The sequence below is a fragment of the Strix aluco genome, chromosome Z (genome assembly GCF_031877795.1).
Source record: "Strix aluco isolate bStrAlu1 chromosome Z, bStrAlu1.hap1, whole genome shotgun sequence".
NCBI lineage: Eukaryota > Metazoa > Chordata > Aves > Strigiformes > Strigidae > Strix > Strix aluco.
In genome coordinates, this window is record NC_133971.1 from 9,086,930 (window position 1) to 9,157,227 (window position 70,298).

General features: G+C 44.1%; 3 protein-coding genes across 3 annotated transcripts; all 3 read left to right on the forward strand.

Moving 5' to 3' along the window:
* The first annotated feature begins 7,924 nt into the window (after window positions 1-7,924).
* Window positions 7,925-22,312, forward strand: LOC141918737 (RNA polymerase II elongation factor ELL2-like). Its single transcript, XM_074813603.1, has 10 exons — window positions 7,925-7,977; window positions 8,161-8,324; window positions 10,984-11,243; window positions 13,962-14,086; window positions 14,229-14,316; window positions 15,334-15,862; window positions 17,470-17,536; window positions 20,938-21,109; window positions 22,019-22,063; window positions 22,202-22,312. The coding sequence occupies exons 1-10, from the start codon at window positions 7,925-7,927 to the stop codon at window positions 22,310-22,312; spliced, it is 1,614 nt and encodes a 537-aa protein (XP_074669704.1).
* Window positions 22,313-31,050: 8,738 nt separating this feature from the next.
* LOC141918738 (RNA polymerase II elongation factor ELL2-like) lies at window positions 31,051-45,438 on the forward strand. The gene is made up of 10 exons (XM_074813604.1): window positions 31,051-31,103; window positions 31,287-31,450; window positions 34,110-34,369; window positions 37,088-37,212; window positions 37,355-37,442; window positions 38,460-38,988; window positions 40,596-40,662; window positions 44,064-44,235; window positions 45,145-45,189; window positions 45,328-45,438. Exons 1-10 carry the CDS (start codon window positions 31,051-31,053, stop codon window positions 45,436-45,438), a joined length of 1,614 nt encoding a protein of 537 aa, XP_074669705.1.
* Window positions 45,439-54,176: 8,738 nt separating this feature from the next.
* On the forward strand, window positions 54,177-68,564 carry LOC141918739 (RNA polymerase II elongation factor ELL2-like). Its single transcript, XM_074813605.1, has 10 exons — window positions 54,177-54,229; window positions 54,413-54,576; window positions 57,236-57,495; window positions 60,214-60,338; window positions 60,481-60,568; window positions 61,586-62,114; window positions 63,722-63,788; window positions 67,190-67,361; window positions 68,271-68,315; window positions 68,454-68,564. The coding sequence occupies exons 1-10, from the start codon at window positions 54,177-54,179 to the stop codon at window positions 68,562-68,564; spliced, it is 1,614 nt and encodes a 537-aa protein (XP_074669706.1).
* The last annotated feature ends 1,734 nt before the right edge of the window (window positions 68,565-70,298 follow it).

The following is a 70,298-nucleotide window of genomic DNA, read 5'->3' on the forward strand; positions in this document are numbered from 1 at the left end:
CATCCATCCCTGTGTCTGGCTGACACTTTGGGAAGTCTGGCTGCTAATGAATACCTAAAGGGCCTGGTGGTATCTCCTGCCAGACAGGTAGCAAAAGACACCACACCCCAGGCGGGTCATGGCTCAGAGGTGTAAGTCACATGCAGAACGGGGAGAAATGCTAAACTAAAACTATCTAGGGCTTGGAGTTACGTGAAGCCATGACTCAAAGGCAGCATGACCCTAGAAGAACAGCTCTACCCAACAAACCCATGCGAAAATACCCCTGGTGAAGCAGCAGCACGATCAAACACTGGCTGCTGTTTCCCAGCACAGCCCCGTGTGTTGCTGATGGCCAGGTACTCACCCCCAGCACTGCGGGTGGCTGCTGGCTTTGCCAGGAATGGTACGGCTCAGCAGGAGGGTCCCCAGGGCTTTCACTCATTTCTATAAACACAACCACTCACCTGCCTGACTCCAGGCTGGCTTTTCTTCCTTGAAGCATTTTCTTTGTCTTTTCCAAGCTTTCTCTTGGCCCACTTAGACAACTTCTTCAGCAATTCTTCCTCCCTCAAGCGTTCGAGCTCCCACCGGTGCTTTTCCTCAAGCTCTCGAGCCAGCCGCTCCATCTCCCTTCAGCAAGACAAACAGGAAACATCCCCGAGAGTCACCGCCAGAAATCTGGGCTCGCTGCAATCCTAGCTGGTCCCACACTTCATTCACTGACCCTAAGGCCAGGCACAACTGTTAGACCAGCTCTGTGGACTTCCCTCAACCTGGGGAGGCTGGAACATCCAAAGTGAGGGAAGTGGGAGGGGACCTCCAGGGCCAGCCAAATCTAGGCTTTGCTGTCACAAGGTCTAAATTGCACTGCTTCTCCCATAAGGTCCACCTGGACACCTCCAGCATGCTGCCAAAGACTGATCCACCATTGCTCCACACTGGAGCCTGAAGCTCTCAATATCCAGCTCACAAATCACTAATACCTGCTTATCCCTGCACCAATACTTGGCTTATCTAGCCCTTCTCCCTGGGCACAGCCTGCTCCTTAGTGAGACTAGCTATATCAATCAGAAAGCAAAGGCTGCAGTAACTGCCCTCCTGCAAAACAGGCTCCAAACAACCAGGTGTCCTGCTGGAGCCCAGCTGGGACCATGGGAAACTTGTGCTGCCTGTCCTGGAAATCACAGTTTGAAGCAGCCCTAGTGATCTCCTCCCAGGGAAACAAACTTCAGCTGGGGCTGAAAGAAGTGCTGAAACACAGGCTCGCTTTAAGCAAGTCCCTCCCCAAGTTTCAGGCAGGGATTAATAGAGGCTTAAGCTTATCCTGTGTATCCTCTTGAACAGGGCTGCTTTGCTGGATCAGAGCTTCTCCCAGGCTCACCTGCTGCTGCAGCTGAAGGTGAGCCCAAGAGACACCAGCTTTTGTGGCTGGTGTCACTCGGTAAGGAAAACCCTGGGAGCTCAGCAGTGCAAGGGCCTCACCTACAGCAGGACTGGGATCCAAACCAAGCCAGCACAGCTGCACCTCACACCAACCCACACCACAACCCCTCTGGTTTGGTGAAGAAGGGCGATGAAGATGAGAACGAACATAATTAACTTAGAGACACTTATAAGCACAGTGGCAAGGGAAGCACAGAGCCCAGCTCCCTGCAGCCAGTGTTGAAGCTGAAGGGCTCACCACTAAAACGGAGAGGAGATGTTCTCATCTCATCGGAGGAAGGTCCCTCCTCTGCTGGGAACCAGGGAGGTGGAACTGGCAATCCTTGTGCTGCTGGTAATTAATGCTTTTGGCCTTGGTAACCCCTCTGAGCACAACCAAGGTCTCCGGAGCAGGGAAACCCTTTGGGGACACTATCCTGGGGAGGCACCCATAGAAGGCTTACAGACCTTTTCTTCCTCTCACGCTGGACTTGCAGTATACTGTTATCAAACTGAATTTTCTCCTCCTCGGTGAGGGCATCATACTCGTCCTCTTCCATCTCCCAGAGACGTGCTTTCTCCCTCCTGGCAGCTTCTTCCCACTCCTGTCCTTCAGCACAGACCAGAGGAGAAACCATCAGTGCCTGCAAGCAGAGCTTGCTGCTCTGGGTGAGCTGCCAGGATTCACAACTCTGTCCTGACCCAGCCTATCATCCTGCCAGGAGATAGTGGCGAGCTCACATCCCTGCTTCAGAATTCAGATAAGACCCCAAACTATTGCTGGCCAGTGAGTTCCCATGCCTTGCCTGGCTCACATGCACCAGCACTGTGGACAGCTGGCCAGTGATTAGTTATTGAGCCACAACAGCTTGCACTTGTGCCCAGGCTTTAATGTTAGAGACTGAGGTCAGCCTCAGCATTGCTGTATTTTAAGCAACTGTGAGCTGAGTGCTGGCTACACCGAGGCAGAAGGTGGAAGGATTAATAAAAACATCTCTTACAAGTTCTGCTGGTAACCCAGATACACACGGGTAAGGCTGAGGGCTTGAGAGAGAAGATTTCAGAGTTACGGAGACGAAGAGTCTCACCTTCCTGCTCTTTTGCGGCCATCTCCCTGGCTTTCAAAGAAGCATAATCCTGGAACAGGTTCACAAAATAGATGTAAGGCCGATTTCTGACAGCTTTGAGCAGGCAGAGGAGAGCAGACGCCGTGTTGCGTGCAAAGGGGGTCTCCAGGCCATCAAACACCACTCCCTGGTAGCAGTCACTCAGCTGCAGATAAAGTCGAAAAGGAAGAGCAAGTCAGCTGTCGCACGCATTGGGCTCTCAGCTAGTCACTAAAGCCTAATGTCAAAGATCACCAGCCATCACAGTTCCAGGTGCAGCAGCTCAGACAAGCTCTGATCTTTCCCCACGCTCTGCCAACTTATGGCATCTGCAGCTTCACCCATGGATCCCTGCACGCAGCCCAGGACTCCTCCAAGAGCAGGCACAGCCCTCCTCCTCTCTGAATTGTACCTCGCTGCCTGTCTCTCTGTAGCAAGAACGTACCATTTGCCCCCACCCCACGTACCTGCAGCCTTTCAGAGAGGATGGCCACCAGCAGGTCCTCAGGCAGCACGCAGCTCCTAAAGCCCAGCTCTCCTGATGTGCTGCCACTGATACTCAGCCATCGCTGCGCAGGAACGTAGGGAAGGGGAGAGAGGTGAGAACTTGATGAGCCCTGCAATGTTGAACACCACAAGAAAAATCAACCACTTTGGAAACCCCCAAACAATTCCAACTGCTGGGCTTGGAGCTGGGGTTTCTCACTAGCAGGAGACTAGAACAAAACTGCAGGCCAGCAGCTCCAGGGGACCATGCTGGAGGGTGCATCCGTGGCCAGCAGAGACCCAAGCTCACAAGCCCCCAGCTCAGCATCCCGCAGCTTTGCCCACCGCTGCAGCCACGTTAGCCAGGACTGCACTTTGCCAACAATCTGTTAAGATGCCGTAGAGTTTTTCTGCCAGAGCACAGGGTTTCATTCCCACCCCTAGCCATGCCCAGCCTGCCCAGCTGGCTCTCTGCACTATAGACCCCCGCACCAGGCTCTGGGTGACACGGAGCCTCCACTGGAAGCGGCCCCTTCACTTCTCAGAGGCAACAGAAAGGTCCCAGGCATTAACCAGTGCAGATCGTGCTTCACCTGGGAGCCTGTCAGATCCATCAGATGATGTTTCTGGGATTGGGGTGTGGGGCCATCTGTCTTCTTCTTGCCCGCCGCAGCGCTCACCTGGCCTCAGGACCTGACGAACCGCAGGCTGAGTTTGTCCACAGAGCTGGACCGTCTCATGTCTAGGCTGCGCTTGGCCCTGGTGCCGAACTGCAGGCTGAGGGACGCATCTGTGTTGTGACCTGTGGAGGCGACAGTGGGGAGCAAGCAGGCACCTTCCACCCCAACGGGCACAGCCCTGCGCCCTGGCAGGGACACGGCCATTGTTCCCCAGCCTGCTGGGCACTAGCAGCACCGATCTCCAGAAGCAGCTCCTGCCCTGCTTCTCTTATTAGCATGGTAAAGCACACCATCTGATACTGGATTTTAAAGCCAGAGAGTTTTTAAGGCACAGCTCCGCGTCCCTCCTCACAAATGTGCACGCAGGTGACACTGCACACTAGCTCCCCTATGGATCAAGTCAAGGCTTCACCCTCCAGGAGCATCATTTCTGTACCTTGCACCCATCCTGCATTCTCACATGGAGATGGTAACATGCAGCCCTGCCCCAGTTGCATCCCCCATCTCCACTGGAGCTAAATCCTCCGCATGGGATAACCCCACCCGAGGCCCAGACCCTTCTTCCTTCCACCAGCTCCCAACCCAACCAGGTTCAAAGCGGAGCAATGCAAAACTTCCCCCACCAGAACCAGGGTCTGGCCTCACCCTGCAGAGCGCGGGGCACCAACTGCCCAACGAGATATTCTAAAAGTCTCTGGTCTCAGGTGGAGAACAGCACCACATGCACGAGCTGTGTGACCTGACAGTGTGTATAGGAAAACCTCTGGAGAAAAGAGCTCATCTGCAGCATGTCTCATCTGAAACTCTGGGAGGTTATTCTTCCCTTCCTCTCATGTTTCTGAAGCCACACTCAAAGTCAGTTGTCTAGTGCTTAATGAGCAGCTTCAGAGGGCTTCTTTGTTGTTAAAGTGGGCAGCAGTTCTGCCTGATGGCCACGAGGAGCCAGCTGGATTCAGCTTTGAGGAAATATAAGAAAACCCTGAGAAAAATACAGGTGTGCTTCACCACTCCTAGGAAAAGGAGTATGTGCTGAGAAGCCCAGAGGCAGTAAAAGTGCCCCTCTCTGAGCCCTTAAAACAGAGATTATTTTTTTAAATAACACGAGATGCTTTATGAAATGGCTTTGCATTTCTACATGCTGCACCCATGTTCCCTAGGAGACCCAAGGGCTGTCAGACTTCCTCTCTGGAGCAAGCAGAAGTGGATGGTCATGGTGGGTTTCTGAAGCGCTGCTCTGGGTCCAGCGTTTCTCCTTACTGGCACCCTCTGCCTTCTTGGAGCTCTGCTCGATGGCAGCCCTGATGCACAGCTCCCGGCCGCACAGCCCTGCTGAGCTGCTCCTGTCCGAGATGGCTTCTCTCACCATGGTGTCGATGGACAAGCAGGCAGCGCCATAATATTTGGACAGGGCAACCGCTGCTGCTGTCTTTCCTTGAGAGAGAGGAAGAGTGCTCGGTGACTCTTGCATGTGAAGCATTTTCAGGACAGGCTCTAGAAAGTCCCCAGACAGGATTTCAAAGTTTCAAGGACAGTTGGAAATCAAGTGCCCCTTTAGGGGAGACCATGAGGGAGGTAGTTGAGCATGGCTAGAAGCATTGTCCTCTAGAGCCAGGAGGATCACCTCCACCTCACATCCAGCTGAGCACTTTGTCCCTCGTGGTGACCTCAACCCTGGGCCAGAACATTGTTTCGAGCCCTGTCCCGCCACCACTCAGAGTGTTCACCAGCCTGTGCTGGCCAGCGCTGCCTCAGGCAACATCTGGGCACGGTCTGGGGGTCAGCGTGGGCGAGGGACTGCTCCCACGAGGCAACATGGGCACTAGGCACTGTGCTCCCACGAAGCAATGGGGACATGGCCACCCTGTGTGGGGGAACGATAGCCTAGCTGTGTGGACACAGGGTGAGCCACAGCACTTGCCCCAGCTGGTGAAGGCCTGGGACCATTTCATGTACCAGCAGAGCTGTGGCTTACCTCGCTTCGCTTCAACTGGTCAACCAAGCACCACGGCCCACCAGGATGTGTCTCTCCTGCTTCCCCCCTCCTTGCAGCCACGGGCTGTGGCTCACCTACCTGTCAGAGGTGCCCCATGGATGATGACGATGATCCCTCTGCAGTTTCGGGCCGCGCGCCCCTCTGCAGAGATATCGATGCCAAGGTGGCGGGCGATGGCCCTATAGACAGGGCTGTCGGCCAGTTCTCCCGTGGCCGCCTTGCTGCTGGTGATGCTCTGCCGATGCTCTGCTGTGCAGAACCAGATAGAACAGTCAGCCTCCTGCCTACCTATGATCCTGATCATCCTCCCCATCCCCTCAGATCCTGGGAGAGAAGACTCTGCTGAAACCAACACCACACCGAGGTCTCACCATGCCCCTCCTTTAGGCTTGTGCAGATCAGGATCTGCCCTAGATGGTGGTCAAGGTGCCTGTTCAGAGTATAGGAAATGGGGTGGCAGAAAGAGGAAAGAGCAAGCATTTGGCAATACCTAAAAGGACTGGGCCAAATCTCCCGTGCCCTGTCAACATGGTCCTCATGGGAGTTTGGTCCCAGGTCCTGTTGAGTAAGGGGGGGACAGGCAGAACCAGTCATTTTACACCATCCCAAGGGAGAGGGTCCATTTGCGGATCAAGCGATTATCCAAAAGCTGGATGCTTTAGGAATATTATACCAGGAGATGTAGCTGGGCTCTGAATTCACCATAACAGCATTTGCAAAGAGCTCCCACCTTTGCCCTTAGGAGGTCACCAAAAGCCATCTCGGCTTGCAGTGTCACGCAGGACAGAGAGCGCGCTGCCCTGCCTAGGAAAGGGAACAGCATCATCCTGATCCCAGCAGCTCCTGGGGGAAAAGGTGCTCATTTGGCAAAACTGGGGAGAACCTCTCTGGCCTCTCACTTGTCCCTGCCCTGTCTGCAACGTTACCCATCCCCTGTCTTTTCTCAACACCTTCCTCCTCCTCCACATTCAGATTTAGAGTCCACCTTGTTGGACTGGCTTTCATCAAACACGGAGGGGAAAATGAATGAGCTCTGGGATGAGACAGTGTGAATGATCCCAGCAGAGGACTTTCTTCCTTGATCTGACACAGATTGGACATTTTCAAAGTTTGCTGAGGAGGAAGGACACGGGGAGGGAAGAAGAGGGTGGACATGGCCAGGCAATCTGCTCTTTGCCATTTGCCACTTTACATGGCCACGTATTTGTTTTTGTTAAACTGTATCTGAAAGGGGCCAGACAGCTGCCACAGCTGGCAGAAAGCAAGCGGCAGGAGTGCATGCCAGGGCTGAGAGGTCCTGCCTCCGCTCCTGGCTTGCCCCTCCCCAGCATCTCTGATGACACTCTCTCCTTTAGGAAGGAGCACCTTCAGTTAAATTAAACTGTGTTTTTTAAGTAAGATTAAATTTAAGCTGCTTTAGCTCTGAATAATTCCAGATAGCATGTCTAGGTAGTTTTAATGTGGGTTTAAGAATCTTCTTCAAAATCTAATCAGACTAGCGTTCGTGAGGTCCTTTGTAGCCAGCTCTCAGTTTGTGCAAAGTGCCTGCAAAGTTAATGCAAGACTTGTGTGGTGTTACACACAGAGTCATTTAAAAGAAAATAAAACCAGAAAGGACCTCTGCAGGGTGTCTAGTCTAATTTTGTGCTCCAGTCAGGTCTGGCTTCAAAACTGTCTTGGATTTTGAAAATGCCCAGCCTGAGGGGAGGGATTACACATCATCTCAGTCAGTGCTCGACTGTTCCTGTGGTGAAAGGAAAGAGGCAACGGATAAAAGCTGTGCTTTCGATGGCAAGAAGGACCTTTATTTCTGTTGCAAATGCAGGGATTTCGGAACAAGGGATCAATACCTAGCTCTAGGCTATGGACAAAACTGTAGCTGGATCATCTTGAAATGTTGGTCAGGGCCTTGGTCCAGCTTCGACTTTCAGAAATGACGTGGTAAATTGAGACACGAGATTCTTGACCCTTCTTGGAGGCTTGATGGGGAGTTTGAGGGTGGCTAAAGTGTTTTTGGGTGAGCTAAAGCCAGTATCCTCTCTCTGTTCAGAGCCATTGCAATGGCGGGTGCCACACAGTGTACTCGTTAAGAGCAGTGACAGTTAGGCCAGTGTAAACGATCTCAGGTGGAGGGGAGGAGAGATGTGCCCACCTGAGAGCCGGGCGGCTGGTGGAAGGCCCCTGGGGCGGGGCCTACCTGACGTCACAGGGCCGGTGTAACTGCCCGAGTTGTCCTGGCAACAGTCATTACAACAATGAGCCACCAACGCTGCGGGCAGCCTGCCTCTCAAGCACACTACACGGACAGGTAAAACTGATACCATTTGGACATGCAGAGACAATTTGGAATAGATTTACGCCCTAGCTAGCTGTCAGGACTGGAAAAAAGATTTTTCTTCACCTGTTAAGACAGGTTTAAAAGTTCCTGATACAACCATGCTTCTAAACGTGAACTAGCGCTTGGGCTCAACCTTTTCCAATGTTTTTATAGTTCTGGAGCCTCTCAACTCAGTTGCCTGGGACTTATACAGAACAAAATTACAGTGTGTGCCACAAGTGATTCCTATCCGACGACCAAAGCGTGCATGGCCCAGCCAGAAGAGGAGTTGCGCAATGGAAGTGCAAAGGTTATTAAACCTGATGGGCCATTTTTAGGTATGGCGGTGTTTCATTTTTTACTAGATGCCTGTATGTTTTTAAACTCAGTAATTCATTTTTTCAGGATTCTTGGGAAAGTCGGTGTGTTCAGAGATCTCTGATGTAGGTAGCTTGCTCTCATGTTACAGTCTGCCCGTGCTGCTTTCAGACATTGGCCCTTTTTTTCCCCCGAGAAAGCCTGCCAGTCGTTCCTCGTTCCCATATCGCTTGACTGGTTGAAATTTTGACCACTGAGGTGAGGGATTTTACCACCCCATGCCCTGAAATTCTCTGGTTCAGTACGTAACGTTTTGTTTTTGTGACAGCACTTTTGAGGACCTAAATACTGTGCTAAGTCATTAGCCTGAATTTGTAATCTAAAAAAATTCACACTGAGGAAGTCTCATATACAAGTTCATAGGCTTTATAGGAAAAACTTTGCTTTCCACACTTGCTAATGCTGATTAAATTTTATTTATGTCTTGGCCATCAGTAAGCAACTGCTACCACAAGACCATGGTTGGTTTTCAAAAAAAAAAAAAAAAAAGTTAAAGTAAGGCAATGCTGGCATGGGAACATGGATTTCATCATTTTCCACAAAACAGAAAGCATTTAGGTGGTATTGTTTGTTATTAAACTGCTCTGAGTACCGTTTTCCTGAGGAGCCTGGAGCTGGCTGCAGAGAGGTGCAAGGTGAGCATCCCCTTTCTAGGCACTCAGTGGTACGGGCAGCGGCGGTCCTGCCCGCAGCAGCGAGCTGAACCAGGTACATCCATCTTCATTACGTAAAACAGGCTCTCACTTGGCTGCGGCCGCAGTCGTCCGCCAGCACGGACATCCCTGACAGCGATGGTACAACGCTTGCTCTGCCTCAGCAGGGCGTTTGAAGCCAGCTTTGTCACAGCTTTTTGGAGATACAACACTAAGTGTGTGTGGTCTTGACACTAAGGCAGCTCAGCACGGGTTGATACAGGGACATGGAGTGGGGACTGCTTCCCCTGTATTGTCTAAACTGCTCTTTAACGGCAGCGTGAGAGGAGCCACTTTCATGGATTTCAAAACTTCTCCTTGGGGAAGTTCTATTTTACATGTGAATGATCTGCATGATTCCTGTTGGTGGTTTAAATAGATCTTAAGCGAATATTTAACATTAAATAAATGGGGTCTGAAGATTGACAGTAGGACAGTTAGGATATTTGGGGGCACTTTTGTTTCAGACTGGCGTTGAGGAGGCTCAGGTAGGACAGGTCTTGTTGCTGGTAGGTCACGGGGGTGACTCTGCAGCGTGCTTCATGCAGTACAAATCAGGAACTGCGGTTGTTAATCATGTTAATGCTTGGTTATGTTCTCCGTTATTCTTTTTAAGGGATTCAGAGACATGACTTCAGGAGGTGTTTTGTTTGAATGCTGGTTACACCATCAGCTGTGCCGGGGGTGTGTGTGTGTGTATCTACACAGAAATTAACTTGTCCCGATGTTTGTAATGCATTCAATTTAAAACTGCTAAGTTCACACTGTTCAAAAAATGGAACTGTGTGCATTTGCATGATTAGCTTTCTTCTTGAAAACCAGAAGGGCAAAGTCCAGGGAACATGCAGGGTGCCAAGGTTATAAAGGTTTGGCCTCCACTGCAAAACGGAAACAAATTCCTGCTACTCCTGAGGACAAGCAGTACCTAAGCACAGCTCAGTCTCTGTGTGTCTGATGGAGAGAGCAAGCTCCAGATTTTCTCACCAATACTCATTAAGTGTCCCTCATGTACCAAACGTGAGCTGTTGGTTTCAAAAAAATAGCTGCTTTGTGTCACATCCTCTGTTGGATTGCAAACAGGTTTTACTACAATGATTTTCTGTAACATTCTGATACTTTTCTGGGTTTTTTTGTTGGGTTTTTTTTTTTTTTTTTTTTTTTCCCTGCCTGATAGCAGAGCAAGGAGCTCAGGTCTTTTTCTGGAAAGCTGAGATTCAGCTCGGGTAGTGTTGTTTTTAAATTCTGGATGCGTTGCTTGCGCACACTTGCATTGTTCCTCCAGTTGAGAAACACATCTTTTTATAGAGTTTGATCCAAAATGCTGTGCAGGCCATGTTTTAAAACTTCTCCGGCCTTGATCCCAAGAACTGTTAAATTTTGGGTGTACTGTTGCTGACAAACCTGGGGTTATTTAACACGAGGGGAACGTTTCAGCTTAAAACGTGGTGTAAGTTATGGTAGCTCAAAAGTGATCAACACCAAGTGTTGGTAGTTTCTTTAAGCAGTGATGTGATTAATTGTGTAGACTTGTTCTCCCTAGGCATTTACGGGGGATCCTTTAGTTATATGGAAGACCTTTGCATCACACTTGGGAGTACTCTCCTGAAAAAAATGCCCGATTTTGAGTATTCGGTGCTTGAGCTTATAAACTGGAAAAATAATAAAAGCACCATGTATATAAATAATCAGTAAAGCCTTCCTACCGGCATCACTCCCCAGTTGTTTTAATACTGAATATTTCTTTGTTAATGCCCAGCTCGATGCAGCTTTGCTACCTGTATTCTTATAGATCTTGAAATGCTAACTTAAGTCATTTTTAGAGTTTATCTGGCTTGGTAAAGTCTTTAAAACAACTTCCTTGTCTTCTGCCAATCTCCCACATCATTCTCTTTTTTTTTTTTTTTTTTTCTTTTTACCCTTATTTCAGGAAGAAAAGCACAGGTCAGAAAAGCACCACAAAAAATTCCAGATCCTGTGCCTGTGAGGAAGAGATCAACGCCCATGAACCCTGCAAACATAATAGGGAGGACTTGCACACAGAATGTGGTTTGTCGGCGGCCGTACAGGGATAGGGTGATTCATTTGTTGGCACTGAAGAATTACAAGAAACCAGAGTTACTCACTCGCTTGCGGAAAGATGGTGTCTACCAAAAGGACAAGAATTGCCTTGGAATGATCCTTCATCAGGTGAGATCATAGAGTTTGTGCCAGAAATTTTTCCTTCCTGCTATTCTTTTCAAAATAATTTTGAGCTGTGTCACTTCAGTGTTTAAATCAGAAAATAGTAAACAACTTAATGCTTCTTGTTGAAGTTTTTCAATAAACTTCATGCAGATGCCCCAAACTGCAAGTCAGTGTGAGGAAAGGAAAGACAGATGAAAAAATTCTTGGCGAGTGGTTTTGTTTTGCTAGAATGCCAGGCAGTATTAACTATTTCTAGCTTTGTTTCTCCTAATGTCTTATTTTTTCCCTCTCTCTTTTACTTGGACTGCTTAGTTGAGAGAAGTTGACTGTGCGTTCTCTCAATTGTGTGAAATAGTTTGTCATAGTACTTCATGGTTTTTGTGACGAGTTTATGTGGAGAGAAATTTGGTAACTGCAATCGCATGGGTTAGTACTTCGTTTGAACGTGGCTGGTGGCCTGTAAGTGGTGCTTGACTTCCCTTGGGATCTGTCGGAATTGCAACCAAGGGAAGGGTGTTCCAGCGAAATCGTAAATGCTAAAGGTGGTGGTCCGATTTTGAGCATATTATTTCTTTGCTATCATGTGGACTGTGTCTTTACCTTCCTTGAAACTTTTTTTTATTCAGTAGCTTTTCCAGTGCTCCTTTAAGTTCCACCTGTATTTCTTTATCACATCCCTCAAAATTATTGGTAAGTCTATAATGTTGTAGAGGTGAAACTTTTAAGCTGCGTGTTCAAGAGCGTCACTTATTAATTTGCTACAAAAACAGTTCAGAAAAGGCTTCTTAAAGTACCGTAAGATGCAGTGGCTCCTCCCTTACTTTTCAAATACTCCCTGTACCCACCGACTGTGGCTGAATTAGGCACGTATTAATGGGTGAAGTAGGAATATTTCCTACTTGTCTAGGAAAAAAGTGTTTGGGAACCTCTTAAAGTGAGCAAAATTCAACATTTATACAGCTTTGGTTGATCCTACACTGAATTCTAAAACCTCATTCCTTGAATATGTTAAGTGTTATTGTTTTGTTTCCCCAGTGCGATGGTAGTTGTTTTTTTTCCACCCCGAAGACAGACACAATTTAATGACAGCCATGTTCTTACATACAAATTGAAGTAGTCAATCTATATTTTAAGTTGGTTATAAAATTCTAAAAGCTCAGCTCCCTAGAGCGTGAAAGGTGCAAAAACTTCCTCTTGTCCCATTATGCTTGGCAATGTTTAAGGAGACTTTCCTGGAGTCTGTTTCCTGTATGTGGTGTGAACCTCAAGGAACCAGTACCTCAAGGTACTGGTTTGCATCAGAAGTGGTCGTGTTAGCAACGCTACACCCTGAAAAGCCTTGCTCATGTTTTTCTTAGCTCTGTAATGAGGTTTTTTTTTTGTACAAATCTAAAATCAGCAGCCTGAACTTGCTAAGATCTGATATGCACAGATTTGCTTCTCTTAGAATACAGCTTTAGTTGTTTTTAACAAGTGAATTACTGTTTAAGGGTATCTTTGTTACTTTTAATTGGTTTTTTAGATGGGGACAGACAGACGTGGACACAGGCATGAATTTGCAGTATTTGCCATGTTTTAGAGGAAAAAAAAATAGGCTGAGCTGAAAAGTGGTGGTGGTGTGTTGATGAGTAGTTATTCCACATTTTGTGTCAGGCAAAGAGAGATAGTTTTGGGGGTTTTCCCTGAAACTCTGAACAGGTGTCAGGTGATGGAGTCTAAACCAGCACTTTGGGTGTCAATGATCTCAAGGGCTTTTTAGCTCATTTTAACCTTTTGAGTATACTTTGCATTTTTCTTAAGGAAGCTATAAGCCCATTTTATTTTCAAAGGTATAGAGCGAGGCATGCACACAAGCCTCTCGTGACAATACTGAACCCTGCGTCTGCAGAAGGAAGCGCACATCTGGCCTGCACACCTCCCCTTAAACATTTCAGCACTAAACTATCGTTAGACATGAGTACAGTTACTTTTTTCCCAATTGGTAAAACTTTGATATGGCTTAAAACTAATGGGATAGATGAAGAATTCATCTTTGTACCAGAAGGACTTGTCTAGCGCTAGTTAGGTTATCAGGTACAACTGTTCAGTAGACAGATACAGTTTCTTGTGGCCCAGGCACTTGAGAAAGCAAAGCAGTTCTGTTTCTCAAGACAAATGACGACATAGTGCGTTCATTAATGTGATGATGGAAAACAGGCGTTGTTCCAAGCACAGTCTGTGCTCTGCCATTGCCGTATAGCTGTGTACAACCAAAGAACAGCAGGTGTCCTCCTGAAGTTGAACAAATCTGAATTTGTATGTGGAGATAGTGTTCTTCAGTTCTTAAAACCAAACAAAACAACAAAAAGCCCCAAACAAAAAAAGGCAAACAAAACCCCCCACAAAACAGGCCTCTCAGCATATTTCATGCAGTGAATATTTAAAGTTTTGGCATAGTTTGCCTTGATTCCCAGTGCTGTATTACAGACCCCTGGTGCAGAGAGAGGTTTGCAGCAGTTTGGGATTTTCTTACCTTCAAATTTCTACATCCCAAGTTGACCACATTTTTAAAAATTGGTGCTCGTTACATGAGAGCTACTTGGATCTTCACATCTAAAAAACCCGGAAAACTGGTGTGTGATTCTGTTTTCAACTTTTATTTTACTTTGCAGTACCAATCTTATTTCTGCAGTGTGCATTTAGGTATCATGAACATTTATTTTCTTAAATGTCTGCCTATAGGTAGCCAGCCTGAATACAAAGGATAATTCTTACAGTCTGAAGGATCATCTGTTTAAAGACATTCAAAAAGATTGGCCTGGATACAATGAAATCGATAAACAGTCATTGGAGTTAATACTTTCTAGGTAAGTTCAGTCTCTAGGGGAAGGAAAATTGCCATTTAAAAAACTTGTTCTGGGAAATGAATGTCTGTCTTCCCTATAATGAAAGAGCTATGACATAGACATTTTTTGCCTTGTAACCTGAAATGTTGGGTCATGCTTACAGAAAATTAAATTCATCTGAGGATGCCCCCAGCACCAGTCATTCGGGATCTCCTGTAACTCCCAGTAAAGATGGCCCATCAAATGCTCAGGTATTTTGTACTTTTTTTATCATTATTTACAGTGTATTAAGATTTATCACACTTTACACTGATGTAAAAGTTGTGATGTGAAGCACTAATATTGTCTTAAACACATGAAAAACTGAAGCATTTCTCTTTGATTGGACGTTTCTTCCTTTTAAAGGCGGTTGCACTGTCAAGGACTGCAAAAAAACTTAGTCACGTAGCTTTAAGGGCTGCTACATTTAGTGTTCTGTATTTCAGAATGTTTATTAAAATACTTAAGATAAGATGGGAAGCACAGAAAGCCTTTCACCACTGAGCTATTTACATTTACACAGAGGAGGGAGGGCACACCTCTGTGTTTCCCTAACTTTCTTTCAGAGCACGAAATGGTGCAGGTCCCAGGGACCTCTTCCCACCTGCCTCCCTACCCACAGAACCCAGATTTATTCCAACAGGGTGGCACAGAGCCGTGCCTGGGGCTCCCGGCCCAAGCTGCCGCTTGTACATCGACGTGAGCAGCGTGCGCTTGCTAGAGGAGAGGATGTGAACCAGCTGGAGAGCAGCTGGGACAACAACTGCAGCAAAACTGGGGGGTTTACCCGTTCTTATCGGCTTTGCACATCACACGCTCTGAGAAGCATGCCGCTGCGTGCTTCTCAGGGCCGCTTTAGGACATCGCGTGGCTGTGTGCCAGCAAAAGCTGACTCTTCACCTGGTGTGTCCGAACGGAAATCGGTGCCTAAACGGTACCAACCTGACCTCCTCGTTTTGGGGAAGCCTTTGCTAGAGCTGCTGAAGAGAGTGTCTTTCTCCCAAAGCCTTTTAGCTGTAGGTTTGAAGAACGACTTGTTAATCATAAAATTAGAAACCAAGGATGAAAGAAACCATGTATTTAGCTGCAGTACTTCCTCGTTTGACAGCTAGTTTTGGAGAAGAAAGATGTGTTTTCAACAATTGCCAGTTCAGAACTGTTCCTTTTCCAGAACGGGAGCAAAACTTAGTTCTGCTGGTTTTTACGGGCTTTTTTCTTTATTATCACAGAAAAGGGTCTTGGATTCCTCTTTCATCGGTCCTCTGAACAAAAAGAAGAGGATCTCTCGCCTGGGCAGTGGAATCCCGTCCCCGCTCAGAGAGCGCTTGTCTGCCTTCAGGGAGAAAGCTGCTGCCGCCCCTCCGCCGTCTCCCCGCCCCACGACCACCTCCATTCCCGCTCCTCACCCGCTGCCAGGGGCGCGCCTTCACGCTTCCAACCTGCCAAAACCTGCCAGCTCCACCTCCCCCAGCACCCCTGAGGGGCAGGGGACACAAAACCTGCCCATGGACAGCTTCAGTCCTAATAGCACTAAGGCCTGTGAGGACCAGCAACAAAAATACACCTCTTGGAGTTCTTTGGGGATCCCAGAGCCTGCCGGGGTGCAGGTGAAGCCTCCTAAGTCCACAGGCAAGAAGCGTAAGGAGAAGCATGAAGGCAAGATGCAGCACACTGTGAGTGTGAGCATGGAGGAGAAAAACCTCAGAAAAGAAGAAACTGCCGAGCTGAGTACATCCTCCTGTTTGGATTCGGGTGAAGGTATTAATAGGCTGCTTTTCCTAACTCCTGTATGGGTAACCGTGGTGCAAAGAGACCTGTAAAACGAGGGACTGGAAACACAAATGGTCTATTTTTTCACTTGGCTTTGTCATTATCCCTACTTTATGGTCATGAAGAATCCATATTGGTTTTCCGCTGTTGTATTACCTTGTAAATGTTAGTTCAAACAGAACAACATCAAAAAGCAGAAGCTGTTCTGCTGGAAGCTTATCTAGAATTTGGTTCATTTTTAAGAATTCTCCTGGACATACTACACAGTGCCCACGTGGCTTGGGATTTCTTTGCAAATATTTGTGCTTTCAGATATCTATGAATTTATATACAGGTGAGGGTCTTTCTGCAGATGCCAGTAACGAAATTCTGAACAGCTAGGGAAGCAAAAATCTGCACTGCATTTCAAGTTGGTGCTTACACTGAGCCATGTCAACAAACACACCTGAATTTTTGGAAATGAAGCGCTCGCAGTGAAACTGTTCACCTAAGTTGTATTGTACATACCGCGACCATTAATATTGCTGTTTGCATTTCTCTCAAATGTTGCTCCCATTTTTACACCACTTTTTCTACTGCTGTACTGCGTAATAATTTTAATACTAAAAGTAAAAGAATAGAGTAGAACATCACATGATAGTTCTTTTTTCCCCATGACCTAAAGCTCGGAGAGCTTAGAGATTGCAAGAACAGTTGAGCTTTAGCAGAAATACTGTGTTTAAGCAGTGGCAGTGGAAGCAAACAAAGAATATATAGGACTGTGTGTTTTTTAACTGCAAGACCCCAGATGAAAAGCAGAGAGAGATTACCAAGATCTTGAGTGTTCCTCCGTGTTCCAGCTAACTTTTCCTTATGGCAGCTATTTTTCTTATTTATCAAAAAGTCGGGAGGCTCCTGAAATATTCCTTTAAAAAGAGGGACTAGAGATTAAGTGTACCGTGCTCTCATAATGCCGTTTAAAAGAGCAAAAGAGCAATTTACAAGTGCAAATAACTTTCAAAGCCAGTTTTGCCACGTTAATGAGGAGCAAGTCTTTGTTGCAGGTCATTGAAGCCTGAATGCCGGGAAGCTATATACAATGCTCCTGACTTTCCTGCTTAGAGTGCTGAAATTAAATCTGACCTTGGATATCTGTAATTGGCAGGGAAGGAGGGATAAAAACATGGCATGAAAAGAACTTCAGCTTTCTGCTCTATTTCTTGCTGGAACCTGGACGTTGAGATACATCTATATCTACATAGATACAGATACATCTCAAGCTGTTGTCTTTTGTGCAGCCACATCTGTTGCTGCATAATTTGAACGGCTGTGCAGACGCCACATCGTGTCTTCAAATAAGAAAAGCTGACCTTGGGTTAATACTGCGGTAGCGCAGAACCTGTAGAATAAAGTAGCCGTGCCCTCTTTCTAAAGCCCGGTACTGCCTACTATGGAGAAGGTCATGTGAGCCCTATTATTAACTTACAGAGCTTATTCCAAGTAATTTACTGTGAGAATAAAACTCTAAAGGATGTTTTCAAGCCCATTAAGCTGGTATTGTTTGGCTATATTAAAAATCTGTTTACCGCAAGTGTCAAAATTCTGCTTTTCTGTAGGAGTTGAAGAAACTTGCACTGCCTCCACAGGTTCTCCTTCAGCAAGCCAACCACCAGACTACTTCACGTGAGTAAAATAACAATTAACTTTCTTGCCACTCATTGAAGCAGATGGAAAATCACCTATAAAAACTCTCGTTTAGCTACAAAATTGAGAATTGACCAAAATGTAGTTTTAGAATAATGACAAGTTCCTTCAAGTCACCCAGCTGCCTCATTCAACTACCTGCAAGTTTTACACTCTGAGGGTGTCCCTTAATTATTGCGGTGCGAAAAGAAGCCATAAAAAGTATTTTTAATACCCTTTAGAAGAAGACGTAAACCATTTAATTTCCTTCTTCTTCAAGAACACCATAAGAAAGGAACATGAACCTGCGCTGTTTTCTTTTTAGAGGCAAGGCAAAACAGGAGGAAAGCTGAATGCTGGAATCCATAAATTTGAACACCTTTCCTGCACTTTCACTGCTTAGTGCATTCTAAGGTGGAAAGTGGGGAGGGAAGGTAGCAGACTTTAAAGTCCAGAGTTACAAAGCCTATATGTGAGCTAACGGGAGTTAACCGTCAAAGTTATTTCTAAAGCTTTGATGTAAAATGGTCACTGGCTAACTTGAAGCTGCAGCAAAATATCCAATTTCACCGCAGAAATGCAGACCAAAGAGCTAGAGAAAACAGGAGAACCTCAGTTCAGATTTTAACTTTTACCTGCTTAATTTTGACTACAAAGCAAGATAAAAAGACATTAAACTTGCATGTGAAAGGTAACATACCTACAGTGACTGCCATGTTGCAGTCTGTAAAACTACAGAAGGGCTTCCTGGTGAGTTTACTTTTGGCTCCTGAACAAGTTGTCAAACATCAGATTGACATTTCCAAAAAGCTGAAATTTACCTCCTCTATAAAGAAGCTTTTCATCCGTGACAAGTGTTAAAGAACTTGCTTTAAAATGAAATACCTCTAATACCAGAATCATTTGGTTGCCTAAATAGTTTTTGACAGTATCAAAACTTTCCTAGGAGGAGGATTTGTCTTTACCGTTGCAAAACAGGGAAATAGCTTCTGCAAATGCCCAGTGTCTGGGCTTTTCCCCCACTGTTTTACTGGTGGCCTTTTTTTAAAAATGCGAAAGTTGAAGGAGGCCGCAGCGGAATAATTGTGGAATAACGTGGTCAGCGCCACCTGAATTTCTAATAAAATGGGCTTTTTGGGGGGAGGATGGGCACAGTGGGGAGCAGTCTAAAGCTCTTTCCTCGGTTGGAAGGATGAGTTTGAGAAGGTTTTGAGGGGCCTTCGGTGCTCAGAGTTGGAACGAGCACCCCGACAGGTAAAGCCAGGACGAGCCCGACACTTCCTAGCAGCGCAATTGCCCAGCGTCAGCCGCAGCAGCGGCGCTGAGCCCATGGTCGTGTCTGCGGTGCAGGAGAGAGGGAGAAGTGTGTTAAAACGCTGCGAATTGCCAAGTTCAGCAGCTTCTGTCAGAGGAGTAACATCAGCAAGGGAGGTCAGGCCTCCGCCTAGCGCTTGAACTTCGGAGCATCTTCTGCCTGTGCTGAAGCAGACGGCATGGCAGCGCTGTGCGTCTCACTTACTCTGTTAAGTGATGCTCCACGGAAAGACTGAAATAAGTCTGGCCCTGCAGGGAAGCAGTTTAGTGCTTCACGTGTTAGGCTGAGAACTCAAACCGATGTTTAATTCTCGGCCTCTGCTGGGTGCCAATGAAGCGATCCAGCTCCCCGCTGTCTGCTTCCCAGTCAGCTGAGGGCAGGGATACTGAGGAGAAAGGTTATTTGATGTAATCTAGTATTAAAGTTGGATGCCAATAGCCACTGTTAAAAGTTTAAAAAAAAAGCCAACACAAACCCACCACCACCAAAAGACCAACCAACCAACCAACCAACCAAAACCCAAAAACCCCAAAGAAACCTTCATGCAAGGTTTCATGAAGTTGGTTTAGTTCTGACTGGGATTAAAAACCTTAACAAAGACTTCCCTGTGAAAGGAGCAACATCTGGAGCAATCTCACAGATAATCTACTGGCCACAGTGTCCTGGAAAAAAATTAGGGTGTGCTGTTTCAGACTGATCACTACAGAAAGATTGAAACCTGGGAGCACCTACAGTTTGATCCAGTTTAAAGGACTTTGGTAGTTTATTTCAATTTCTCTTCCTGTCTAAGTGCTCTATAATTCATGAGTATAATCACAGCGTTAGCATAAAGATACTTTCCATCTTAGTCTAAAGAAAGATGCTGAGAGTAAAGGAACTCAAGCTTTTTAGGCAAAGCTTAAGGAAGAGCTAGACAAACCAAACAGATTCACCTTTCTCCCCACTTCTATCCCCATTTCTTGCCTCTGCACACGCCTACATTGCGAGTGCTCTGCTGGGCTCTACTCCTGTGCTCAACTCCTGCTGTGGGATGTAACTGTGCACAAGCTTCACAGGTCCTTCCCAAAATGCTGGGGGGCACCTGTAGTTTTCTTTTAAAAACCATCCAGCACTCTAACCAGGTGCCTCTGGCCTGGGATACATCACTGAGCAAAGTTGTCATCTGCATTGGTGCAGACTTTCAAGTTGTTAAAGTTTTACTGCTCGTTAAAATTAATCTAAAGGTGGTTTGAAGGATTTGTCCCCGTGTGGAGGTGCCTGTGTCACCCAAAGAGAACAGGGTCTTTAGGCTAGGAGGACCAGAAGCACTGGTGTGACAGCGGTGGGAAGTCCTATCTATTACTCGCATTCCCGCTTCATCTTGGATTTGCATAATGACCTTGTTAAATCTGCTCCTGGTGATTTGAGGGAGAGGGGAATGAAGAAAGTTTCAACCGCTTCAGTGGCTTTAAGCATTTAAGGGTTTTTCCCTCCTTAGGAGGTGATGTGATGGGGTTTCTTTTTGTTTCAGACCTCTCTGCAGTTTGTTTGTGTTGCTGTATTGCAAGTGCCTTAGTTGAGTGGACAGCAATGGAACTGGTGTTCCCTAAAATAATAAAATGTTATCATTAACTATGCTTGGCTGTTAGGGTTTTGGCTACATTGGTGCCTATCTGACTGCATCCAACACTGTAAATGTAGTCCCTTCCAAAAATGTAATGGAAATGAATTTTCAAAAGTAAATATAATCTAATTAACTTCTCCCTTCATAGAAAGAGATTATAATCTAGCAGTTTCTCTTCTCTCTCTGAAGCTGATGCATTTATTGATCCTTCTATATTTGAATGATTGCTTATGTTTTCTAAGTATGCTACGCCTTCCTTGTGCACCTTGTGAATGACACTCTAAGAAGTAAAATATTAGCAAACAGCTCTCACAGAAATATGGTAGATTTCTGTCATTACCTAAACGCTTTCCCTTGGAGCACGTGTGCTTACTTGTAGAAGCAGTCAGTCACGTAGTTAACTGACTTAAAGCTTGGGTGTCTGTGCTTGATATTCATTATGTCCTTGGTGTGAAACTGCATGTGTGCTTATTTTTGCACCAGAAAATACACAGCCATAGTCTCATACGAGCAACGCCAGCGTTACAAGAATGACTTCTGTGCAGAGTATGATGAATACAGGAACTTGTATGCTCAGATGGAGAGTATCAGCCAGCAATTCAGGAGTCTTGATGCACAACGGCACATGCTTTCTCCAGGTTCCAAAGAATATAAGGTAAAGAAGGATAAAAGTGTCAGGATTGTGTTTCATCTCCCTCTTATCCCTTCCAAAAGCCCACATTTTCAGCACAGGCAGACCTTTCAGTATATATATCTGTTAAATTATATGGGCGTGGTTTTAAAACGAACATCTGAGACTGAGTAACCGGTCGCAGGGCTGGAACTGCCAGACTGGCTCATGCTTCGCTGTTGAGGCGTGGGGGTGCTGCGGTGCTGTTACACAGACCGGTGAGAGGATTGGTAGCGGGTGGAAACCAGCAGCTGTAATGCCAAAGCTTTCCTGACCCTCTGTTTCCCATGGTTTTATACACTTAACTAAACCTGCAGCCACAGGTTACCCATCTTCCTGATGCTAGCTATGATTCTAGCAGAGAAGGGTGTTCAAAAACTGATACTCTGGCCTTCCACTCAGACTTCTCTGATTTGGACATACAAATTCCTCATGTTCAGTACCAGAATTCTTTAATTCTGTGTGCACGCTGAGGATTCTTGGCTGGCGTTTTTTTAGTTTTTGGTCAGATTGCAAGTGTATTTGTGAGCAGAAGGAGTATTTTAAAATCCCTGGTACTGCTCAACTAGACAAAGGGAAACCTTTTAGAATGGGCATACATCCTCAGACCCTGTGTGGGCTAGCCTGGATTTTTGAAGCTTGAAAAAACCCTGCAAAAAGTTGTTCAGCCCTCAAACTCCACCTGTCTGAGCTGTCTGCGAACAGACAGCAGCGTGAGCGACTTGTCAAAGGGAATCGTCAAACACATGCCCCTTCTGTTGCCTATTTACATGTTTAATTGCATATTTGGGGTGATGTGGGGGGATGGGAGGTTATTTTTGCATTTTCTGGTAGTAGTGAAATGTTCTTCATGTTGTCTTCATGTTTGTTTGTTTGTTTGTTTTTTCCTTGAAGATGCTTTGTGAGGAAGTCTTAGAAGAGTACCGAAAGTTGAAAGAGGTATGTGTAACACCAGATTTGTGGGAGGTAGTAATCACTGAGCCTGGCTCAAGGGTATTTTTAAGCAAAGGACATGAAATATTCAACTCTGCAGAAACGTTTTCATGCCATGATTTTCTTTTTATCTTATCTTTACAGTCTAGCCCCAGCTACTTTGAAAAGAAGTGTAGATGCCAGTATCTCCACAGCAAGCTGTCCCACATTAAGAAACTAGTAGGGGAATTTGACAAACAGCAACAAGAGTTCTAGCACTAGTCTCCTGCTTCGACCAGGACACGTGAATGGACAGAAGCTTATTTATTTAAAACTTAAGATTAGTTTCTCTAAGATTCTAAAAGGTAGCATTGAACTTTTTTGTTACAGAAGTTTCCGTATTAGCAGAGTTAACTACTTTTATTGTTGTTGATGTTGCTTACATGTGTATTTAAAGCTGCTTTTTCTGGTCCCTTCTTTTCTTCAAGATTTTTGTGTGTCCATTGAATTAGTTTTAGCAGTAGATAACTGGGGAGCCAGTACCTTTACTATGACGTTGTGCGCATATTAAGAAAAAGTTGTAGCAAACTGAAATGCTGATGGATAGATGTAAGGCTGTTTTCCGACCTTTCTTGTTAATGCAAACTCTTTGCCTTAAATGGTAGAAGGTTTAGAAATTAGCAGAAAACAAAAAAATCACATTGTTTTGGAGGGTTAAAGAGGCACGTAGATGTGCAGTATACAGGGCATTTTGTGACAAAAGAAACTCGCCCCTGCAATTTAAACTCCCCGTTGCAGTGGCTGGTTGCCTTAAGGTGTTTGGTTGTGTATATTTAGTGTAGTTAAATCATGAGCTGCACTGCTTCCCGCTTTGCTGAAGCACCTGGGAAGCACTACGTGGCCTATCGGTGTCTGGAAGCGTGTGCTTGTACCGCGTGTGTGCGAGAATGTGTGGGTGTGAGCGCGTGCGATGGGGAAAAAACCAAGCTGCTGCTCTAAGTAGGCCAAACGCTCAGGTTAAAACAACTGACGAGTGTTGCTGTAGGCTTTTTCCTACAGAATTGCTACTTGTGTTCTGGAAGGTGAGAGCATTTCCATTTCGGTCATTTGTCAGCTTTAATAATACTGGCGAAATTGATACTTTACCAAAATGAAACAGATATATAGTTTGGGGGCAAGATTATGGAATTAGACATGTAGGTTACCTATTTATATACTACTTAAAGTATTTTTTGAAGAGAGATATGCAAAGAAGCTATTGCCTGCATGAAATAGGTATTTAAAGATTTTTGTCCTGGGTGCCAAGAAGACAACAAAGAGGAGATGTATTTAACTGTAAAATGATGTGATCACCAAACAGCACAAGCTTTCTTTTCATGAAGTTTTTTTGTTTATTTTGATGCAAGCCATTGCTTACTTTATCAGGTGAAAACACAGGTTATTTGGTCAAAACTGAGCAAAATCTTTGTGTGTCTTACTGTGTTTGTCTTTTCAACGCATTGCCAATTGAAGAGGGAAGCATTATGTTTACAAATCTGATTTTGGACCTTTTGCCAAAGTTTTGGTAGTATTGCTGATAGACAGAAAAAACTGTTGTATTATCACTGTAAACCAGAAAACGTCTGACTGCCAGAAAACACGCGTTCAGGTAAATGGGAGCGATGGAATTTTTGCCTTAAATTTCTGCGTTCAGAGACGATACGTGTTTGTGAAGACGGCATAGCGAGGAAGGCGCATCCCTTTCTGCTGCCTGCCAGCGATAGTGGTGCTACCGACGGGAGACCAGGCTGACTCTGGGTCCCTTGGATTAGCACAGCTGTTTTCCCTCTGCATTTCAAGTGGCGAAATGAAGGGCAGATGTCTTGCTCCCTGTTAAGAACCGAGTTCATCTGGGTGTAACAACTGCATTCGGTCCCCAGCCTGCGCACGCAGGGGCTGTTAATTTCACTGCAGTTCTGCTGCCCGTGCGCTGGGGGCCCAGCTTTCAACCTAGAGACAGAGCTGCTGCTCAGATTAAAACGGTGGGAAGATCCTGATGTTGGGACCCAGTTTGGCAGTTGTTGGCTTTTTACCTAAACTGTGTGCCCGGGTCTGACGTTAACCGCCAGGACGGGACAAGCCGCGCTGCTACAACCGTCTCGACGGCTGGCGATCACCCGCAGTGCTGTCACTGTAGAACTGAGACCCGGTGCAGCTAACTGATTTCCCCCCTGTCCCCTTTTGCCATCGCGCGCATCTTCTGGTTTAGAGGCCGTGTACGTGTTGCCGCTGGAGGTTAGCGCTACTTCAGAGGTCCCGCGCCGCAGACCACCATCAGACCGGACAAGCTACTGTAAAGGCCTTAACCGAAGGCCTTAATACCTCCTATTAAAGCCAAGTTGTCTTAAATAAAAGAGTCATTGTGTGTCTAACTACCCATGCAGCTCCTTGAGAAATTTTAGGAGACTATATTCACCTCACATCCTTCCCTTTTGCATGAAGCAGGGAGGGAGGAATCATCCTTCTCGAGCAATACTGCTTGCAAACTAAGTTTTCATGCATTGCATTAGTGGCATTCACTACTGGCAGACGCCTTGCTACTTAAAAAGTTACTGTCTTCACAGCGCTATAGAGGTACTTGAGGTGGCTACAATTAAACTGTGCGAGTTTGATTACATACGCAGGTTTTCACCAGCTGAGAATCTAGCTCATAGTGACAAGATCTATAAAATTAGCAACAGGAAGAATGGGAAACTCAGTGTTTTGTAAAGCACGACATTGAATAGGCTATTTGTGAATGGTCACACTGAACACCTTGTGCTTTATCACCCATTATTTATTTTAGTGTGATGTGACTTAGCCCACATGGATATTGTTAAAATGTGTTTTACTCCCTAAATTCCTTCACAAACAGTTTGAAGCACATTGCATGTTACCCCTCCACGGAGGGAGCGTTCCAAAATAAACAAAGATCTCCTTACATCAAAAAACAAAAGCACCTTCAAAGAAATCTTTCCTGTTGCTCCATCTTAGCTGTTGCCAAATGGGAAGGAAAAGCAAAAAGAAGAGCAACAAGTTTTCCAGCAGAGCTTGAAGAACTAGTTCAGGGTCAACGTGTACCACTTCAGTCTGAACCGGGCTCCGTATCAAATCCTGTTCAAATTTAAGTAGCGTGCTCGCTTTCCTAGTGACTTTCACCCAACACTTGTCTTTTACAGTAAAGCTCTAGTTCTAAAGTAGCCTTTCATCTTTGTCGTATTATCCACAGTTTTAGCTGCCTACAGAACAGTCGTTCTGTACCGTTTCCACTCCTGTTTAGTATTACCAAAAGTTTTGTTTTCTTCTTTTGGCAGTGCAAAAGAAGTACACTTGATTTTGTTTCCAATTTCCTAAGAGAGGGCTGTGATCAGAGACAATAATCACTTTACAAAAGATTCAGGAACTTAACTTACATTGCTTCAGCCTTTTTCCTCCCACCCCCAAGGACATTCACCGCCACACTCCTCTGAGCACCGCTTTCGCTATTAAGTGGCTTAGTGAGGATGTTACTCTGCTTTAGAGAATGCTTTCCTGGAAACAAGTTCCAAAGAGTCTCTCTCCTCCTGCGTTCAATGTGTTCAGCATTCACTATCAGCTCTGGGATTTACCATGAACTCAGAAAAGTCTGTTCTCCCTTTCCATCAAAGATTAGAAAAGGTAGGGGTTTCTACAGTTGCAGTGAACTGGTTGCAGGAAATCCCTTTACCAAGAACGAACACTGCTTCACTGGAATTAGATTCTCCCTATCGCTACTTTAAAGATTCTCACAGGTGTCAGGCCAGCATTAAAGGGAATCCACCAGTGACTCTGCAGCCAGCATTTTCTATGCTCTGTCCTCTCCCAGGAGACTGGAGGCTTTTATCTGCTCTCAGTCAAGAAATACTCACTAGGCTGAAAGTCTACTGTATGCTTTTGGGAAAGCTGCACAGCTGGACGTAGAGGCTGAACAGCACCGAGATTTCTTTTCTAATCTTTTTCAAGTTCCACACTTCACACTGGGGGGCACTCGAGGGCTGATCATTACAGTACAGTATGTACAGTATGAAACTAGCAATATGAAAACCTATTTATTCTCCATCTAAGTTGTTGAAGGCAATTAATACTTTTATCTTCCTGTGTGCTTCATTGATGGGGTACATAAAAGGAGAAATGGAATGAATTCTCATATAATTTTAAAAAAAGAATCCATCTATAAAGTTACAGTCCCAGGAAAGAGGTGGGGCAGTCTACACGTTAGTCTCTTGCTTAGTGAATAATACAAAAGACTTCTACATGACTACAAATAAACAACAAGTCGCTGAGCTGCAGAGTAACAGTTCCAGATCTGTGCCTACGCTCTCACTTTAGACCCAGCCTGTCCGAGAGACCTTCAGTCAGCAGCTACATTCCACCTCAGACCACGACATGATAACAAGATTTGCACAGCACAGTTATGAACCAAGCATTTGGCCAGTAGGTTCTTCCTGCGGCCATGACCAACACGGGGTGCAGATCACATACCACAGAAACATCTAAACGCCTAATCACATTATTTATGCCTCAAAAAATTAATTTTACTTCCTGGCTTTTGCCTCAAGAAATTGTGGGCATCGAAAGAAACCCTAAAGCAAAAGCAGACAATTCAGAGATACTGTTACACACATGCGGACGCCACATCGAGGACAATTCTCACAGCAGCAAGATCAGCGCAGTTTTGCTGCTAGAAGATCGCAGCCCTGCGCTTCAGAGCTGAGCTCTTCTCTTACTGTGCTGCTCAGGCAGGCGACCTCGAAATACACGGCACAGCCAGGAGGACCACGTGCAAAAGAAGTCAGGTGAGAGAACGTAGAGCGTCACAGCAGAGCCCACTTCATACAGCATGGCACATGCAGAAAGATCTCATGCCCACTAGAAAGCCCTGCATAAGCCTCTGGAGCCTAAAGTTTAGACAAGAATCTGCATTTCAGCAGCATCACGCTCAAGTGACACAGATACAGTATACCAATCACCAAAACCTAAGTCAAGCGTTAAGAAGATGATTCATGAACAAAAAGTTCTGCTTAACAGTACCGATTGCTTTCTAGGATCACTGCAACAAATTGTATTTGTCCAGACTGTAGAGCGTATTCAGTGTCGTTATCCCTATACATTACGCAACAGTCCCCAGAAACATTAAGAACCTGCTGGTCGTCCCTCAAGGGAAGGAAGCAGTAGTTTAACAAAAAGCATACTTGCACTTATGGGGACTTATGGGCAACTTATGGGCACTTACGCACTTATGGGTAAATTTACAGGCACACGAAGACCACCATTCTTCCCTCCACTTCCCCCCAACAGTTGTAACTGAACATTTTTTCAATTTCTCCTTCCTCATTTCAGTGTAAGGACTATGGGAACACACAGACTGTGGGAAAACAGTGACTGAGAACAAACAGCAGCAGAACAAACAGCATTGTCCTTGGTCAGCTCCAGGAGACAGCAGGTCTCCGCAAGAGCACATCTCCACCCAGACAACAGTGGTTATCCATGTCTGGATGCACTGCCTAGCCACACTGCCAGCAACGGAGCAATTATTAAAAGGATCAACATAACTTACTTGTGTTTTACATTCTAACAGAATTATTTATTATTAATGTTATCTTTTGTTTCCCTTCAAACAATGGGCCCTGTCAAGAACGGGTTAAAAACAAGCACACCGACACAACCTCCCCAGAGCCTTGCCAGCTGAAGGGGTGAGCCTCTGCCTCCTCAGGCACCGGAGACCAGCTCGATGAAGCTGGCCAGCTGAGAGTTCCCTGCTGTGGGCTCAAGTTTACAATTCAAAGTGACTATTTTTTGACAGATGTTAAGTTTCCGCATGAAGTTGAACATCATGCTATCATGTAAAAAGGCGAGAAAATACTTCAGCAAGGGCTTACTACAAAGCTGATGGATATGAGCATTTCTCCCAGTTCTCACACAGACCTGAGGTGTTTCAGCAATTATCGGTATCCATTCCTCTCTTTAGAGCTTCCCTGCAAGCAATCAGAACTAGATGCGATCTTTGCATGAAATGAATGAATGAATGAATGAATGAATGACAAAGACTCCTCAGCATGGTAAGAGATAGTGCATCGGGGGTATTAGGATCAGGCTTTAATGCCCACAACCAGTCTCAGAGCCATGTTCGAGCCATAATGCATCTAGAACAAATACCAGTGCTACACAACATCAGCTGTCCAAGGGCTTGGGTCCCCACCCCCACCCAAAATATAACTAAAGAACAATGCAAAGATTAAAGAGGTTAATTCTCTTCCTCTATCAAGAGAAAAATAAGTGTTTCTGCTCTCTATTTACAGCTATTCATAAACAAAGATACAACACATTCATCTGTAGAAACTTCCATTCAGGTCAGAGAAAACCCTTTTTAAACATTAACAAGTTACACCTCTTCAGCACTTCCTGTAAAATAAATATTACCTATAAAACGAAGGTAGTATTGTAAAGACAAAAAAAAGAACTACTTCAGGAGGCATATCCCACTGACTTTGGGCAATACCCTCCTGGCAGCTCTTTCTGACACAAGAGACTTTCTGAACCAACACCTACCACAAAAGGTGTTTTCCTTCTTCAGCTGTTAGCTAGCAGAGATCACTGTTCTTCTAATTCAAGATTGTTTCTCTAGAACAAGTGCACTTTCCACTCAACTTTCTTCCCCGAAAGGAATCACCTTAATGGTAAACTGCAGTGGCAGAGAATTTTATGTGTGTAATACCTCTGGAGAAACCAGCGTTCAAATCAAATCTTTACAGAACCAAAATATCTCGGCTGTCTATAGGAGATGCCGACACTTCAGAGGGACTCTCAAACTCACCACCTTCGCTTTCCCCTTCGAGTGAAACGCCAAGAAATTGAGGAAACCTGCGATCCATACGCCAGCTGCTTCTCCAAACGCCAGCACACACAGACCTTGCTACGCAGACCCTTTGCTTGCGCTCAGCTATCAAGCATCTAAGGTGCTGTCTGCACTGCCAGAGCAGTGAACATCCCCAAGATACTGTCGCTGTGTCTGACGGCTGCTGGTGGAATCAAAGGAGGCTCCTCTTCTAAGGTCAGAGAAGATCGTGATATGGGCAAAAACAAGTGAAGAGGAAAGGCCAGTGGTGATTTGCACATGGCTGCAACAAATACGCAGCATAGTGCTTACACAGTGGAAAAGCAACAAAGGCCTCAACACCCTCTGCTATCACCTCACTAGTTCCTAGACGCTGAAGGCTGTACCCCACTCCCACATGGCAGAATAGCAGAGTCCTTTAGCTGATGGGCTCAGGTAAGGCAAGTAGAGAACAGCTAGAAATAACACTGCCAAGATATTAGAAGAGAACATAAATCGGTGACCTTATCCATAACTGCGTGACCATGGTGTTTCAGAACCCAAATGTAATACAGCAGCACCTTGTCCTGGTTCTCTGAGTCAAAGTGAACAGTGTTAACATCTCCCGAAAAGGCAAGAAAATGCCCTGCTTTTGCATTAAGTTTGCTTCAGCTTCTGGAAGATTACGTTCAGCGTCGTATCAATGTGGTCCAGTGGTGTTGAATAACTATTTCTCCCATTTGATTAACTGGGCTATCACAGGCAGAGTTTATGCACTGATCTGGGAAGCTGATAGCAAACAGGCACGTGGACGCTGTTCAGGTTCTCAGTCACAGGCGAGCTTCTGCCCTCAATTTCAGAACAGAGATTTCTCTAGATAGTGGGTTTTGGGAGCAATAAGCGAATGAGCTGATTTAATAGCTCTTTGCCTAACAGGAGATCTCTCACCATCCCCGTCCTCCTCTTTGTCCCCTTGCGCTAGGTCTCTTCTACTACAATACAACCTTTCAGTGAACTCATTTAACTGATGGGATTGGCAAAAAGCCGGATGGTTTAGTGGCAGACCTGGGCAAGCCTGGGGCAGTGTGGGCTTTTGGTTTTTTTGTGGTTTTTTTTTTTTGGTTAAACTGTATCTGAAAGGGGCCAGACAGCTGCCACAGCTGGCAGAAAGCAAGCGGCAGGAGTGCATGCCAGGGCTGAGAGGTCCTGCCTCTGCTCCTGGCTTGCCCCTCCCCAGCATCTCTGATGACACTCTCTCCTTTAGGAAGGAGCACCTTCAGTTAAATTAAACTGTGTTTTTTAAGTAAGATTAAATTTAAGCTGCTTTAGCTCTGAATAATTCCAGATAGCATGTCTAGGTAGTTTTAATGTGGGTTTAAGAATCTTCTTCAAAATCTAATCAGACTAGCGTTCGTGAGGTCCTTTGTAGCCAGCTCTCAGTTTGTGCAAAGTGCCTGCAAAGTTAATGCAAGACTTGTGTGGTGTTACACACAGAGTCATTTAAAAGAAAATAAAACCAGAAAGGACCTCTGCAGGGTGTCTAGTCTAATTTTGTGCTCCAGTCAGGTCTGGCTTCAAAACTGTCTTGGATTTTGAAAATGCCCAGCCTGAGGGGAGGGATTACACATCATCTCAGTCAGTGCTCGACTGTTCCTGTGGTGAAAGGAAAGAGGCAACGGATAAAAGCTGTGCTTTAGATGGCAAGAAGGACCTTTATTTCTGTTGCAAATGCAGGGATTTCGGAACAAGGGATCAATACCTAGCTCTAGGCTATGGACAGAACTGTAGCTGGATCATCTTGAAATGTTGGTCAGGGCCTTGGTCCAGCTTCGACTTTCAGAAATGACGTGGTAAATTGAGACACGAGATTCTTGACCCTTCTTGGAGGCTTGATGGGGAGTTTGAGGGTGGCTAAAGTGTTTTTGGGTGAGCTAAAGCCAGTATCCTCTCTCTGTTCAGAGCCATTGCAATGGCGGGTGCCACACAGTGTACTCGTTAAGAGCAGTGACAGTTAGGCCAGTGTAAACGATCTCAGGTGGAGGGGAGGAGAGATGTGCCCACCTGAGAGCCGGGCGGCTGGTGGAAGGCCCCTGGGGCGGGGCCTACCTGACGTCACAGGGCCGGTGTAACTGCCCGAGTTGTCCTGGCAACAGTCATTACAACAATGAGCCACCAACGCTGCGGGCAGCCTGCCTCTCAAGCACACTACACGGACAGGTAAAACTGATACCATTTGGACATGCAGAGACAATTTGGAATAGATTTACGCCCTAGCTAGCTGTCAGGACTGGAAAAAAGATTTTTCTTCACCTGTTAAGACAGGTTTAAAAGTTCCTGATACAACCATGCTTCTAAACGTGAACTAGCGCTTGGGCTCAACCTTTTCCAATGTTTTTATAGTTCTGGAGCCTCTCAACTCAGTTGCCTGGGACTTATACAGAACAAAATTACAGTGTGTACCACAAGTGATTCCTATCCGACGACCAAAGCGTGCATGGCCCAGCCAGAAGAGGAGTTGCGCAATGGAAGTGCAAAGGTTATTAAACCTGATGGGCCATTTTTAGGTATGGCGGTGTTTCATTTTTTACTAGATGCCTGTATGTTTTTAAACTCAGTAATTCATTTTTTCAGGATTCTTGGGAAAGTCGGTGTGTTCAGAGATCTCTGATGTAGGTAGCTTGCTCTCATGTTACAGTCTGCCCGTGCTGCTTTCAGACATTGGCCCTTTTTTTCCCCCGAGAAAGCCTGCCAGTCGTTCCTCGTTCCCATATCGCTTGACTGGTTGAAATTTTGACCACTGAGGTGAGGGATTTTACCACCCCATGCCCTGAAATTCTCTGGTTCAGTACGTAACGTTTTGTTTTTGTGACAGCACTTTTGAGGACCTAAATACTGTGCTAAGTCATTAGCCTGAATTTGTAATCTAAAAAAATTCACACTGAGGAAGTCTCATATACAAGTTCATAGGCTTTATAGGAAAAACTTTGCTTTCCACACTTGCTAATGCTGATTAAATTTTATTTATGTCTTGGCCATCAGTAAGCAACTGCTACCACAAGACCATGGTTGGTTTTCAAAAAAAAAAAAAAAAAAGTTAAAGTAAGGCAATGCTGGCATGGGAACATGGATTTCATCATTTTCCACAAAACAGAAAGCATTTAGGTGGTATTGTTTGTTATTAAACTGCTCTGAGTACCGTTTTCCTGAGGAGCCTGGAGCTGGCTGCAGAGAGGTGCAAGGTGAGCATCCCCTTTCTAGGCACTCAGTGGTACGGGCAGCGGCGGTCCTGCCCGCAGCAGCGAGCTGAACCAGGTACATCCATCTTCATTACGTAAAACAGGCTCTCACTTGGCTGCGGCCGCAGTCGTCCGCCAGCACGGACATCCCTGACAGCGATGGTACAACGCTTGCTCTGCCTCAGCAGGGCGTTTGAAGCCAGCTTTGTCACAGCTTTTTGGAGATACAACACTAAGTGTGTGTGGTCTTGACACTAAGGCAGCTCAGCACGGGTTGATACAGGGACATGGAGTGGGGACTGCTTCCCCTGTATTGTCTAAACTGCTCTTTAACGGCAGCGTGAGAGGAGCCACTTTCATGGATTTCAAAACTTCTCCTTGGGGAAGTTCTATTTTACATGTGAATGATCTGCATGATTCCTGTTGGTGGTTTAAATAGATCTTAAGCGAATATTTAACATTAAATAAATGGGGTCTGAAGATTGACAGTAGGACAGTTAGGATATTTGGGGGCACTTTTGTTTCAGACTGGCGTTGAGGAGGCTCAGGTAGGACAGGTCTTGTTGCTGGTAGGTCACGGGGGTGACTCTGCAGCGTGCTTCATGCAGTACAAATCAGGAACTGCGGTTGTTAATCATGTTAATGCTTGGTTATGTTCTCCGTTATTCTTTTTAAGGGATTCAGAGACATGACTTCAGGAGGTGTTTTGTTTGAATGCTGGTTACACCATCAGCTGTGCCGGGGGTGTGTGTGTGTGTATCTACACAGAAATTAACTTGTCCCGATGTTTGTAATGCATTCAATTTAAAACTGCTAAGTTCACACTGTTCAAAAAATGGAACTGTGTGCATTTGCATGATTAGCTTTCTTCTTGAAAACCAGAAGGGCAAAGTCCAGGGAACATGCAGGGTGCCAAGGTTATAAAGGTTTGGCCTCCACTGCAAAACGGAAACAAATTCCTGCTACTCCTGAGGACAAGCAGTACCTAAGCACAGCTCAGTCTCTGTGTGTCTGATGGAGAGAGCAAGCTCCAGATTTTCTCACCAATACTCATTAAGTGTCCCTCATGTACCAAACGTGAGCTGTTGGTTTCAAAAAAATAGCTGCTTTGTGTCACATCCTCTGTTGGATTGCAAACAGGTTTTACTACAATGATTTTCTGTAACATTCTGATACTTTTCTGGGTTTTTTTGTTGGGTTTTTTTTTTTTTTTTTTTTTTTCCCTGCCTGATAGCAGAGCAAGGAGCTCAGGTCTTTTTCTGGAAAGCTGAGATTCAGCTCGGGTAGTGTTGTTTTTAAATTCTGGATGCGTTGCTTGCGCACACTTGCATTGTTCCTCCAGTTGAGAAACACATCTTTTTATAGAGTTTGATCCAAAATGCTGTGCAGGCCATGTTTTAAAACTTCTCCGGCCTTGATCCCAAGAACTGTTAAATTTTGGGTGTACTGTTGCTGACAAACCTGGGGTTATTTAACACGAGGGGAACGTTTCAGCTTAAAACGTGGTGTAAGTTATGGTAGCTCAAAAGTGATCAACACCAAGTGTTGGTAGTTTCTTTAAGCAGTGATGTGATTAATTGTGTAGACTTGTTCTCCCTAGGCATTTACGGGGGATCCTTTAGTTATATGGAAGACCTTTGCATCACACTTGGGAGTACTCTCCTGAAAAAAATGCCCGATTTTGAGTATTCGGTGCTTGAGCTTATAAACTGGAAAAATAATAAAAGCACCATGTATATAAATAATCAGTAAAGCCTTCCTACCGGCATCACTCCCCAGTTGTTTTAATACTGAATATTTCTTTGTTAATGCCCAGCTCGATGCAGCTTTGCTACCTGTATTCTTATAGATCTTGAAATGCTAACTTAAGTCATTTTTAGAGTTTATCTGGCTTGGTAAAGTCTTTAAAACAACTTCCTTGTCTTCTGCCAATCTCCCACATCATTCTCTTTTTTTTTTTTTTTTTTTCTTTTTACCCTTATTTCAGGAAGAAAAGCACAGGTCAGAAAAGCACCACAAAAAATTCCAGATCCTGTGCCTGTGAGGAAGAGATCAACGCCCATGAACCCTGCAAACATAATAGGGAGGACTTGCACACAGAATGTGGTTTGTCGGCGGCCGTACAGGGATAGGGTGATTCATTTGTTGGCACTGAAGAATTACAAGAAACCAGAGTTACTCACTCGCTTGCGGAAAGATGGTGTCTACCAAAAGGACAAGAATTGCCTTGGAATGATCCTTCATCAGGTGAGATCATAGAGTTTGTGCCAGAAATTTTTCCTTCCTGCTATTCTTTTCAAAATAATTTTGAGCTGTGTCACTTCAGTGTTTAAATCAGAAAATAGTAAACAACTTAATGCTTCTTGTTGAAGTTTTTCAATAAACTTCATGCAGATGCCCCAAACTGCAAGTCAGTGTGAGGAAAGGAAAGACAGATGAAAAAATTCTTGGCGAGTGGTTTTGTTTTGCTAGAATGCCAGGCAGTATTAACTATTTCTAGCTTTGTTTCTCCTAATGTCTTATTTTTTCCCTCTCTCTTTTACTTGGACTGCTTAGTTGAGAGAAGTTGACTGTGCGTTCTCTCAATTGTGTGAAATAGTTTGTCATAGTACTTCATGGTTTTTGTGACGAGTTTATGTGGAGAGAAATTTGGTAACTGCAATCGCATGGGTTAGTACTTCGTTTGAACGTGGCTGGTGGCCTGTAAGTGGTGCTTGACTTCCCTTGGGATCTGTCGGAATTGCAACCAAGGGAAGGGTGTTCCAGCGAAATCGTAAATGCTAAAGGTGGTGGTCCGATTTTGAGCATATTATTTCTTTGCTATCATGTGGACTGTGTCTTTACCTTCCTTGAAACTTTTTTTTATTCAGTAGCTTTTCCAGTGCTCCTTTAAGTTCCACCTGTATTTCTTTATCACATCCCTCAAAATTATTGGTAAGTCTATAATGTTGTAGAGGTGAAACTTTTAAGCTGCGTGTTCAAGAGCGTCACTTATTAATTTGCTACAAAAACAGTTCAGAAAAGGCTTCTTAAAGTACCGTAAGATGCAGTGGCTCCTCCCTTACTTTTCAAATACTCCCTGTACCCACCGACTGTGGCTGAATTAGGCACGTATTAATGGGTGAAGTAGGAATATTTCCTACTTGTCTAGGAAAAAAGTGTTTGGGAACCTCTTAAAGTGAGCAAAATTCAACATTTATACAGCTTTGGTTGATCCTACACTGAATTCTAAAACCTCATTCCTTGAATATGTTAAGTGTTATTGTTTTGTTTCCCCAGTGCGATGGTAGTTGTTTTTTTTCCACCCCGAAGACAGACACAATTTAATGACAGCCATGTTCTTACATACAAATTGAAGTAGTCAATCTATATTTTAAGTTGGTTATAAAATTCTAAAAGCTCAGCTCCCTAGAGCGTGAAAGGTGCAAAAACTTCCTCTTGTCCCATTATGCTTGGCAATGTTTAAGGAGACTTTCCTGGAGTCTGTTTCCTGTATGTGGTGTGAACCTCAAGGAACCAGTACCTCAAGGTACTGGTTTGCATCAGAAGTGGTCGTGTTAGCAACGCTACACCCTGAAAAGCCTTGCTCATGTTTTTCTTAGCTCTGTAATGAGGTTTTTTTTTTGTACAAATCTAAAATCAGCAGCCTGAACTTGCTAAGATCTGATATGCACAGATTTGCTTCTCTTAGAATACAGCTTTAGTTGTTTTTAACAAGTGAATTACTGTTTAAGGGTATCTTTGTTACTTTTAATTGGTTTTTTAGATGGGGACAGACAGACGTGGACACAGGCATGAATTTGCAGTATTTGCCATGTTTTAGAGGAAAAAAAAATAGGCTGAGCTGAAAAGTGGTGGTGGTGTGTTGATGAGTAGTTATTCCACATTTTGTGTCAGGCAAAGAGAGATAGTTTTGGGGGTTTTCCCTGAAACTCTGAACAGGTGTCAGGTGATGGAGTCTAAACCAGCACTTTGGGTGTCAATGATCTCAAGGGCTTTTTAGCTCATTTTAACCTTTTGAGTATACTTTGCATTTTTCTTAAGGAAGCTATAAGCCCATTTTATTTTCAAAGGTATAGAGCGAGGCATGCACACAAGCCTCTCGTGACAATACTGAACCCTGCGTCTGCAGAAGGAAGCGCACATCTGGCCTGCACACCTCCCCTTAAACATTTCAGCACTAAACTATCGTTAGACATGAGTACAGTTACTTTTTTCCCAATTGGTAAAACTTTGATATGGCTTAAAACTAATGGGATAGATGAAGAATTCATCTTTGTACCAGAAGGACTTGTCTAGCGCTAGTTAGGTTATCAGGTACAACTGTTCAGTAGACAGATACAGTTTCTTGTGGCCCAGGCACTTGAGAAAGCAAAGCAGTTCTGTTTCTCAAGACAAATGACGACATAGTGCGTTCATTAATGTGATGATGGAAAACAGGCGTTGTTCCAAGCACAGTCTGTGCTCTGCCATTGCCGTATAGCTGTGTACAACCAAAGAACAGCAGGTGTCCTCCTGAAGTTGAACAAATCTGAATTTGTATGTGGAGATAGTGTTCTTCAGTTCTTAAAACCAAACAAAACAACAAAAAGCCCCAAACAAAAAAAGGCAAACAAAACCCCCCACAAAACAGGCCTCTCAGCATATTTCATGCAGTGAATATTTAAAGTTTTGGCATAGTTTGCCTTGATTCCCAGTGCTGTATTACAGACCCCTGGTGCAGAGAGAGGTTTGCAGCAGTTTGGGATTTTCTTACCTTCAAATTTCTACATCCCAAGTTGACCACATTTTTAAAAATTGGTGCTCGTTACATGAGAGCTACTTGGATCTTCACATCTAAAAAACCCGGAAAACTGGTGTGTGATTCTGTTTTCAACTTTTATTTTACTTTGCAGTACCAATCTTATTTCTGCAGTGTGCATTTAGGTATCATGAACATTTATTTTCTTAAATGTCTGCCTATAGGTAGCCAGCCTGAATACAAAGGATAATTCTTACAGTCTGAAGGATCATCTGTTTAAAGACATTCAAAAAGATTGGCCTGGATACAATGAAATCGATAAACAGTCATTGGAGTTAATACTTTCTAGGTAAGTTCAGTCTCTAGGGGAAGGAAAATTGCCATTTAAAAAACTTGTTCTGGGAAATGAATGTCTGTCTTCCCTATAATGAAAGAGCTATGACATAGACATTTTTTGCCTTGTAACCTGAAATGTTGGGTCATGCTTACAGAAAATTAAATTCATCTGAGGATGCCCCCAGCACCAGTCATTCGGGATCTCCTGTAACTCCCAGTAAAGATGGCCCATCAAATGCTCAGGTATTTTGTACTTTTTTTATCATTATTTACAGTGTATTAAGATTTATCACACTTTACACTGATGTAAAAGTTGTGATGTGAAGCACTAATATTGTCTTAAACACATGAAAAACTGAAGCATTTCTCTTTGATTGGACGTTTCTTCCTTTTAAAGGCGGTTGCACTGTCAAGGACTGCAAAAAAACTTAGTCACGTAGCTTTAAGGGCTGCTACATTTAGTGTTCTGTATTTCAGAATGTTTATTAAAATACTTAAGATAAGATGGGAAGCACAGAAAGCCTTTCACCACTGAGCTATTTACATTTACACAGAGGAGGGAGGGCACACCTCTGTGTTTCCCTAACTTTCTTTCAGAGCACGAAATGGTGCAGGTCCCAGGGACCTCTTCCCACCTGCCTCCCTACCCACAGAACCCAGATTTATTCCAACAGGGTGGCACAGAGCCGTGCCTGGGGCTCCCGGCCCAAGCTGCCGCTTGTACATCGACGTGAGCAGCGTGCGCTTGCTAGAGGAGAGGATGTGAACCAGCTGGAGAGCAGCTGGGACAACAACTGCAGCAAAACTGGGGGGTTTACCCGTTCTTATCGGCTTTGCACATCACACGCTCTGAGAAGCATGCCGCTGCGTGCTTCTCAGGGCCGCTTTAGGACATCGCGTGGCTGTGTGCCAGCAAAAGCTGACTCTTCACCTGGTGTGTCCGAACGGAAATCGGTGCCTAAACGGTACCAACCTGACCTCCTCGTTTTGGGGAAGCCTTTGCTAGAGCTGCTGAAGAGAGTGTCTTTCTCCCAAAGCCTTTTAGCTGTAGGTTTGAAGAACGACTTGTTAATCATAAAATTAGAAACCAAGGATGAAAGAAACCATGTATTTAGCTGCAGTACTTCCTCGTTTGACAGCTAGTTTTGGAGAAGAAAGATGTGTTTTCAACAATTGCCAGTTCAGAACTGTTCCTTTTCCAGAACGGGAGCAAAACTTAGTTCTGCTGGTTTTTACGGGCTTTTTTCTTTATTATCACAGAAAAGGGTCTTGGATTCCTCTTTCATCGGTCCTCTGAACAAAAAGAAGAGGATCTCTCGCCTGGGCAGTGGAATCCCGTCCCCGCTCAGAGAGCGCTTGTCTGCCTTCAGGGAGAAAGCTGCTGCCGCCCCTCCGCCGTCTCCCCGCCCCACGACCACCTCCATTCCCGCTCCTCACCCGCTGCCAGGGGCGCGCCTTCACGCTTCCAACCTGCCAAAACCTGCCAGCTCCACCTCCCCCAGCACCCCTGAGGGGCAGGGGACACAAAACCTGCCCATGGACAGCTTCAGTCCTAATAGCACTAAGGCCTGTGAGGACCAGCAACAAAAATACACCTCTTGGAGTTCTTTGGGGATCCCAGAGCCTGCCGGGGTGCAGGTGAAGCCTCCTAAGTCCACAGGCAAGAAGCGTAAGGAGAAGCATGAAGGCAAGATGCAGCACACTGTGAGTGTGAGCATGGAGGAGAAAAACCTCAGAAAAGAAGAAACTGCCGAGCTGAGTACATCCTCCTGTTTGGATTCGGGTGAAGGTATTAATAGGCTGCTTTTCCTAACTCCTGTATGGGTAACCGTGGTGCAAAGAGACCTGTAAAACGAGGGACTGGAAACACAAATGGTCTATTTTTTCACTTGGCTTTGTCATTATCCCTACTTTATGGTCATGAAGAATCCATATTGGTTTTCCGCTGTTGTATTACCTTGTAAATGTTAGTTCAAACAGAACAACATCAAAAAGCAGAAGCTGTTCTGCTGGAAGCTTATCTAGAATTTGGTTCATTTTTAAGAATTCTCCTGGACATACTACACAGTGCCCACGTGGCTTGGGATTTCTTTGCAAATATTTGTGCTTTCAGATATCTATGAATTTATATACAGGTGAGGGTCTTTCTGCAGATGCCAGTAACGAAATTCTGAACAGCTAGGGAAGCAAAAATCTGCACTGCATTTCAAGTTGGTGCTTACACTGAGCCATGTCAACAAACACACCTGAATTTTTGGAAATGAAGCGCTCGCAGTGAAACTGTTCACCTAAGTTGTATTGTACATACCGCGACCATTAATATTGCTGTTTGCATTTCTCTCAAATGTTGCTCCCATTTTTACACCACTTTTTCTACTGCTGTACTGCGTAATAATTTTAATACTAAAAGTAAAAGAATAGAGTAGAACATCACATGATAGTTCTTTTTTCCCCATGACCTAAAGCTCGGAGAGCTTAGAGATTGCAAGAACAGTTGAGCTTTAGCAGAAATACTGTGTTTAAGCAGTGGCAGTGGAAGCAAACAAAGAATATATAGGACTGTGTGTTTTTTAACTGCAAGACCCCAGATGAAAAGCAGAGAGAGATTACCAAGATCTTGAGTGTTCCTCCGTGTTCCAGCTAACTTTTCCTTATGGCAGCTATTTTTCTTATTTATCAAAAAGTCGGGAGGCTCCTGAAATATTCCTTTAAAAAGAGGGACTAGAGATTAAGTGTACCGTGCTCTCATAATGCCGTTTAAAAGAGCAAAAGAGCAATTTACAAGTGCAAATAACTTTCAAAGCCAGTTTTGCCACGTTAATGAGGAGCAAGTCTTTGTTGCAGGTCATTGAAGCCTGAATGCCGGGAAGCTATATACAATGCTCCTGACTTTCCTGCTTAGAGTGCTGAAATTAAATCTGACCTTGGATATCTGTAATTGGCAGGGAAGGAGGGATAAAAACATGGCATGAAAAGAACTTCAGCTTTCTGCTCTATTTCTTGCTGGAACCTGGACGTTGAGATACATCTATATCTACATAGATACAGATACATCTCAAGCTGTTGTCTTTTGTGCAGCCACATCTGTTGCTGCATAATTTGAACGGCTGTGCAGACGCCACATCGTGTCTTCAAATAAGAAAAGCTGACCTTGGGTTAATACTGCGGTAGCGCAGAACCTGTAGAATAAAGTAGCCGTGCCCTCTTTCTAAAGCCCGGTACTGCCTACTATGGAGAAGGTCATGTGAGCCCTATTATTAACTTACAGAGCTTATTCCAAGTAATTTACTGTGAGAATAAAACTCTAAAGGATGTTTTCAAGCCCATTAAGCTGGTATTGTTTGGCTATATTAAAAATCTGTTTACCGCAAGTGTCAAAATTCTGCTTTTCTGTAGGAGTTGAAGAAACTTGCACTGCCTCCACAGGTTCTCCTTCAGCAAGCCAACCACCAGACTACTTCACGTGAGTAAAATAACAATTAACTTTCTTGCCACTCATTGAAGCAGATGGAAAATCACCTATAAAAACTCTCGTTTAGCTACAAAATTGAGAATTGACCAAAATGTAGTTTTAGAATAATGACAAGTTCCTTCAAGTCACCCAGCTGCCTCATTCAACTACCTGCAAGTTTTACACTCTGAGGGTGTCCCTTAATTATTGCGGTGCGAAAAGAAGCCATAAAAAGTATTTTTAATACCCTTTAGAAGAAGACGTAAACCATTTAATTTCCTTCTTCTTCAAGAACACCATAAGAAAGGAACATGAACCTGCGCTGTTTTCTTTTTAGAGGCAAGGCAAAACAGGAGGAAAGCTGAATGCTGGAATCCATAAATTTGAACACCTTTCCTGCACTTTCACTGCTTAGTGCATTCTAAGGTGGAAAGTGGGGAGGGAAGGTAGCAGACTTTAAAGTCCAGAGTTACAAAGCCTATATGTGAGCTAACGGGAGTTAACCGTCAAAGTTATTTCTAAAGCTTTGATGTAAAATGGTCACTGGCTAACTTGAAGCTGCAGCAAAATATCCAATTTCACCGCAGAAATGCAGACCAAAGAGCTAGAGAAAACAGGAGAACCTCAGTTCAGATTTTAACTTTTACCTGCTTAATTTTGACTACAAAGCAAGATAAAAAGACATTAAACTTGCATGTGAAAGGTAACATACCTACAGTGACTGCCATGTTGCAGTCTGTAAAACTACAGAAGGGCTTCCTGGTGAGTTTACTTTTGGCTCCTGAACAAGTTGTCAAACATCAGATTGACATTTCCAAAAAGCTGAAATTTACCTCCTCTATAAAGAAGCTTTTCATCCGTGACAAGTGTTAAAGAACTTGCTTTAAAATGAAATACCTCTAATACCAGAATCATTTGGTTGCCTAAATAGTTTTTGACAGTATCAAAACTTTCCTAGGAGGAGGATTTGTCTTTACCGTTGCAAAACAGGGAAATAGCTTCTGCAAATGCCCAGTGTCTGGGCTTTTCCCCCACTGTTTTACTGGTGGCCTTTTTTTAAAAATGCGAAAGTTGAAGGAGGCCGCAGCGGAATAATTGTGGAATAACGTGGTCAGCGCCACCTGAATTTCTAATAAAATGGGCTTTTTGGGGGGAGGATGGGCACAGTGGGGAGCAGTCTAAAGCTCTTTCCTCGGTTGGAAGGATGAGTTTGAGAAGGTTTTGAGGGGCCTTCGGTGCTCAGAGTTGGAACGAGCACCCCGACAGGTAAAGCCAGGACGAGCCCGACACTTCCTAGCAGCGCAATTGCCCAGCGTCAGCCGCAGCAGCGGCGCTGAGCCCATGGTCGTGTCTGCGGTGCAGGAGAGAGGGAGAAGTGTGTTAAAACGCTGCGAATTGCCAAGTTCAGCAGCTTCTGTCAGAGGAGTAACATCAGCAAGGGAGGTCAGGCCTCCGCCTAGCGCTTGAACTTCGGAGCATCTTCTGCCTGTGCTGAAGCAGACGGCATGGCAGCGCTGTGCGTCTCACTTACTCTGTTAAGTGATGCTCCACGGAAAGACTGAAATAAGTCTGGCCCTGCAGGGAAGCAGTTTAGTGCTTCACGTGTTAGGCTGAGAACTCAAACCGATGTTTAATTCTCGGCCTCTGCTGGGTGCCAATGAAGCGATCCAGCTCCCCGCTGTCTGCTTCCCAGTCAGCTGAGGGCAGGGATACTGAGGAGAAAGGTTATTTGATGTAATCTAGTATTAAAGTTGGATGCCAATAGCCACTGTTAAAAGTTTAAAAAAAAAGCCAACACAAACCCACCACCACCAAAAGACCAACCAACCAACCAACCAACCAAAACCCAAAAACCCCAAAGAAACCTTCATGCAAGGTTTCATGAAGTTGGTTTAGTTCTGACTGGGATTAAAAACCTTAACAAAGACTTCCCTGTGAAAGGAGCAACATCTGGAGCAATCTCACAGATAATCTACTGGCCACAGTGTCCTGGAAAAAAATTAGGGTGTGCTGTTTCAGACTGATCACTACAGAAAGATTGAAACCTGGGAGCACCTACAGTTTGATCCAGTTTAAAGGACTTTGGTAGTTTATTTCAATTTCTCTTCCTGTCTAAGTGCTCTATAATTCATGAGTATAATCACAGCGTTAGCATAAAGATACTTTCCATCTTAGTCTAAAGAAAGATGCTGAGAGTAAAGGAACTCAAGCTTTTTAGGCAAAGCTTAAGGAAGAGCTAGACAAACCAAACAGATTCACCTTTCTCCCCACTTCTATCCCCATTTCTTGCCTCTGCACACGCCTACATTGCGAGTGCTCTGCTGGGCTCTACTCCTGTGCTCAACTCCTGCTGTGGGATGTAACTGTGCACAAGCTTCACAGGTCCTTCCCAAAATGCTGGGGGGCACCTGTAGTTTTCTTTTAAAAACCATCCAGCACTCTAACCAGGTGCCTCTGGCCTGGGATACATCACTGAGCAAAGTTGTCATCTGCATTGGTGCAGACTTTCAAGTTGTTAAAGTTTTACTGCTCGTTAAAATTAATCTAAAGGTGGTTTGAAGGATTTGTCCCCGTGTGGAGGTGCCTGTGTCACCCAAAGAGAACAGGGTCTTTAGGCTAGGAGGACCAGAAGCACTGGTGTGACAGCGGTGGGAAGTCCTATCTATTACTCGCATTCCCGCTTCATCTTGGATTTGCATAATGACCTTGTTAAATCTGCTCCTGGTGATTTGAGGGAGAGGGGAATGAAGAAAGTTTCAACCGCTTCAGTGGCTTTAAGCATTTAAGGGTTTTTCCCTCCTTAGGAGGTGATGTGATGGGGTTTCTTTTTGTTTCAGACCTCTCTGCAGTTTGTTTGTGTTGCTGTATTGCAAGTGCCTTAGTTGAGTGGACAGCAATGGAACTGGTGTTCCCTAAAATAATAAAATGTTATCATTAACTATGCTTGGCTGTTAGGGTTTTGGCTACATTGGTGCCTATCTGACTGCATCCAACACTGTAAATGTAGTCCCTTCCAAAAATGTAATGGAAATGAATTTTCAAAAGTAAATATAATCTAATTAACTTCTCCCTTCATAGAAAGAGATTATAATCTAGCAGTTTCTCTTCTCTCTCTGAAGCTGATGCATTTATTGATCCTTCTATATTTGAATGATTGCTTATGTTTTCTAAGTATGCTACGCCTTCCTTGTGCACCTTGTGAATGACACTCTAAGAAGTAAAATATTAGCAAACAGCTCTCACAGAAATATGGTAGATTTCTGTCATTACCTAAACGCTTTCCCTTGGAGCACGTGTGCTTACTTGTAGAAGCAGTCAGTCACGTAGTTAACTGACTTAAAGCTTGGGTGTCTGTGCTTGATATTCATTATGTCCTTGGTGTGAAACTGCATGTGTGCTTATTTTTGCACCAGAAAATACACAGCCATAGTCTCATACGAGCAACGCCAGCGTTACAAGAATGACTTCTGTGCAGAGTATGATGAATACAGGAACTTGTATGCTCAGATGGAGAGTATCAGCCAGCAATTCAGGAGTCTTGATGCACAACGGCACATGCTTTCTCCAGGTTCCAAAGAATATAAGGTAAAGAAGGATAAAAGTGTCAGGATTGTGTTTCATCTCCCTCTTATCCCTTCCAAAAGCCCACATTTTCAGCACAGGCAGACCTTTCAGTATATATATCTGTTAAATTATATGGGCGTGGTTTTAAAACGAACATCTGAGACTGAGTAACCGGTCGCAGGGCTGGAACTGCCAGACTGGCTCATGCTTCGCTGTTGAGGCGTGGGGGTGCTGCGGTGCTGTTACACAGACCGGTGAGAGGATTGGTAGCGGGTGGAAACCAGCAGCTGTAATGCCAAAGCTTTCCTGACCCTCTGTTTCCCATGGTTTTATACACTTAACTAAACCTGCAGCCACAGGTTACCCATCTTCCTGATGCTAGCTATGATTCTAGCAGAGAAGGGTGTTCAAAAACTGATACTCTGGCCTTCCACTCAGACTTCTCTGATTTGGACATACAAATTCCTCATGTTCAGTACCAGAATTCTTTAATTCTGTGTGCACGCTGAGGATTCTTGGCTGGCGTTTTTTTAGTTTTTGGTCAGATTGCAAGTGTATTTGTGAGCAGAAGGAGTATTTTAAAATCCCTGGTACTGCTCAACTAGACAAAGGGAAACCTTTTAGAATGGGCATACATCCTCAGACCCTGTGTGGGCTAGCCTGGATTTTTGAAGCTTGAAAAAACCCTGCAAAAAGTTGTTCAGCCCTCAAACTCCACCTGTCTGAGCTGTCTGCGAACAGACAGCAGCGTGAGCGACTTGTCAAAGGGAATCGTCAAACACATGCCCCTTCTGTTGCCTATTTACATGTTTAATTGCATATTTGGGGTGATGTGGGGGGATGGGAGGTTATTTTTGCATTTTCTGGTAGTAGTGAAATGTTCTTCATGTTGTCTTCATGTTTGTTTGTTTGTTTGTTTTTTCCTTGAAGATGCTTTGTGAGGAAGTCTTAGAAGAGTACCGAAAGTTGAAAGAGGTATGTGTAACACCAGATTTGTGGGAGGTAGTAATCACTGAGCCTGGCTCAAGGGTATTTTTAAGCAAAGGACATGAAATATTCAACTCTGCAGAAACGTTTTCATGCCATGATTTTCTTTTTATCTTATCTTTACAGTCTAGCCCCAGCTACTTTGAAAAGAAGTGTAGATGCCAGTATCTCCACAGCAAGCTGTCCCACATTAAGAAACTAGTAGGGGAATTTGACAAACAGCAACAAGAGTTCTAGCACTAGTCTCCTGCTTCGACCAGGACACGTGAATGGACAGAAGCTTATTTATTTAAAACTTAAGATTAGTTTCTCTAAGATTCTAAAAGGTAGCATTGAACTTTTTTGTTACAGAAGTTTCCGTATTAGCAGAGTTAACTACTTTTATTGTTGTTGATGTTGCTTACATGTGTATTTAAAGCTGCTTTTTCTGGTCCCTTCTTTTCTTCAAGATTTTTGTGTGTCCATTGAATTAGTTTTAGCAGTAGATAACTGGGGAGCCAGTACCTTTACTATGACGTTGTGCGCATATTAAGAAAAAGTTGTAGCAAACTGAAATGCTGATGGATAGATGTAAGGCTGTTTTCCGACCTTTCTTGTTAATGCAAACTCTTTGCCTTAAATGGTAGAAGGTTTAGAAATTAGCAGAAAACAAAAAAATCACATTGTTTTGGAGGGTTAAAGAGGCACGTAGATGTGCAGTATACAGGGCATTTTGTGACAAAAGAAACTCGCCCCTGCAATTTAAACTCCCCGTTGCAGTGGCTGGTTGCCTTAAGGTGTTTGGTTGTGTATATTTAGTGTAGTTAAATCATGAGCTGCACTGCTTCCCGCTTTGCTGAAGCACCTGGGAAGCACTACGTGGCCTATCGGTGTCTGGAAGCGTGTGCTTGTACCGCGTGTGTGCGAGAATGTGTGGGTGTGAGCGCGTGCGATGGGGAAAAAACCAAGCTGCTGCTCTAAGTAGGCCAAACGCTCAGGTTAAAACAACTGACGAGTGTTGCTGTAGGCTTTTTCCTACAGAATTGCTACTTGTGTTCTGGAAGGTGAGAGCATTTCCATTTCGGTCATTTGTCAGCTTTAATAATACTGGCGAAATTGATACTTTACCAAAATGAAACAGATATATAGTTTGGGGGCAAGATTATGGAATTAGACATGTAGGTTACCTATTTATATACTACTTAAAGTATTTTTTGAAGAGAGATATGCAAAGAAGCTATTGCCTGCATGAAATAGGTATTTAAAGATTTTTGTCCTGGGTGCCAAGAAGACAACAAAGAGGAGATGTATTTAACTGTAAAATGATGTGATCACCAAACAGCACAAGCTTTCTTTTCATGAAGTTTTTTTGTTTATTTTGATGCAAGCCATTGCTTACTTTATCAGGTGAAAACACAGGTTATTTGGTCAAAACTGAGCAAAATCTTTGTGTGTCTTACTGTGTTTGTCTTTTCAACGCATTGCCAATTGAAGAGGGAAGCATTATGTTTACAAATCTGATTTTGGACCTTTTGCCAAAGTTTTGGTAGTATTGCTGATAGACAGAAAAAACTGTTGTATTATCACTGTAAACCAGAAAACGTCTGACTGCCAGAAAACACGCGTTCAGGTAAATGGGAGCGATGGAATTTTTGCCTTAAATTTCTGCGTTCAGAGACGATACGTGTTTGTGAAGACGGCATAGCGAGGAAGGCGCATCCCTTTCTGCTGCCTGCCAGCGATAGTGGTGCTACCGACGGGAGACCAGGCTGACTCTGGGTCCCTTGGATTAGCACAGCTGTTTTCCCTCTGCATTTCAAGTGGCGAAATGAAGGGCAGATGTCTTGCTCCCTGTTAAGAACCGAGTTCATCTGGGTGTAACAACTGCATTCGGTCCCCAGCCTGCGCACGCAGGGGCTGTTAATTTCACTGCAGTTCTGCTGCCCGTGCGCTGGGGGCCCAGCTTTCAACCTAGAGACAGAGCTGCTGCTCAGATTAAAACGGTGGGAAGATCCTGATGTTGGGACCCAGTTTGGCAGTTGTTGGCTTTTTACCTAAACTGTGTGCCCGGGTCTGACGTTAACCGCCAGGACGGGACAAGCCGCGCTGCTACAACCGTCTCGACGGCTGGCGATCACCCGCAGTGCTGTCACTGTAGAACTGAGACCCGGTGCAGCTAACTGATTTCCCCCCTGTCCCCTTTTGCCATCGCGCGCATCTTCTGGTTTAGAGGCCGTGTACGTGTTGCCGCTGGAGGTTAGCGCTACTTCAGAGGTCCCGCGCCGCAGACCACCATCAGACCGGACAAGCTACTGTAAAGGCCTTAACCGAAGGCCTTAATACCTCCTATTAAAGCCAAGTTGTCTTAAATAAAAGAGTCATTGTGTGTCTAACTACCCATGCAGCTCCTTGAGAAATTTTAGGAGACTATATTCACCTCACATCCTTCCCTTTTGCATGAAGCAGGGAGGGAGGAATCATCCTTCTCGAGCAATACTGCTTGCAAACTAAGTTTTCATGCATTGCATTAGTGGCATTCACTACTGGCAGACGCCTTGCTACTTAAAAAGTTACTGTCTTCACAGCGCTATAGAGGTACTTGAGGTGGCTACAATTAAACTGTGCGAGTTTGATTACATACGCAGGTTTTCACCAGCTGAGAATCTAGCTCATAGTGACAAGATCTATAAAATTAGCAACAGGAAGAATGGGAAACTCAGTGTTTTGTAAAGCACGACATTGAATAGGCTATTTGTGAATGGTCACACTGAACACCTTGTGCTTTATCACCCATTATTTATTTTAGTGTGATGTGACTTAGCCCACATGGATATTGTTAAAATGTGTTTTACTCCCTAAATTCCTTCACAAACAGTTTGAAGCACATTGCATGTTACCCCTCCACGGAGGGAGCGTTCCAAAATAAACAAAGATCTCCTTACATCAAAAAACAAAAGCACCTTCAAAGAAATCTTTCCTGTTGCTCCATCTTAGCTGTTGCCAAATGGGAAGGAAAAGCAAAAAGAAGAGCAACAAGTTTTCCAGCAGAGCTTGAAGAACTAGTTCAGGGTCAACGTGTACCACTTCAGTCTGAACCGGGCTCCGTATCAAATCCTGTTCAAATTTAAGTAGCGTGCTCGCTTTCCTAGTGACTTTCACCCAACACTTGTCTTTTACAGTAAAGCTCTAGTTCTAAAGTAGCCTTTCATCTTTGTCGTATTATCCACAGTTTTAGCTGCCTACAGAACAGTCGTTCTGTACCGTTTCCACTCCTGTTTAGTATTACCAAAAGTTTTGTTTTCTTCTTTTGGCAGTGCAAAAGAAGTACACTTGATTTTGTTTCCAATTTCCTAAGAGAGGGCTGTGATCAGAGACAATAATCACTTTACAAAAGATTCAGGAACTTAACTTACATTGCTTCAGCCTTTTTCCTCCCACCCCCAAGGACATTCACCGCCACACTCCTCTGAGCACCGCTTTCGCTATTAAGTGGCTTAGTGAGGATGTTACTCTGCTTTAGAGAATGCTTTCCTGGAAACAAGTTCCAAAGAGTCTCTCTCCTCCTGCGTTCAATGTGTTCAGCATTCACTATCAGCTCTGGGATTTACCATGAACTCAGAAAAGTCTGTTCTCCCTTTCCATCAAAGATTAGAAAAGGTAGGGGTTTCTACAGTTGCAGTGAACTGGTTGCAGGAAATCCCTTTACCAAGAACGAACACTGCTTCACTGGAATTAGATTCTCCCTATCGCTACTTTAAAGATTCTCACAGGTGTCAGGCCAGCATTAAAGGGAATCCACCAGTGACTCTGCAGCCAGCATTTTCTATGCTCTGTCCTCTCCCAGGAGACTGGAGGCTTTTATCTGCTCTCAGTCAAGAAATACTCACTAGGCTGAAAGTCTACTGTATGCTTTTGGGAAAGCTGCACAGCTGGACGTAGAGGCTGAACAGCACCGAGATTTCTTTTCTAATCTTTTTCAAGTTCCACACTTCACACTGGGGGGCACTCGAGGGCTGATCATTACAGTACAGTATGTACAGTATGAAACTAGCAATATGAAAACCTATTTATTCTCCATCTAAGTTGTTGAAGGCAATTAATACTTTTATCTTCCTGTGTGCTTCATTGATGGGGTACATAAAAGGAGAAATGGAATGAATTCTCATATAATTTTAAAAAAAGAATCCATCTATAAAGTTACAGTCCCAGGAAAGAGGTGGGGCAGTCTACACGTTAGTCTCTTGCTTAGTGAATAATACAAAAGACTTCTACATGACTACAAATAAACAACAAGTCGCTGAGCTGCAGAGTAACAGTTCCAGATCTGTGCCTACGCTCTCACTTTAGACCCAGCCTGTCCGAGAGACCTTCAGTCAGCAGCTACATTCCACCTCAGACCACGACATGATAACAAGATTTGCACAGCACAGTTATGAACCAAGCATTTGGCCAGTAGGTTCTTCCTGCGGCCATGACCAACACGGGGTGCAGATCACATACCACAGAAACATCTAAACGCCTAATCACATTATTTATGCCTCAAAAAATTAATTTTACTTCCTGGCTTTTGCCTCAAGAAATTGTGGGCATCGAAAGAAACCCTAAAGCAAAAGCAGACAATTCAGAGATACTGTTACACACATGCGGACGCCACATCGAGGACAATTCTCACAGCAGCAAGATCAGCGCAGTTTTGCTGCTAGAAGATCGCAGCCCTGCGCTTCAGAGCTGAGCTCTTCTCTTACTGTGCTGCTCAGGCAGGCGACCTCGAAATACACGGCACAGCCAGGAGGACCACGTGCAAAAGAAGTCAGGTGAGAGAACGTAGAGCGTCACAGCAGAGCCCACTTCATACAGCATGGCACATGCAGAAAGATCTCATGCCCACTAGAAAGCCCTGCATAAGCCTCTGGAGCCTAAAGTTTAGACAAGAATCTGCATTTCAGCAGCATCACGCTCAAGTGACACAGATACAGTATACCAATCACCAAAACCTAAGTCAAGCGTTAAGAAGATGATTCATGAACAAAAAGTTCTGCTTAACAGTACCGATTGCTTTCTAGGATCACTGCAACAAATTGTATTTGTCCAGACTGTAGAGCGTATTCAGTGTCGTTATCCCTATACATTACGCAACAGTCCCCAGAAACATTAAGAACCTGCTGGTCGTCCCTCAAGGGAAGGAAGCAGTAGTTTAACAAAAAGCATACTTGCACTTATGGGGACTTATGGGCAACTTATGGGCACTTACGCACTTATGGGTAAATTTACAGGCACACGAAGACCACCATTCTTCCCTCCACTTCCCCCCAACAGTTGTAACTGAACATTTTTTCAATTTCTCCTTCCTCATTTCAGTGTAAGGACTATGGGAACACACAGACTGTGGGAAAACAGTGACTGAGAACAAACAGCAGCAGAACAAACAGCATTGTCCTTGGTCAGCTCCAGGAGACAGCAGGTCTCCGCAAGAGCACATCTCCACCCAGACAACAGTGGTTATCCATGTCTGGATGCACTGCCTAGCCACACTGCCAGCAACGGAGCAATTATTAAAAGGATCAACATAACTTACTTGTGTTTTACATTCTAACAGAATTATTTATTATTAATGTTATCTTTTGTTTCCCTTCAAACAATGGGCCCTGTCAAGAACGGGTTAAAAACAAGCACACCGACACAACCTCCCCAGAGCCTTGCCAGCTGAAGGGGTGAGCCTCTGCCTCCTCAGGCACCGGAGACCAGCTCGATGAAGCTGGCCAGCTGAGAGTTCCCTGCTGTGGGCTCAAGTTTACAATTCAAAGTGACTATTTTTTGACAGATGTTAAGTTTCCGCATGAAGTTGAACATCATGCTATCATGTAAAAAGGCGAGAAAATACTTCAGCAAGGGCTTACTACAAAGCTGATGGATATGAGCATTTCTCCCAGTTCTCACACAGACCTGAGGTGTTTCAGCAATTATCGGTATCCATTCCTCTCTTTAGAGCTTCCCTGCAAGCAATCAGAACTAGATGCGATCTTTGCATGAAATGAATGAATGAATGAATGAATGAATGACAAAGACTCCTCAGCATGGTAAGAGATAGTGCATCGGGGGTATTAGGATCAGGCTTTAATGCCCACAACCAGTCTCAGAGCCATGTTCGAGCCATAATGCATCTAGAACAAATACCAGTGCTACACAACATCAGCTGTCCAAGGGCTTGGGTCCCCACCCCCACCCAAAATATAACTAAAGAACAATGCAAAGATTAAAGAGGTTAATTCTCTTCCTCTATCAAGAGAAAAATAAGTGTTTCTGCTCTCTATTTACAGCTATTCATAAACAAAGATACAACACATTCATCTGTAGAAACTTCCATTCAGGTCAGAGAAAACCCTTTTTAAACATTAACAAGTTACACCTCTTCAGCACTTCCTGTAAAATAAATATTACCTATAAAACGAAGGTAGTATTGTAAAGACAAAAAAAAGAACTACTTCAGGAGGCATATCCCACTGACTTTGGGCAATACCCTCCTGGCAGCTCTTTCTGACACAAGAGACTTTCTGAACCAACACCTACCACAAAAGGTGTTTTCCTTCTTCAGCTGTTAGCTAGCAGAGATCACTGTTCTTCTAATTCAAGATTGTTTCTCTAGAACAAGTGCACTTTCCACTCAACTTTCTTCCCCGAAAGGAATCACCTTAATGGTAAACTGCAGTGGCAGAGAATTTTATGTGTGTAATACCTCTGGAGAAACCAGCGTTCAAATCAAATCTTTACAGAACCAAAATATCTCGGCTGTCTATAGGAGATGCCGACACTTCAGAGGGACTCTCAAACTCACCACCTTCGCTTTCCCCTTCGAGTGAAACGCCAAGAAATTGAGGAAACCTGCGATCCATACGCCAGCTGCTTCTCCAAACGCCAGCACACACAGACCTTGCTACGCAGACCCTTTGCTTGCGCTCAGCTATCAAGCATCTAAGGTGCTGTCTGCACTGCCAGAGCAGTGAACATCCCCAAGATACTGTCGCTGTGTCTGACGGCTGCTGGTGGAATCAAAGGAGGCTCCTCTTCTAAGGTCAGAGAAGATCGTGATATGGGCAAAAACAAGTGAAGAGGAAAGGCCAGTGGTGATTTGCACATGGCTGCAACAAATACGCAGCATAGTGCTTACACAGTGGAAAAGCAACAAAGGCCTCAACACCCTCTGCTATCACCTCACTAGTTCCTAGACGCTGAAGGCTGTACCCCACTCCCACATGGCAGAATAGCAGAGTCCTTTAGCTGATGGGCTCAGGTAAGGCAAGTAGAGAACAGCTAGAAATAACACTGCCAAGATATTAGAAGAGAACATAAATCGGTGACCTTATCCATAACTGCGTGACCATGGTGTTTCAGAACCCAAATGTAATACAGCAGCACCTTGTCCTGGTTCTCTGAGTCAAAGTGAACAGTGTTAACATCTCCCGAAAAGGCAAGAAAATGCCCTGCTTTTGCATTAAGTTTGCTTCAGCTTCTGGAAGATTACGTTCAGCGTCGTATCAATGTGGTCCAGTGGTGTTGAATAACTATTTCTCCCATTTGATTAACTGGGCTATCACAGGCAGAGTTTATGCACTGATCTGGGAAGCTGATAGCAAACAGGCACGTGGACGCTGTTCAGGTTCTCAGTCACAGGCGAGCTTCTGCCCTCAATTTCAGAACAGAGATTTCTCTAGATAGTGGGTTTTGGGAGCAATAAGCGAATGAGCTGATTTAATAGCTCTTTGCCTAACAGGAGATCTCTCACCATCCCCGTCCTCCTCTTTGTCCCCTTGCGCTAGGTCTCTTCTACTACAATACAACCTTTCAGTGAACTCATTTAACTGATGGGATTGGCAAAAAGCCGGATGGTTTAGTGGCAGACCTGGGCAAGCCTGGGGCAGTGTGGGCTTTTGGTTTTTTTGTGGTTTTTTTTTTTTGGTTAAACTGTATCTGAAAGGGGCCAGACAGCTGCCACAGCTGGCAGAAAGCAAGCGGCAGGAGTGCATGCCAGGGCTGAGAGGTCCTGCCTCTGCTCCTGGCTTGCCCCTCCCCAGCATCTCTGATGACACTCTCTCCTTTAGGAAGGAGCACCTTCAGTTAAATTAAACTGTGTTTTTTAAGTAAGATTAAATTTAAGCTGCTTTAGCTCTGAATAATTCCAGATAGCATGTCTAGGTAGTTTTAATGTGGGTTTAAGAATCTTCTTCAAAATCTAATCAGACTAGCGTTCGTGAGGTCCTTTGTAGCCAGCTCTCAGTTTGTGCAAAGTGCCTGCAAAGTTAATGCAAGACTTGTGTGGTGTTACACACAGAGTCATTTAAAAGAAAATAAAACCAGAAAGGACCTCTGCAGGGTGTCTAGTCTAATTTTGTGCTCCAGTCAGGTCTGGCTTCAAAACTGTCTTGGATTTTGAAAATGCCCAGCCTGAGGGGAGGGATTACACATCATCTCAGTCAGTGCTCGACTGTTCCTGTGGTGAAAGGAAAGAGGCAACGGATAAAAGCTGTGCTTTAGATGGCAAGAAGGACCTTTATTTCTGTTGCAAATGCAGGGATTTCGGAACAAGGGATCAATACCTAGCTCTAGGCTATGGACAGAACTGTAGCTGGATCATCTTGAAATGTTGGTCAGGGCCTTGGTCCAGCTTCGACTTTCAGAAATGACGTGGTAAATTGAGACACGAGATTCTTGACCCTTCTTGGAGGCTTGATGGGGAGTTTGAGGGTGGCTAAAGTGTTTTTGGGTGAGCTAAAGCCAGTATCCTCTCTCTGTTCAGAGCCATTGCAATGGCGGGTGCCACACAGTGTACTCGTTAAGAGCAGTGACAGTTAGGCCAGTGTAAACGATCTCAGGTGGAGGGGAGGAGAGATGTGCCCACCTGAGAGCCGGGCGGCTGGTGGAAGGCCCCTGGGGCGGGGCCTACCTGACGTCACAGGGCCGGTGTAACTGCCCGAGTTGTCCTGGCAACAGTCATTACAACAATGAGCCACCAACGCTGCGGGCAGCCTGCCTCTCAAGCACACTACACGGACAGGTAAAACTGATACCATTTGGACATGCAGAGACAATTTGGAATAGATTTACGCCCTAGCTAGCTGTCAGGACTGGAAAAAAGATTTTTCTTCACCTGTTAAGACAGGTTTAAAAGTTCCTGATACAACCATGCTTCTAAACGTGAACTAGCGCTTGGGCTCAACCTTTTCCAATGTTTTTATAGTTCTGGAGCCTCTCAACTCAGTTGCCTGGGACTTATACAGAACAAAATTACAGTGTGTACCACAAGTGATTCCTATCCGACGACCAAAGCGTGCATGGCCCAGCCAGAAGAGGAGTTGCGCAATGGAAGTGCAAAGGTTATTAAACCTGATGGGCCATTTTTAGGTATGGCGGTGTTTCATTTTTTACTAGATGCCTGTATGTTTTTAAACTCAGTAATTCATTTTTTCAGGATTCTTGGGAAAGTCGGTGTGTTCAGAGATCTCTGATGTAGGTAGCTTGCTCTCATGTTACAGTCTGCCCGTGCTGCTTTCAGACATTGGCCCTTTTTTTCCCCCGAGAAAGCCTGCCAGTCGTTCCTCGTTCCCATATCGCTTGACTGGTTGAAATTTTGACCACTGAGGTGAGGGATTTTACCACCCCATGCCCTGAAATTCTCTGGTTCAGTACGTAACGTTTTGTTTTTGTGACAGCACTTTTGAGGACCTAAATACTGTGCTAAGTCATTAGCCTGAATTTGTAATCTAAAAAAATTCACACTGAGGAAGTCTCATATACAAGTTCATAGGCTTTATAGGAAAAACTTTGCTTTCCACACTTGCTAATGCTGATTAAATTTTATTTATGTCTTGGCCATCAGTAAGCAACTGCTACCACAAGACCATGGTTGGTTTTCAAAAAAAAAAAAAAAAAAGTTAAAGTAAGGCAATGCTGGCATGGGAACATGGATTTCATCATTTTCCACAAAACAGAAAGCATTTAGGTGGTATTGTTTGTTATTAAACTGCTCTGAGTACCGTTTTCCTGAGGAGCCTGGAGCTGGCTGCAGAGAGGTGCAAGGTGAGCATCCCCTTTCTAGGCACTCAGTGGTACGGGCAGCGGCGGTCCTGCCCGCAGCAGCGAGCTGAACCAGGTACATCCATCTTCATTACGTAAAACAGGCTCTCACTTGGCTGCGGCCGCAGTCGTCCGCCAGCACGGACATCCCTGACAGCGATGGTACAACGCTTGCTCTGCCTCAGCAGGGCGTTTGAAGCCAGCTTTGTCACAGCTTTTTGGAGATACAACACTAAGTGTGTGTGGTCTTGACACTAAGGCAGCTCAGCACGGGTTGATACAGGGACATGGAGTGGGGACTGCTTCCCCTGTATTGTCTAAACTGCTCTTTAACGGCAGCGTGAGAGGAGCCACTTTCATGGATTTCAAAACTTCTCCTTGGGGAAGTTCTATTTTACATGTGAATGATCTGCATGATTCCTGTTGGTGGTTTAAATAGATCTTAAGCGAATATTTAACATTAAATAAATGGGGTCTGAAGATTGACAGTAGGACAGTTAGGATATTTGGGGGCACTTTTGTTTCAGACTGGCGTTGAGGAGGCTCAGGTAGGACAGGTCTTGTTGCTGGTAGGTCACGGGGGTGACTCTGCAGCGTGCTTCATGCAGTACAAATCAGGAACTGCGGTTGTTAATCATGTTAATGCTTGGTTATGTTCTCCGTTATTCTTTTTAAGGGATTCAGAGACATGACTTCAGGAGGTGTTTTGTTTGAATGCTGGTTACACCATCAGCTGTGCCGGGGGTGTGTGTGTGTGTATCTACACAGAAATTAACTTGTCCCGATGTTTGTAATGCATTCAATTTAAAACTGCTAAGTTCACACTGTTCAAAAAATGGAACTGTGTGCATTTGCATGATTAGCTTTCTTCTTGAAAACCAGAAGGGCAAAGTCCAGGGAACATGCAGGGTGCCAAGGTTATAAAGGTTTGGCCTCCACTGCAAAACGGAAACAAATTCCTGCTACTCCTGAGGACAAGCAGTACCTAAGCACAGCTCAGTCTCTGTGTGTCTGATGGAGAGAGCAAGCTCCAGATTTTCTCACCAATACTCATTAAGTGTCCCTCATGTACCAAACGTGAGCTGTTGGTTTCAAAAAAATAGCTGCTTTGTGTCACATCCTCTGTTGGATTGCAAACAGGTTTTACTACAATGATTTTCTGTAACATTCTGATACTTTTCTGGGTTTTTTTGTTGGGTTTTTTTTTTTTTTTTTTTTTTTCCCTGCCTGATAGCAGAGCAAGGAGCTCAGGTCTTTTTCTGGAAAGCTGAGATTCAGCTCGGGTAGTGTTGTTTTTAAATTCTGGATGCGTTGCTTGCGCACACTTGCATTGTTCCTCCAGTTGAGAAACACATCTTTTTATAGAGTTTGATCCAAAATGCTGTGCAGGCCATGTTTTAAAACTTCTCCGGCCTTGATCCCAAGAACTGTTAAATTTTGGGTGTACTGTTGCTGACAAACCTGGGGTTATTTAACACGAGGGGAACGTTTCAGCTTAAAACGTGGTGTAAGTTATGGTAGCTCAAAAGTGATCAACACCAAGTGTTGGTAGTTTCTTTAAGCAGTGATGTGATTAATTGTGTAGACTTGTTCTCCCTAGGCATTTACGGGGGATCCTTTAGTTATATGGAAGACCTTTGCATCACACTTGGGAGTACTCTCCTGAAAAAAATGCCCGATTTTGAGTATTCGGTGCTTGAGCTTATAAACTGGAAAAATAATAAAAGCACCATGTATATAAATAATCAGTAAAGCCTTCCTACCGGCATCACTCCCCAGTTGTTTTAATACTGAATATTTCTTTGTTAATGCCCAGCTCGATGCAGCTTTGCTACCTGTATTCTTATAGATCTTGAAATGCTAACTTAAGTCATTTTTAGAGTTTATCTGGCTTGGTAAAGTCTTTAAAACAACTTCCTTGTCTTCTGCCAATCTCCCACATCATTCTCTTTTTTTTTTTTTTTTTTTCTTTTTACCCTTATTTCAGGAAGAAAAGCACAGGTCAGAAAAGCACCACAAAAAATTCCAGATCCTGTGCCTGTGAGGAAGAGATCAACGCCCATGAACCCTGCAAACATAATAGGGAGGACTTGCACACAGAATGTGGTTTGTCGGCGGCCGTACAGGGATAGGGTGATTCATTTGTTGGCACTGAAGAATTACAAGAAACCAGAGTTACTCACTCGCTTGCGGAAAGATGGTGTCTACCAAAAGGACAAGAATTGCCTTGGAATGATCCTTCATCAGGTGAGATCATAGAGTTTGTGCCAGAAATTTTTCCTTCCTGCTATTCTTTTCAAAATAATTTTGAGCTGTGTCACTTCAGTGTTTAAATCAGAAAATAGTAAACAACTTAATGCTTCTTGTTGAAGTTTTTCAATAAACTTCATGCAGATGCCCCAAACTGCAAGTCAGTGTGAGGAAAGGAAAGACAGATGAAAAAATTCTTGGCGAGTGGTTTTGTTTTGCTAGAATGCCAGGCAGTATTAACTATTTCTAGCTTTGTTTCTCCTAATGTCTTATTTTTTCCCTCTCTCTTTTACTTGGACTGCTTAGTTGAGAGAAGTTGACTGTGCGTTCTCTCAATTGTGTGAAATAGTTTGTCATAGTACTTCATGGTTTTTGTGACGAGTTTATGTGGAGAGAAATTTGGTAACTGCAATCGCATGGGTTAGTACTTCGTTTGAACGTGGCTGGTGGCCTGTAAGTGGTGCTTGACTTCCCTTGGGATCTGTCGGAATTGCAACCAAGGGAAGGGTGTTCCAGCGAAATCGTAAATGCTAAAGGTGGTGGTCCGATTTTGAGCATATTATTTCTTTGCTATCATGTGGACTGTGTCTTTACCTTCCTTGAAACTTTTTTTTATTCAGTAGCTTTTCCAGTGCTCCTTTAAGTTCCACCTGTATTTCTTTATCACATCCCTCAAAATTATTGGTAAGTCTATAATGTTGTAGAGGTGAAACTTTTAAGCTGCGTGTTCAAGAGCGTCACTTATTAATTTGCTACAAAAACAGTTCAGAAAAGGCTTCTTAAAGTACCGTAAGATGCAGTGGCTCCTCCCTTACTTTTCAAATACTCCCTGTACCCACCGACTGTGGCTGAATTAGGCACGTATTAATGGGTGAAGTAGGAATATTTCCTACTTGTCTAGGAAAAAAGTGTTTGGGAACCTCTTAAAGTGAGCAAAATTCAACATTTATACAGCTTTGGTTGATCCTACACTGAATTCTAAAACCTCATTCCTTGAATATGTTAAGTGTTATTGTTTTGTTTCCCCAGTGCGATGGTAGTTGTTTTTTTTCCACCCCGAAGACAGACACAATTTAATGACAGCCATGTTCTTACATACAAATTGAAGTAGTCAATCTATATTTTAAGTTGGTTATAAAATTCTAAAAGCTCAGCTCCCTAGAGCGTGAAAGGTGCAAAAACTTCCTCTTGTCCCATTATGCTTGGCAATGTTTAAGGAGACTTTCCTGGAGTCTGTTTCCTGTATGTGGTGTGAACCTCAAGGAACCAGTACCTCAAGGTACTGGTTTGCATCAGAAGTGGTCGTGTTAGCAACGCTACACCCTGAAAAGCCTTGCTCATGTTTTTCTTAGCTCTGTAATGAGGTTTTTTTTTTGTACAAATCTAAAATCAGCAGCCTGAACTTGCTAAGATCTGATATGCACAGATTTGCTTCTCTTAGAATACAGCTTTAGTTGTTTTTAACAAGTGAATTACTGTTTAAGGGTATCTTTGTTACTTTTAATTGGTTTTTTAGATGGGGACAGACAGACGTGGACACAGGCATGAATTTGCAGTATTTGCCATGTTTTAGAGGAAAAAAAAATAGGCTGAGCTGAAAAGTGGTGGTGGTGTGTTGATGAGTAGTTATTCCACATTTTGTGTCAGGCAAAGAGAGATAGTTTTGGGGGTTTTCCCTGAAACTCTGAACAGGTGTCAGGTGATGGAGTCTAAACCAGCACTTTGGGTGTCAATGATCTCAAGGGCTTTTTAGCTCATTTTAACCTTTTGAGTATACTTTGCATTTTTCTTAAGGAAGCTATAAGCCCATTTTATTTTCAAAGGTATAGAGCGAGGCATGCACACAAGCCTCTCGTGACAATACTGAACCCTGCGTCTGCAGAAGGAAGCGCACATCTGGCCTGCACACCTCCCCTTAAACATTTCAGCACTAAACTATCGTTAGACATGAGTACAGTTACTTTTTTCCCAATTGGTAAAACTTTGATATGGCTTAAAACTAATGGGATAGATGAAGAATTCATCTTTGTACCAGAAGGACTTGTCTAGCGCTAGTTAGGTTATCAGGTACAACTGTTCAGTAGACAGATACAGTTTCTTGTGGCCCAGGCACTTGAGAAAGCAAAGCAGTTCTGTTTCTCAAGACAAATGACGACATAGTGCGTTCATTAATGTGATGATGGAAAACAGGCGTTGTTCCAAGCACAGTCTGTGCTCTGCCATTGCCGTATAGCTGTGTACAACCAAAGAACAGCAGGTGTCCTCCTGAAGTTGAACAAATCTGAATTTGTATGTGGAGATAGTGTTCTTCAGTTCTTAAAACCAAACAAAACAACAAAAAGCCCCAAACAAAAAAAGGCAAACAAAACCCCCCACAAAACAGGCCTCTCAGCATATTTCATGCAGTGAATATTTAAAGTTTTGGCATAGTTTGCCTTGATTCCCAGTGCTGTATTACAGACCCCTGGTGCAGAGAGAGGTTTGCAGCAGTTTGGGATTTTCTTACCTTCAAATTTCTACATCCCAAGTTGACCACATTTTTAAAAATTGGTGCTCGTTACATGAGAGCTACTTGGATCTTCACATCTAAAAAACCCGGAAAACTGGTGTGTGATTCTGTTTTCAACTTTTATTTTACTTTGCAGTACCAATCTTATTTCTGCAGTGTGCATTTAGGTATCATGAACATTTATTTTCTTAAATGTCTGCCTATAGGTAGCCAGCCTGAATACAAAGGATAATTCTTACAGTCTGAAGGATCATCTGTTTAAAGACATTCAAAAAGATTGGCCTGGATACAATGAAATCGATAAACAGTCATTGGAGTTAATACTTTCTAGGTAAGTTCAGTCTCTAGGGGAAGGAAAATTGCCATTTAAAAAACTTGTTCTGGGAAATGAATGTCTGTCTTCCCTATAATGAAAGAGCTATGACATAGACATTTTTTGCCTTGTAACCTGAAATGTTGGGTCATGCTTACAGAAAATTAAATTCATCTGAGGATGCCCCCAGCACCAGTCATTCGGGATCTCCTGTAACTCCCAGTAAAGATGGCCCATCAAATGCTCAGGTATTTTGTACTTTTTTTATCATTATTTACAGTGTATTAAGATTTATCACACTTTACACTGATGTAAAAGTTGTGATGTGAAGCACTAATATTGTCTTAAACACATGAAAAACTGAAGCATTTCTCTTTGATTGGACGTTTCTTCCTTTTAAAGGCGGTTGCACTGTCAAGGACTGCAAAAAAACTTAGTCACGTAGCTTTAAGGGCTGCTACATTTAGTGTTCTGTATTTCAGAATGTTTATTAAAATACTTAAGATAAGATGGGAAGCACAGAAAGCCTTTCACCACTGAGCTATTTACATTTACACAGAGGAGGGAGGGCACACCTCTGTGTTTCCCTAACTTTCTTTCAGAGCACGAAATGGTGCAGGTCCCAGGGACCTCTTCCCACCTGCCTCCCTACCCACAGAACCCAGATTTATTCCAACAGGGTGGCACAGAGCCGTGCCTGGGGCTCCCGGCCCAAGCTGCCGCTTGTACATCGACGTGAGCAGCGTGCGCTTGCTAGAGGAGAGGATGTGAACCAGCTGGAGAGCAGCTGGGACAACAACTGCAGCAAAACTGGGGGGTTTACCCGTTCTTATCGGCTTTGCACATCACACGCTCTGAGAAGCATGCCGCTGCGTGCTTCTCAGGGCCGCTTTAGGACATCGCGTGGCTGTGTGCCAGCAAAAGCTGACTCTTCACCTGGTGTGTCCGAACGGAAATCGGTGCCTAAACGGTACCAACCTGACCTCCTCGTTTTGGGGAAGCCTTTGCTAGAGCTGCTGAAGAGAGTGTCTTTCTCCCAAAGCCTTTTAGCTGTAGGTTTGAAGAACGACTTGTTAATCATAAAATTAGAAACCAAGGATGAAAGAAACCATGTATTTAGCTGCAGTACTTCCTCGTTTGACAGCTAGTTTTGGAGAAGAAAGATGTGTTTTCAACAATTGCCAGTTCAGAACTGTTCCTTTTCCAGAACGGGAGCAAAACTTAGTTCTGCTGGTTTTTACGGGCTTTTTTCTTTATTATCACAGAAAAGGGTCTTGGATTCCTCTTTCATCGGTCCTCTGAACAAAAAGAAGAGGATCTCTCGCCTGGGCAGTGGAATCCCGTCCCCGCTCAGAGAGCGCTTGTCTGCCTTCAGGGAGAAAGCTGCTGCCGCCCCTCCGCCGTCTCCCCGCCCCACGACCACCTCCATTCCCGCTCCTCACCCGCTGCCAGGGGCGCGCCTTCACGCTTCCAACCTGCCAAAACCTGCCAGCTCCACCTCCCCCAGCACCCCTGAGGGGCAGGGGACACAAAACCTGCCCATGGACAGCTTCAGTCCTAATAGCACTAAGGCCTGTGAGGACCAGCAACAAAAATACACCTCTTGGAGTTCTTTGGGGATCCCAGAGCCTGCCGGGGTGCAGGTGAAGCCTCCTAAGTCCACAGGCAAGAAGCGTAAGGAGAAGCATGAAGGCAAGATGCAGCACACTGTGAGTGTGAGCATGGAGGAGAAAAACCTCAGAAAAGAAGAAACTGCCGAGCTGAGTACATCCTCCTGTTTGGATTCGGGTGAAGGTATTAATAGGCTGCTTTTCCTAACTCCTGTATGGGTAACCGTGGTGCAAAGAGACCTGTAAAACGAGGGACTGGAAACACAAATGGTCTATTTTTTCACTTGGCTTTGTCATTATCCCTACTTTATGGTCATGAAGAATCCATATTGGTTTTCCGCTGTTGTATTACCTTGTAAATGTTAGTTCAAACAGAACAACATCAAAAAGCAGAAGCTGTTCTGCTGGAAGCTTATCTAGAATTTGGTTCATTTTTAAGAATTCTCCTGGACATACTACACAGTGCCCACGTGGCTTGGGATTTCTTTGCAAATATTTGTGCTTTCAGATATCTATGAATTTATATACAGGTGAGGGTCTTTCTGCAGATGCCAGTAACGAAATTCTGAACAGCTAGGGAAGCAAAAATCTGCACTGCATTTCAAGTTGGTGCTTACACTGAGCCATGTCAACAAACACACCTGAATTTTTGGAAATGAAGCGCTCGCAGTGAAACTGTTCACCTAAGTTGTATTGTACATACCGCGACCATTAATATTGCTGTTTGCATTTCTCTCAAATGTTGCTCCCATTTTTACACCACTTTTTCTACTGCTGTACTGCGTAATAATTTTAATACTAAAAGTAAAAGAATAGAGTAGAACATCACATGATAGTTCTTTTTTCCCCATGACCTAAAGCTCGGAGAGCTTAGAGATTGCAAGAACAGTTGAGCTTTAGCAGAAATACTGTGTTTAAGCAGTGGCAGTGGAAGCAAACAAAGAATATATAGGACTGTGTGTTTTTTAACTGCAAGACCCCAGATGAAAAGCAGAGAGAGATTACCAAGATCTTGAGTGTTCCTCCGTGTTCCAGCTAACTTTTCCTTATGGCAGCTATTTTTCTTATTTATCAAAAAGTCGGGAGGCTCCTGAAATATTCCTTTAAAAAGAGGGACTAGAGATTAAGTGTACCGTGCTCTCATAATGCCGTTTAAAAGAGCAAAAGAGCAATTTACAAGTGCAAATAACTTTCAAAGCCAGTTTTGCCACGTTAATGAGGAGCAAGTCTTTGTTGCAGGTCATTGAAGCCTGAATGCCGGGAAGCTATATACAATGCTCCTGACTTTCCTGCTTAGAGTGCTGAAATTAAATCTGACCTTGGATATCTGTAATTGGCAGGGAAGGAGGGATAAAAACATGGCATGAAAAGAACTTCAGCTTTCTGCTCTATTTCTTGCTGGAACCTGGACGTTGAGATACATCTATATCTACATAGATACAGATACATCTCAAGCTGTTGTCTTTTGTGCAGCCACATCTGTTGCTGCATAATTTGAACGGCTGTGCAGACGCCACATCGTGTCTTCAAATAAGAAAAGCTGACCTTGGGTTAATACTGCGGTAGCGCAGAACCTGTAGAATAAAGTAGCCGTGCCCTCTTTCTAAAGCCCGGTACTGCCTACTATGGAGAAGGTCATGTGAGCCCTATTATTAACTTACAGAGCTTATTCCAAGTAATTTACTGTGAGAATAAAACTCTAAAGGATGTTTTCAAGCCCATTAAGCTGGTATTGTTTGGCTATATTAAAAATCTGTTTACCGCAAGTGTCAAAATTCTGCTTTTCTGTAGGAGTTGAAGAAACTTGCACTGCCTCCACAGGTTCTCCTTCAGCAAGCCAACCACCAGACTACTTCACGTGAGTAAAATAACAATTAACTTTCTTGCCACTCATTGAAGCAGATGGAAAATCACCTATAAAAACTCTCGTTTAGCTACAAAATTGAGAATTGACCAAAATGTAGTTTTAGAATAATGACAAGTTCCTTCAAGTCACCCAGCTGCCTCATTCAACTACCTGCAAGTTTTACACTCTGAGGGTGTCCCTTAATTATTGCGGTGCGAAAAGAAGCCATAAAAAGTATTTTTAATACCCTTTAGAAGAAGACGTAAACCATTTAATTTCCTTCTTCTTCAAGAACACCATAAGAAAGGAACATGAACCTGCGCTGTTTTCTTTTTAGAGGCAAGGCAAAACAGGAGGAAAGCTGAATGCTGGAATCCATAAATTTGAACACCTTTCCTGCACTTTCACTGCTTAGTGCATTCTAAGGTGGAAAGTGGGGAGGGAAGGTAGCAGACTTTAAAGTCCAGAGTTACAAAGCCTATATGTGAGCTAACGGGAGTTAACCGTCAAAGTTATTTCTAAAGCTTTGATGTAAAATGGTCACTGGCTAACTTGAAGCTGCAGCAAAATATCCAATTTCACCGCAGAAATGCAGACCAAAGAGCTAGAGAAAACAGGAGAACCTCAGTTCAGATTTTAACTTTTACCTGCTTAATTTTGACTACAAAGCAAGATAAAAAGACATTAAACTTGCATGTGAAAGGTAACATACCTACAGTGACTGCCATGTTGCAGTCTGTAAAACTACAGAAGGGCTTCCTGGTGAGTTTACTTTTGGCTCCTGAACAAGTTGTCAAACATCAGATTGACATTTCCAAAAAGCTGAAATTTACCTCCTCTATAAAGAAGCTTTTCATCCGTGACAAGTGTTAAAGAACTTGCTTTAAAATGAAATACCTCTAATACCAGAATCATTTGGTTGCCTAAATAGTTTTTGACAGTATCAAAACTTTCCTAGGAGGAGGATTTGTCTTTACCGTTGCAAAACAGGGAAATAGCTTCTGCAAATGCCCAGTGTCTGGGCTTTTCCCCCACTGTTTTACTGGTGGCCTTTTTTTAAAAATGCGAAAGTTGAAGGAGGCCGCAGCGGAATAATTGTGGAATAACGTGGTCAGCGCCACCTGAATTTCTAATAAAATGGGCTTTTTGGGGGGAGGATGGGCACAGTGGGGAGCAGTCTAAAGCTCTTTCCTCGGTTGGAAGGATGAGTTTGAGAAGGTTTTGAGGGGCCTTCGGTGCTCAGAGTTGGAACGAGCACCCCGACAGGTAAAGCCAGGACGAGCCCGACACTTCCTAGCAGCGCAATTGCCCAGCGTCAGCCGCAGCAGCGGCGCTGAGCCCATGGTCGTGTCTGCGGTGCAGGAGAGAGGGAGAAGTGTGTTAAAACGCTGCGAATTGCCAAGTTCAGCAGCTTCTGTCAGAGGAGTAACATCAGCAAGGGAGGTCAGGCCTCCGCCTAGCGCTTGAACTTCGGAGCATCTTCTGCCTGTGCTGAAGCAGACGGCATGGCAGCGCTGTGCGTCTCACTTACTCTGTTAAGTGATGCTCCACGGAAAGACTGAAATAAGTCTGGCCCTGCAGGGAAGCAGTTTAGTGCTTCACGTGTTAGGCTGAGAACTCAAACCGATGTTTAATTCTCGGCCTCTGCTGGGTGCCAATGAAGCGATCCAGCTCCCCGCTGTCTGCTTCCCAGTCAGCTGAGGGCAGGGATACTGAGGAGAAAGGTTATTTGATGTAATCTAGTATTAAAGTTGGATGCCAATAGCCACTGTTAAAAGTTTAAAAAAAAAGCCAACACAAACCCACCACCACCAAAAGACCAACCAACCAACCAACCAACCAAAACCCAAAAACCCCAAAGAAACCTTCATGCAAGGTTTCATGAAGTTGGTTTAGTTCTGACTGGGATTAAAAACCTTAACAAAGACTTCCCTGTGAAAGGAGCAACATCTGGAGCAATCTCACAGATAATCTACTGGCCACAGTGTCCTGGAAAAAAATTAGGGTGTGCTGTTTCAGACTGATCACTACAGAAAGATTGAAACCTGGGAGCACCTACAGTTTGATCCAGTTTAAAGGACTTTGGTAGTTTATTTCAATTTCTCTTCCTGTCTAAGTGCTCTATAATTCATGAGTATAATCACAGCGTTAGCATAAAGATACTTTCCATCTTAGTCTAAAGAAAGATGCTGAGAGTAAAGGAACTCAAGCTTTTTAGGCAAAGCTTAAGGAAGAGCTAGACAAACCAAACAGATTCACCTTTCTCCCCACTTCTATCCCCATTTCTTGCCTCTGCACACGCCTACATTGCGAGTGCTCTGCTGGGCTCTACTCCTGTGCTCAACTCCTGCTGTGGGATGTAACTGTGCACAAGCTTCACAGGTCCTTCCCAAAATGCTGGGGGGCACCTGTAGTTTTCTTTTAAAAACCATCCAGCACTCTAACCAGGTGCCTCTGGCCTGGGATACATCACTGAGCAAAGTTGTCATCTGCATTGGTGCAGACTTTCAAGTTGTTAAAGTTTTACTGCTCGTTAAAATTAATCTAAAGGTGGTTTGAAGGATTTGTCCCCGTGTGGAGGTGCCTGTGTCACCCAAAGAGAACAGGGTCTTTAGGCTAGGAGGACCAGAAGCACTGGTGTGACAGCGGTGGGAAGTCCTATCTATTACTCGCATTCCCGCTTCATCTTGGATTTGCATAATGACCTTGTTAAATCTGCTCCTGGTGATTTGAGGGAGAGGGGAATGAAGAAAGTTTCAACCGCTTCAGTGGCTTTAAGCATTTAAGGGTTTTTCCCTCCTTAGGAGGTGATGTGATGGGGTTTCTTTTTGTTTCAGACCTCTCTGCAGTTTGTTTGTGTTGCTGTATTGCAAGTGCCTTAGTTGAGTGGACAGCAATGGAACTGGTGTTCCCTAAAATAATAAAATGTTATCATTAACTATGCTTGGCTGTTAGGGTTTTGGCTACATTGGTGCCTATCTGACTGCATCCAACACTGTAAATGTAGTCCCTTCCAAAAATGTAATGGAAATGAATTTTCAAAAGTAAATATAATCTAATTAACTTCTCCCTTCATAGAAAGAGATTATAATCTAGCAGTTTCTCTTCTCTCTCTGAAGCTGATGCATTTATTGATCCTTCTATATTTGAATGATTGCTTATGTTTTCTAAGTATGCTACGCCTTCCTTGTGCACCTTGTGAATGACACTCTAAGAAGTAAAATATTAGCAAACAGCTCTCACAGAAATATGGTAGATTTCTGTCATTACCTAAACGCTTTCCCTTGGAGCACGTGTGCTTACTTGTAGAAGCAGTCAGTCACGTAGTTAACTGACTTAAAGCTTGGGTGTCTGTGCTTGATATTCATTATGTCCTTGGTGTGAAACTGCATGTGTGCTTATTTTTGCACCAGAAAATACACAGCCATAGTCTCATACGAGCAACGCCAGCGTTACAAGAATGACTTCTGTGCAGAGTATGATGAATACAGGAACTTGTATGCTCAGATGGAGAGTATCAGCCAGCAATTCAGGAGTCTTGATGCACAACGGCACATGCTTTCTCCAGGTTCCAAAGAATATAAGGTAAAGAAGGATAAAAGTGTCAGGATTGTGTTTCATCTCCCTCTTATCCCTTCCAAAAGCCCACATTTTCAGCACAGGCAGACCTTTCAGTATATATATCTGTTAAATTATATGGGCGTGGTTTTAAAACGAACATCTGAGACTGAGTAACCGGTCGCAGGGCTGGAACTGCCAGACTGGCTCATGCTTCGCTGTTGAGGCGTGGGGGTGCTGCGGTGCTGTTACACAGACCGGTGAGAGGATTGGTAGCGGGTGGAAACCAGCAGCTGTAATGCCAAAGCTTTCCTGACCCTCTGTTTCCCATGGTTTTATACACTTAACTAAACCTGCAGCCACAGGTTACCCATCTTCCTGATGCTAGCTATGATTCTAGCAGAGAAGGGTGTTCAAAAACTGATACTCTGGCCTTCCACTCAGACTTCTCTGATTTGGACATACAAATTCCTCATGTTCAGTACCAGAATTCTTTAATTCTGTGTGCACGCTGAGGATTCTTGGCTGGCGTTTTTTTAGTTTTTGGTCAGATTGCAAGTGTATTTGTGAGCAGAAGGAGTATTTTAAAATCCCTGGTACTGCTCAACTAGACAAAGGGAAACCTTTTAGAATGGGCATACATCCTCAGACCCTGTGTGGGCTAGCCTGGATTTTTGAAGCTTGAAAAAACCCTGCAAAAAGTTGTTCAGCCCTCAAACTCCACCTGTCTGAGCTGTCTGCGAACAGACAGCAGCGTGAGCGACTTGTCAAAGGGAATCGTCAAACACATGCCCCTTCTGTTGCCTATTTACATGTTTAATTGCATATTTGGGGTGATGTGGGGGGATGGGAGGTTATTTTTGCATTTTCTGGTAGTAGTGAAATGTTCTTCATGTTGTCTTCATGTTTGTTTGTTTGTTTGTTTTTTCCTTGAAGATGCTTTGTGAGGAAGTCTTAGAAGAGTACCGAAAGTTGAAAGAGGTATGTGTAACACCAGATTTGTGGGAGGTAGTAATCACTGAGCCTGGCTCAAGGGTATTTTTAAGCAAAGGACATGAAATATTCAACTCTGCAGAAACGTTTTCATGCCATGATTTTCTTTTTATCTTATCTTTACAGTCTAGCCCCAGCTACTTTGAAAAGAAGTGTAGATGCCAGTATCTCCACAGCAAGCTGTCCCACATTAAGAAACTAGTAGGGGAATTTGACAAACAGCAACAAGAGTTCTAGCACTAGTCTCCTGCTTCGACCAGGACACGTGAATGGACAGAAGCTTATTTATTTAAAACTTAAGATTAGTTTCTCTAAGATTCTAAAAGGTAGCATTGAACTTTTTTGTTACAGAAGTTTCCGTATTAGCAGAGTTAACTACTTTTATTGTTGTTGATGTTGCTTACATGTGTATTTAAAGCTGCTTTTTCTGGTCCCTTCTTTTCTTCAAGATTTTTGTGTGTCCATTGAATTAGTTTTAGCAGTAGATAACTGGGGAGCCAGTACCTTTACTATGACGTTGTGCGCATATTAAGAAAAAGTTGTAGCAAACTGAAATGCTGATGGATAGATGTAAGGCTGTTTTCCGACCTTTCTTGTTAATGCAAACTCTTTGCCTTAAATGGTAGAAGGTTTAGAAATTAGCAGAAAACAAAAAAATCACATTGTTTTGGAGGGTTAAAGAGGCACGTAGATGTGCGGTATACAGGGCATTTTGTGACAAAAGAAACTCGCCCCTGCAATTTAAACTCCCCGTTGCAGTGGCTGGTTGCCTTAAGGTGTTTGGTTGTGTATATTTAGTGTAGTTAAATCATGAGCTGCACTGCTTCCCGCTTTGCTGAAGCACCTGGGAAGCACTACGTGGCCTATCGGTGTCTGGAAGCGTGTGCTTGTACCGCGTGTGTGCGAGAATGTGTGGGTGTGAGCGCGTGCGATGGGGAAAAAACCAAGCTGCTGCTCTAAGTAGGCCAAACGCTCAGGTTAAAACAACTGACGAGTGTTGCTGTAGGCTTTTTCCTACAGAATTGCTACTTGTGTTCTGGAAGGTGAGAGCATTTCCATTTCGGTCATTTGTCAGCTTTAATAATACTGGCGAAATTGATACTTTACCAAAATGAAACAGATATATAGTTTGGGGGCAAGATTATGGAATTAGACATGTAGGTTACCTATTTATATACTACTTAAAGTATTTTTTGAAGAGAGATATGCAAAGAAGCTATTGCCTGCATGAAATAGGTATTTAAAGATTTTTGTCCTGGGTGCCAAGAAGACAACAAAGAGGAGATGTATTTAACTGTAAAATGATGTGATCACCAAACAGCACAAGCTTTCTTTTCATGAAGTTTTTTTGTTTATTTTGATGCAAGCCATTGCTTACTTTATCAGGTGAAAACACAGGTTATTTGGTCAAAACTGAGCAAAATCTTTGTGTGTCTTACTGTGTTTGTCTTTTCAACGCATTGCCAATTGAAGAGGGAAGCATTATGTTTACAAATCTGATTTTGGACCTTTTGCCAAAGTTTTGGTAGTATTGCTGATAGACAGAAAAAACTGTTGTATTATCACTGTAAACCAGAAAACGTCTGACTGCCAGAAAACACGCGTTCAGGTAAATGGGAGCGATGGAATTTTTGCCTTAAATTTCTGCGTTCAGAGACGATACGTGTTTGTGAAGACGGCATAGCGAGGAAGGCGCATCCCTTTCTGCTGCCTGCCAGCGATAGTGGTGCTACCGACGGGAGACCAGGCTGACTCTGGGTCCCTTGGATTAGCACAGCTGTTTTCCCTCTGCATTTCAAGTGGCGAAATGAAGGGCAGATGTCTTGCTCCCTGTTAAGAACCGAGTTCATCTGGGTGTAACAACTGCATTCGGTCCCCAGCCTGCGCACGCAGGGGCTGTTAATTTCACTGCAGTTCTGCTGCCCGTGCGCTGGGGGCCCAGCTTTCAACCTAGAGACAGAGCTGCTGCTC

Bases quoted from the DNA above. Each gene is read 5' to 3' on its own strand.
- LOC141918737 (XM_074813603.1), top strand. From the start codon at position 7,925: ATGAGCCACCAACGCTGCGGGCAGCCTGCCTCTCAAGCACACTACACG. The intron at 7,978-8,160 runs GTAAAACTGATA...ATGTTTTTATAG, and splicing joins CAAGCACACTACACGGACAG to TTCTGGAGCCTCTCAACTCA. The intron at 21,110-22,018 runs GTAAAGAAGGAT...TTTTCCTTGAAG, and splicing joins CAGGTTCCAAAGAATATAAG to ATGCTTTGTGAGGAAGTCTT.
- LOC141918738 (XM_074813604.1), top strand. From the start codon at position 31,051: ATGAGCCACCAACGCTGCGGGCAGCCTGCCTCTCAAGCACACTACACG. The intron at 31,104-31,286 runs GTAAAACTGATA...ATGTTTTTATAG, and splicing joins CAAGCACACTACACGGACAG to TTCTGGAGCCTCTCAACTCA. The intron at 34,370-37,087 runs GTGAGATCATAG...GTCTGCCTATAG, and splicing joins TTGGAATGATCCTTCATCAG to GTAGCCAGCCTGAATACAAA.
- LOC141918739 (XM_074813605.1), top strand. From the start codon at position 54,177: ATGAGCCACCAACGCTGCGGGCAGCCTGCCTCTCAAGCACACTACACG. The intron at 54,577-57,235 runs GTATGGCGGTGT...CCCTTATTTCAG, and splicing joins ACCTGATGGGCCATTTTTAG to GAAGAAAAGCACAGGTCAGA. The intron at 68,316-68,453 runs GTATGTGTAACA...TTATCTTTACAG, and splicing joins AGTACCGAAAGTTGAAAGAG to TCTAGCCCCAGCTACTTTGA.